Consider the following 72,089-nt stretch of genomic DNA (forward strand, 5'->3'; position numbering starts at 1 on the left):
AGTGATATTTCAAATGGCCAACTCGATCACAGTGTTGGCATTTCACAATCTGTTGTTGTTGTTGTTGTTGTGGAAGAGGGGCAGAGTCCGGGACAACTGAAGATGAACTGTCATAAGGAGCAGGTGAACTGTCATGAATGAATCCAGCACTCTGAAACTGAATGGGCTTGGCATAGTCTGGAATATGAAAGGACAAGTCCTTGTTATATCCAAGACCAGTTTTGTGCTTGTTGTGGACAAGCTGTTCCCAAGGTCTGATGATGGGCTTGGGAAGTGCAGACTGAGTTTCTGCATCTGCATCTACAATTGTTGCTTTATTGGGCACTGGATCTGAATGAACTTCAGCAATATTGTTTTGTTGTTTATGGGAGTCTGTTTCATTGTTCTGAACAGAAATAGGTTCAGAATGATGACTCCACTGCTGTAATTCTTCTTGCTATAGCTTTGTCTCCAACTGCAAAAACTCAATATTTTCCTGTGCATTTTGTAGACATGTCAGAATTTCTGAGAGAAAATCCTTATTGATTCCGACTGTCCCATCAACAGTGGAAAATATTAGACTATTTAGTAACTGTAATGCATCATCAATTTGCTCCATTTAATGACAATGTTGCACAAATATCTCATACAATGCCAAATAACCGCAACTTTAAAGAATATAAATAGCCCCCAATGCTTATGAACTTTGAACTCTGTCGTTCCAATTAATCCTCCAATTGATGAGGATGCCCTTTTAACAGCTCAGACCACATTAATAGAAATGTCTCAGTTCTTTGATGGAATGGATGAGGATGGAAATCTTCGAAATACCAATGGACATGACACAGATGGAGATGCTGGTTATTTTGAAAAATAATGCAAAGTGGCACCTTCTAGTAATGGCAAACAGCAATGCTATAAGGGAGGGTGCAATCAGTGGTAAACAATGAACCCCATATTAGATTGTGCATCTTTTGAGCATTATATACGTTATAGAATTCATCGAGCCCTGAGTGGATGTATACGGCACTGATCTCAAAAATCCTGGCACAGTGAAGTCAGGTTATATATATATATATACGCGGTTCTCTCAATGTTTATGGGACTATACTATTTTTGAAGTTCATCAACCATATGACCAATCTCGATCACTGAATTATGCTAACAACCTGCTATAGGAACTTTCCATTTGATGCAATTAGAAATGCATATCATGGCAAACTTTTCATATAGAATAGCTGGAAATTAATCAAATAATGCAAGAAATATTCTTGGTGTTGTCCTGTTCGGATTTGTGAGAAGTCCGTGGCATTTTCGGGTAAATATGCAACACACAAGGCTTTCTGCTGCCAGATTATTTACAGTTATTGGTTGAGATCTGACTTGACATACATAGTATATTGATGATCCATGGCCGCGCTTTTGATTTGTTCATTTGTTCATGTTTATATATACATAAACAATTACGTATTCCGCGTCATCCAACAGCTTTGATTCCCTGCTTTTCGTCCATATTAGGATTTTCGTTTTGACTTTGATATCAATAATGAAAGGTTCATGAATGTATTAATTAGGTTTGTAAACTCCCTGGAGATCGAGAATCGCACGGGAGAAAACGCTTCAGACAGATGCTACGTAAATTCTTTATTCCAGGAACTCGCCAGACAGACAATTCTACAAGCTTGCATTGCGGATTGCCTGTACTTGATCCAGGGTTAACATAAAAATTGAATAGTTTCCTTGTATTAGAAGATGATTACAGGATTGTGATTGGAGATGCGATGTCTACTTCTTCTAAACAAGATTTCATTTATTCGAAATTGTTTGTAACCAGAGGCGTGGCCTGCTTAGAATCTTTGATCCTCTTAAATGAATTTTCAGCGTACCATTATTCAATGTACACATGTAAAACGGTCTTCAAAATAGTTCAAGAACCAAAGCAAACATCATCGTTCAATATAGTGCAACATACATACCATAGAATACCAAACGGTCTTCACAGAGCATACACCTCCCAGTACCACAATCCGGCGGAATTGTTTATGTGTTTGATAGCGTGCCACCTGAGAAGGTACAGTCAGTGCTTTTACTTTTGGGTGGTCGTGAAATACCTCCAGGCCTCTCAGGCATGCCTATTCGTGGCCATCATCATCAAAAGGTTTTGGCAGACATACCACAACGTTTGAATCAACCACAAAGAATTGCTTCACTTACGAGATTCCGGGAAAAGCGTAAAGAGCGTTGTTTTGACAAGAAGATCCGCTACAGTGTGCGGAAAGAAGTTGCTCTTAGGATGCAACGTAACAAAGGTCAATTTACATCTACACAGTCCAATTCTGAGGATTTGGGTTCATCTGCAGCAAAGTGGGATCCCTCTCAAGGTTGGCACCCTGACAGTAATGGTAACCAACAAGAAGTTGTAACTCCAGAATGAGCGGAATTGTTTATGTGCATTCAATGGCAGACAACATCGTATTCACCATAATATCGCATATATGCCACATTTTCACTGCAAATTCAACAAATATATACCGCATCTTTCAAAACTGGCAAGATTCATCAAACACGCTTCATCAAACAACGAACACGAGAAGCAGATTCATCAAATACGCTTCAGTATTGCAAATAGCACCTTCCTTCCTTTAAAATGTAGCTGCTCAGCTTCAGTGCCTTCCCTGAAAACCTCCTAGACCTAATTCGAAATATCCATTGCAAATGTGTATCTGCTAATAAAATTGGTGACCATTAACACCAATCAGAGGACATCATAAGCTCTGGAGCAGTGGCATTGCGGAGGAAAACAGGGTATCCAAAAGGGCATTGCATTTGAAACCCAGATTGTGTATACTGTAAAATTGTAATCTTCAGTGATAATTTTTAAAGAAGATTGATTTAACAGTAAGCTGTAGTTGCAGATTGAAGAATAACAGAGACCAGAAAGGGATAACAAACTTAAAGAAGAGAGGATAACAGAGTTGAGGCTTTCCTTGCCACATTCAAGATTGTTGAAAAACTCAAGATTCAATTTTTCGCAGTGACATTCTTGAAGGTTTCATGGTCACAGAGACTGCTTGCGTTCTTCAGCTATTTTAAACCATGGAAAAAACGAATAGAATACACCAACCTGCAGTGATATGAATATGTGGATGACGATGAAAAACCTGTCTTCAGCTCGGATGCCTTTCAGTCTCCATCTGAATACGCGCTTGAATCCTATACAAAAAGAGTTCTGGTACCAAAATTCTCCACCGCTTGGGACCTCTTCCGCCCTTGAACCAATATATAGCCTTTAATCACACAGCGTTGAAGGGTATACAGCGTTCATAGCCAGCATACACAGTAATGTCAGAACAGCGTACAGTAATGTCACCAGCGTTTAATAATGAGGTGTAGTAAAAATGGAATGCGCAGAGGTGGACAGGCGTTTCTGAGGCAGAGACTGAATTTAATTATTCAAACTGACAGATAGGCGAGGGTGTAACGCATATTAGGTTTATGTTGCAACAGGACAGCGTTAATTATCATGAAACGCTTGGCAGTCAGGACAGCCAATAATGGTAAATCGCAGATGTAGCAGCGCTTTTAAATGGGGCGTTTATGGACAGGGAGCGCAGGTAGTGGCAGAGAATGAGAGCGCAGGTACAGAGAGCGCTGGTATGGCAGACAGAGGTCAGAGATGTCAGTCAGCGGATTTCAGGCAGAAAATAAACTGCATAGAGAGGCCATAAAACAAATGGCTCAAATTAATTTGTAGGGCAGGAATACGCCTGCTCTGATACCATGTTAAACACACATGGACAGCCAAGACAGTATGAAAGATAAACATGCAATTCATTTTTTATTAACAGAAGATATACATTTATAGTACATTATGTGACTCTTGGGTTTCAGATCCCAAGGTCTCTTGGATTGCTTTTGTCCATTCAACTTCCACACTAACCATTTAGGATTAGGTGTCCAACATGTTTACATAGGGAAGACAAATCATTAACAAGAGGTTTCTACAAGTTTTTCTACAAACTCTTCTTGCAGTTCAGGTATCAAAACCACGATTTCCTCATGCAATTTTTTGTCAAAAAATTTGCATAGTGAATGTTATTTGAAAAACTCAGTACACAGTTTCTAAAATAGAGGAGGCTTTTCCATAAATTTTTATGAGGAAATATGATTTGAAAAAAAAATGAGAGGTTTTCTTACATTCGAGGTTCTTCTTTGGGTTGTTTTACACAACCAGAATCTTTCTTCAATTAGATTTATAAACATAGAACCTTGTGTTGATACTATTGCAATAGCAACAAAAGAAATTTGAAAATTTATAAGAAAAGGAAGTAACCTCATTTGTTTTCAGAAGATAAGGAGATCTGGTAAGTGAATTTACCAAGATTTGTATTGCATGAATATAAAAAACACTTTTTGTTTATTATCTTCATAATGAGATTATTTACTAGGAAAAGTTATATAAATTGGCATACAAAGCATGTGAAAATGAAAAAAAAAATGGAACCCAAAGAATTCAAAGTAGAAAATTGGAGAAAGGAAGCAGTGGAAAAATTGATTCAAGCAGGACTACTAGAGTTACTTAAGAAGTTTAATGGCCACAATGACATAATTACACAACAATTCATAGAAAATTTTAAAAATTGTCAAACTAAAGTGGGTGAACTTCCTATACAAGTGAATCCAACTTTCATATCTCAAGCATTATAACTTCCTCTAATAGGAGAAGAATATGATAAAGGTTTACATTTTAAGGAGAAAGGATGGACTTTTTTCCTAAAAAATAAAAGAAGGGGACCTTTGATAGAACAAAAGGAATTTTAAGGGATTGGTTCAGAGAGCCTTGGTCAAAATTAATTGTGATCATCCAAAAATATTTTACTTATGACAATAGGCACAGTATAATCTACCTTTACCATATAAAATTGCTTCCACATATCAAAGGAGACTGTAAAATCAATATTCCTTACTTCTTTTCAAAGAGATTGACTAAAATGATAGAAATTGTTAAAAACAAAAATGAAGCTAAAGAGGCTAATGTATATCATTGTGGGTTGATTAAGATCCTTGTTGAGTATCAAGCAAGAAACAAAGGGATACTTTGGAATGAGTTTTTGGCCAAAACTCACTTTGAAGACCAATTAACAGGAAATGAGGAAAGGCTTGAACAATTATGTGTCACAGAAAAGTATTGTGAATTCTCCTTTATATCCAAGGAAAAGGTTGAAAAAGAACCAGGACGGTATTATGATAGAGAATGAAAAATCACTTTTTTCCATTCCTAGGAGATCAAGAGGAAAGTCACAAGAAGAGCGAAACAACCAACGGAAAGACCCAGAAATTAAGATTGTTGAAACCAAACCTCCACAAACATCCAAACAAATTGATGAGATCATACAAAGATTGGAGGAGGAAGCTTGGGAAGAGCCCATAGAAAAAGTCTCTTATTTTGAGGATGCTTGGATTGGAGCTACATCATCTCATTCATATGCTAAAGAGACAAGGGAAGAATCTAGATAATTGCACGCTGAGTAATATTTGATGAAAATAACAGAGTTGACTAGTGAGCTAGAGGACAATAAAATCATGGAAATACACTTGAAGAGAGAGAACAAAATGTACAAGGAAACAACAACAACATATTCCAAGAAAATAAGAAATTGAACAATCAAATCAAAAATCTTGAAACACAAAACATGCTCATTTCTAAACAAGCATATAGATGGCTAAAAGAGAAGAAGTTATGGCAATATAAGGATGAAACACGAAAAGTAAAAGATGCCATCTATAAAGCAAAGGAACATGATGGAATTGATATTTTTCTTTGAGCTGCATAGGAATAGGCTACAGGTTTAGATACAACAGGGGTAACATCACTCAGAAGGTCCAAACAAAGGAAGCAAGCATGATGGCATGCTTGAGTATCAACAAGGGGGAGATGTTGGCCTTCAATTTTGGTCATTTTTTCCTATCCTAAACTCATCCATTTACAACCATATTCCATCATATTTCACTTAAACATGCATCGTTTCACTCTTATTTTTCATATTCAAGTAACTAAATTAAGTTTTTCAGCTTTTAGATATTTTTATAAAAATTGGGTTTTAAGAGTAAATTTGAACTGCACTAAAAATTCTCGTAATAGCTCCATTAAAGTCATCTACGCAGGACACATGGGCGAGAGATGAGTGCATATTTAGAAAGATTGGGAACCACAGATGGATGAACACCTATTGGTTCATTCAAACTGAGAAAACACAAGCTCGGTTAACGCTAGTCAAACTTGACCTGTCATTTAGAAATCCCTATTAAAAAGGGGCAGAATAGATTGTTTTTGGGGATTTTTCCTAATTTTGTGAACCAAACTTAATGATTTTGACCTGGATGGATGGTTTAGGATATATAAAGACTGTTAGATCTATTGTAGCTAATTTTTTTTATAATTTTACTATTTAAACTAAGTTTATGAACCATTCATGTATGTAATTTGTATTAACACTATTGGAGACCTTTCGATAATTTGAAGAATAATTTCCATTGTTCTAAGTTTTTGTTCATGCTATGGATATTTTCATAAGTTAGTTGTAGATAATAGTTCCTTAGGTGTACAAGGCAAGGTTAGAGGACCCCTATACCAAGCTAAGTACACTTTGATTACATTAGTATAATTTTAATTTTAGTATTTCTTGTTTCAAATTTATTCTTCAATTATTTAGATGTGTGATGTTTCTTGTGTGATTTTGGGATGATGATAGTTTAAATTCAAATTTACATATGAAAGGAAAAACAAGAATTATAGTTAAATTATCTTTCTAACAAGCTATGAAGCATAGCTAAAATAATTCTTTTTTCATTTCTTGTATTATTTATTGAATTTCAATTTTATTTGATGCAATGGTAATGATATTGGAGTAGATCTGTGAGGAAGGAAAACTAGGATCTCGTAAGTTAGGAGCCTCTTCCCTTGCTATCTAACATTATAAACCACCGATCTTTAGTTTCTCTTCTTGGGGACAGTACTGTGAGGAAGGACAACGAGGATCTCCCAAGTTAGGAGCCCCATCTCTTGCTTGCTACATCTTGAACAAGAAAATTATTAGTCTTTTAAAACTTACATTATATTTGTAATATGCACTTCCTTTAAATTTATAGTCTTTCCTTTCTAATTTGATTTCACCTGAAATCCATATATTTTGGACATGCTTCCAAGTCTATAAACTGAGATTGACAAGTAAAACACATGTATTAGTTCACTTAGTAAATTGACCTTAAACCACTTTGTTACAAAACCATTCCCATGCATAAGAAACACTCCTACAAACCTCTTGATCATTCAATCAATTCTCAACACACACATTTAAAGAAAGTGCAATCCAAGTTGTAAAAGGAAACTAAATAACTCACTGCTACACTAACAAGAGGGACTGGTCTAGGACTATGCTTTCACACCATTTAAACTATCTCTATAGTCAATAACTCTTAAAATTGATAGTCTTAGGTCCCTATAATACCAGTGATTCCCCCATTATTATTGTCATTGTAACCCCTTATTGTTATTGTGGTGCCCTTGTTGTCTCCATATTGTTATTATTATGCCCCATAGAAGCCCACTATTGTTATTGTCTTTCCCTTACATTATTATTGTTATGTTGGCTCTAATTACATTGTGACCCCTTAGACTCCTATATATAGAAATGATGTTTTGTCATTTGAATCATCCAAGAATTGTTCATTTTTGTAATGTAAAGAAGGTTTCCCCCTCAAAGAGGCTTATTTTTTAGTCGTCAATCTATCTGTTCTTCTATTTTGTGAGTTGGTTGCATAACATTTGGTATAAGAGCTTTGGATTCTAGGGTTTCACTGCTTCAAACAGGTCATTGTTGTATTGCCTATTGGGTTGTGTTATATTCTTTCCACGATTAGCTCCCTTAGTTAACCGGAGGGTTAGAGGGGGGTATAGCCCCCCCTTCATTGCATCGATTATGAGGGGGGGGTGACACCCCCCTATCTACGGGTTTTGAGGGGAGCGATAGCCCCCTTCTACGGGGTCTATGGTAACACCCCGGGGAAATTTTTTTGGGACCCTATATTAGGTGGGGCGAACCTACCTATGGTTTTTTGCATGGCTTTAGCACATGTTTTTGGACGCGATGGTTTTCAGTCCATGGTATTGGATGCTTTGGCATGTATATATATGTATTGTAACATTGAAAGGAACATAATGAAAAATCAAGCTAGTAGTCCCGATTTTGGGATCTAGGGGAAATCTCTGAATATTTGTTTTATGTGTTGTTCTCTCGCTATTGTTTATTTTTTGTGTTTAGAATTTGTAAGCAGTTACTTTCTATGTGGGGTTAAAACCTACATTTGGTATCAGAGTGGTTTTGGCTTCAAGGGGACACCTTTATTGTTGAGGGGTTTCACTTGGGCCTGTGGTAGACCCTCTTCAGTGGGAGATCTGTGGGATCGATTTTGGTGGTGAAAGAAGATGGCAAGCATTCGAAACATAAAGATCAAGAAATTTAATGGTCAGAGTTTTGAGTTGTGGAAACTCAAGATGGAGGATTTGTTAGTAGACAAAGATCAGTGGATCGCAATAGATCTAGGTACTAAACCAATGGGAGTGTCCGATGAAGAATGGAATAATTTGGATCAAAAGAAAAAGAGCACAATATGATTGTGTGTCTCAGATTTCTTATTGCTGAATGTATCAGGGGAAGCTATGGCGAAAGCTTTGTGGGACAAGTTAGGGACTTTGTACCAATCTAAGTCTCTGGTGAATAAATTGTTCCTATGGAAAAAGCTGTATAAACTGAGGATGAAAGATGGAGACTCGGTGGCAGAGCATCTGATTACATTTAATACTATGGTAATTCAGTTATTATCTGTTGTTATTAAAATTTGAGATGAAGATAAGTGCATTAGTTTGTTGTGTTCTCTACCATATTTGTGGTATAGTCTGGTTATTGCAAGAGGTAGCAATGTAATTGCCATGCAGTTTGATGAAATAGTCTCATCCTTGCTGACGGAGGAGATGAGATGGAAAGATATGGAGAGCCAGAATGGTGTTGCCCTGTGTATACGAGGACAGTCCCAGAACAGAAGCAAAAATAATTCATCGAGTGGGAGATCTAAATCTAAAGGGAGATCTAAATCTCTAGGAAAACCTGTAAAGGTGGTGTGTTGAAAATGCGGAAAGGAAGGGAACTACAAAAGGGATTGTCAATCTAAAGCTCCTGACAAAGGAAAGGGATCTGATGATGCTCCTTCTGCAGAGGTGAAAACCACCTCAAATGAAGGTGGGGATTTGTACATGGCTTCTTCAAGTACACATGTAGATCATGAGGCATGGTTGATTGAATCGGGTGCATCCTTTCACTTCACTCCCCATAGAGAGTGGTTCTATGAGTATGAGAAATATGATGGTCGTGATGTCTTCTTGGGGGATGACAGGAAAGCTAGAATCATTGGTTGTGGAAAAGTTAAGTTGAAGTTGCAAGGTGGAAGGGTCAGAACACTTCCAGGTGTTTTACATATTCCCACATTAGCCAGAAATTTGATTTCTGTGAGCAAGCCAGATGATGCAAGTGTAAAAACAATGTTCGAGAAAGATACCTGCAAGATGGTTCGGGGAGCACTAGTATTGATGCAAGGAGTTCTGATTGGAACTCTGTACAAGCTACAAGGTAGCACTGTTGTTAATGGGTGCAACAATTCTATGGTTCCTGAAAGTGGAGCATAAAATCTAGTGGTCTCTGGAGAAAAGACCATGCTATGGCATAAAAGGCTTGGACATATTAGAGAGAAGGGCCTTTAATACTTCATGGTAAAGGTATGGTAGAAGCTATGACTAATAGCTCTCTGGATTTTTATTTTTGTGAAAATTGTGTATATGGGAAGCAGAATCAGGTGAGCTTCCCCTCTGGTGATAAGAGGGTGAACCAGATATTAGAGCTTGTGCACAATGACGTGTTTAGACATGTGAAAGTTCCATCACTGGGTAAGTCTGTGTACTATGTATCATTTATAGATTACTTCTAAATGAATACCTGGATATACTTCTTCAAGAAGAAATTCGAAGCCTTTGATAGGTTTAAATAATTTAAGGCTTTGGTGTAAAACTAGACAGAGAAGAAGATAAAGGTGTTGAGGATAGATAATGGTGGAGAGTTTTGCAATAAGGAATTTGAAGAATTCTGTAAGAAGTGTGGTATAGCAAGGCAGAAAACTACTATGTATACACCTGAGAAAAATGGAGTTGCAGAAAGAATGAAAAAGACATTGATAGAAAGGGTAAGAAGCATGCTCAGTGGTGTCTAGTTAGGACAGTAATTCTGGACAAAGGCAGTGGAGACTGCATGTTACCTGGTCAACAGGTCACCTTCATCAACATTGTAGGATAAGACTACACAAGAGGTATGGACTGGTAAGAAACCCTCTCTTTCACATCTAAGGGTATTTAGATGTGATGCATATGTACATGTTGCAAAGGAGAAAAGGAAAAAGTTGGATTGTAAATCTGAAAAGTGCATCTTTATTGGGTATAAAGATGGTTTAAAGGGTTATAAGCTTTGGAACCCAGAAAGAAGGAAGGTTGCATACAATGAAGATGTGGTGTTTAGAGAGGTTAAATATGTTATTAAACATGAAGTCCAACCAAAGGAACCTAAGAATATAGAGTTTGAGCTAAAGGAGGAAGAATCAGACTCTACATCAGAAGAGGAATCAGAAGATGAAGAGCCTCGAACTCTAGGTGTGAGAAGATCACTTCAAGAAAGAAGGTAGCCAAAGATATATAGTCCATCTACTTTCTGTTCAAATTTTGCTTTATCTATTACTGATGATGATCCCAGAACTATGAAGGAAGCAGCAGATTCAGAGGATGGGAAACTCTAGAAAGAGTCTATGGTTGATGAAATGGAATCTTTGCACAAAAATGAGGCATGGGACCTGGTGGAGTTGCCAGCAGCAAGGAAACCCATTGACAACAAATGGGTGTTCAAGAAGAAGACAAATGCAGAAGGAAAGGTGGAGAAATATAAAGCTCGGTTGGTAGCAAAAGGTTATTCCCAGGTGCCGGGAATTGATTTTGGTGATATTTGTTCTCCTGTTGCCAATGTAGCTTCTATTAGATTATTTTTATCTGTTGTTGCTTCTTTTGACTTTGAGGTAGAGTAGATGGATGTGAAGACACGGGGATCTAGAAGAGGGGATCTACATGAAGCAACCTGAAGGCTTTGTGGTGAAGGGTAAGAAAGAACTAGTATGCAAGTTAAAAGAGTCTCTGTATGGGTTAAAACAATCACCAAGGATGTGGTATCAGAAATTTGATACATTTATACGAGGACTTGGCTTCACCAGAAGCAAAGAAAATCAGTATGTGTATTTTAAATTAATTGGTGACCTTGTTATTTATATGGTCTTATATGTGGATGATATCTTTCTGGTTGGAAATGACAAAGAAATTATCCAGGATTTGAAGACCCAATTGTCCTCCAAATTCGACATGAAAGTTCTTGGTGCTGCAAACTATATTTTGGGCTTGGAAATTAAAATAAATCGGGCAAAGAGGAAGCTCTAGTTAAATCAGAGGAAGTATTTTGACACAATACTGCAAAGGTTTAATATGCAGGATAGTAAACCGGTGAAGGTTCCTATTCCTGTAGGTGTAAATCTATCTGTTGAATAGTGTCCCAAGACACAAGAAGAGGAAGAGGACATGTCCTATTTTCCATATGTAAGTGCAGTCGGTAGCTTGATGTATGCAATGGTTTGTACTAGACCAGACATTGGACGTGCAGTGGGAGTATTAAGCAGCTTTATGTCAAAACCAAGAATGGAGGATTGGACGATAGTGAAGTGAGTTTTCAGGTATTTGCGTGACACTAGTGATTATGGTTTGTGCTACCAAGGAAGCCCGTGATTGGACAGAGTTTTGGATATTCATGGATTTGTTGATGAGGATTGGGCTAGAGATCTGGATCAGAGAAGATCTACAAGTGGGTATGTGTTTAACCTATTTGGAGGAGCAGTCAGATGGACGAGTAAGAAACAATCTGTAGTGGCACTATCAACTATAGAGGCAGAATACATGGCGACCACTCATGCAAGCAAGGAAACAGTTTGGTTACAGAGATTGTGTTCAAGTATGGGGTTAGTACAGGGAGCTATAAGTATAGATTGTGACAGCCAAAGTGCAACTTTCTTTGCAAAGGACCCTGATTACCATTCAAACACAAAGCACATTGATGTTCAGTATCACTTTGTGAGGGATATGATAGAAGAAAAAATGGTGTTGCTAGTAGAGGTGGACACCTTGAAGAATACTACAGATGCATTGAAAAAATATGTGAGCTCTGAGAAGTTCTCTTGGTTTAGAGAAAAAATGGGAGTTGCAGGGTTGGATAAATGACTAAGCTCTCCTGTGCCCCCCTATGGAAATAAAACAACAAGTGTGAGAATGTTGGGTTGTCTTATATTCTTTCCACGACTAGCTCCCCTGTTAACCGGGGGTTAGAGGGAGGCAGAGCGCCCCCCCCCCCCCCCCCCCCCCCCCCCCCCCCTTCGTTGAGCTGATTGCATAGTGGGGAGGGGGGTCAGAGGGGGGCCGACAACCCCCACCCCCTATCCAGGGGGTTTGAGGGGGGCGGGTAGTCCCCGTCTATGAGGTCTGGGGCAGCACCCCGGGGAAATTTTTTTTGGGACCCTATATTAGGTGAGGCGAACCTACCTATGGTTTTAGCACATGGTTTTGGGTGCGATATTTTTTGGTCCATGGTATTGGATGCTTCATCATGTATATATATGTATTGTGGCATTAAAAGGAACATAATGAAAAATCAGGCTGGTAGTTCCGATTTTGGGATCCAGGGGAAAATCTCCACATTTTTTTTTATGTGTTATTCTCTCTCTATTGTTTATTTTCTGTTTTTGGAATTTGTATGTTGTTAATTTCTGTACATGGTTAAAACCTACATTGTCGCTATAACTATTTTTCTACAAAGCTTCAGAAGCTAAAAAAACTCATTTGAGATGAAATCATGTTGAACATTGTGGTTGAATCTCAGACCATTTTGCGATACATTTTCAGAGATATGAACCAAGGAAGTTAGGGTTCTTCCAGCATTCTGAATTCCATCTCAAATAGGTGGCCTTCGGAAACTCGTCATAACTTTCTCTTTGAGCATTAGATTCAAATTTTGTAAAAGGTTACAAAAAGAGGTCGAATTGTAGCTTTTCGGATATCATTTTTGGGGCCTAAGGTCGAAACATTGACATGTGGCACTTCGTACAAGTTTTCTCTATTGAACCAATCTACAATCAGGTCATTGTGGGGGATTTGGCATAGCTCTTTCTTGGAAAATAAAATCCTGATCAGACTTGTGGCATTGGAAAGAGGACTCAGAGGTCTACCATTGGACAAACCTTTTGACCTTGGAAATTCTAATTTACATAGATACAATAGATTAAATATTGAGCTCATACAAAGCGAAAAATTGTGTGTAGACTTTTTAAAAATTTGCAAAAATTTTGTTTGAAAGAGTAGTTTGAAGTGATTAAAAGGGCATAGTGGAGAAAATTATCATTAATTGATGCCCTGAAGAGAGAAAATGGCAACAACTAGTAAGAAACCTGAAAGATCTACTATGACACATGAAGAAGAGGAATAAATGCAACATGATATATACAAATTGCTAGACCAAGTGCAACAAATTTCGCTCTCACAAAAAGTAACAGAAGCTAAGATGGATGGTTGAGATAATGGCATCAATGGTATGAAAGGAAACATTGAATATTCGAAGAAAGACATGAAAGATTAGAAGGAAGGTTTGATAAAGTTTCTACAATAAAGGCTTCCTAATGGAGAAACGATAGTAAAGGAAACTCATGATGAAAACAAAAGAAATGTTAATCATGATTTGAAGAACGACAAAATTCAATATTTGAAGAAATACATAGAATGTTTGAATGAAGGTTTGACAAAGTTGCTACAAGAAAGACTTCCTAATGGTGAAAAGATTGTAGAGGAAACACATGATGAGAGAAAAATAAATGTTAATCATGATTTCATAGACTCTAATGTTGGAACGAAGACTTGCCATGTTCCAAAGATTGATATGAGGAAGTTATATGGCAAAGATATTGTAACATGGATATTACAAATGGAATAATATTTCAATCTCCATAATGTGCAAAGCACACAAAATGTACGCATTGAAACTTTATATTTGGAACCCAATCAGTTTGTATGGTATCGATGGCTTTGCTCTCATAAAAAAATTGTCACTTGGTCAATTTTTATAGAGGAAATGATAACACATTATGAGGATACAAAGAGAAACACCTTCTTTAGCCAACTAATAAATTTCAAACAAAATATTTCAATGGTGGAGTACATAGAGGACTTCCAAAAATTGAATATAAGGGTAAATGATATTGCAGAGGAGCAGAGGATTGATTTTTTCATAGGGACTTTAAAGGATAACATCCAACACGAGGTTCACTTTTTGGAACTCGATTCATTGGAGAAGGTATTTAGATTGGCAAGAAAAATTGGAAGAAAAACTATGGAAACAAGGAGGCCTACCAATCACAACTATAAAGATAGAAGTGTTGTTTCCCCTAGACTTCCACAACCTACAAGGTTGACACCACAACAATTGGAAGAAAAAAGAGAAAAATGGCTTTGTTATAATTGTGATAGAAAATACACTAAAGGTCATAAGTTTGCTGAGAGGAAATTATTTTACACAGATTGTGAAGAGGGGGAAGAAAAGGAACAAGAAACATCAAAATAAGAGGATATACATCAGAAATCAACTCTAGAGAAAGAAGAATTGAATTTTTCCATATCTTGTAATGCATTGGCAGGAATTACCACTCCTCAAACTCTCAAGATAAAATGACATATCAAGAAGAAAAATGTAATAATGTTGATTGATTCGGGTAGTACCCATAATTTTATTCATTGTAAGATAGCCAAGGAATTGAATTGCTTCACATATACAGTACCAAAGTTTCAAGTGATGGTTGCAAATGGGGGAACCATAAAATGCTTTGGAAAGATCCATAATATAAAGTTATCCATGGGAGAATATTTATTGAATAGTCCAATACTTTCTATTCCAATGGGTGGTGATGATGTTGTACTAGGATTCTAATGGCTATAATCTTTGAGTACGTCGACTTTTAATTTTCAAGAACTTTTCTTGAAATCTCTTTGGGAAGGAAAGGAAATTGAATTAATGGATTTCACAAGGAAACTGGGAAATGTAATCATCTCTATCATCATGAAAAAGCTTCTAAAGAAAGATCAAAGATGCGTAATTGCACAATTATGTTCACTAGAGGTTCCCTCATTAAAATAATCTATTTCTCCATATCCCCAAAAAGTATTGGACAATCATTCCAAGGTGTTTGAGACTCCCAAAGGCCTCCCACCTATTTTTGATCATGATCATGTTATTCATTTGATTCCAGGAACTATTCTTCAAAACATCAGATCTTATAGATATCCCTATGCCCAAAAGGGTGAAATTGAATGTATGGTTGTAGAAATGCTAGAGGCTAGTATAATTCAACCTAGTCAAAGTTATTTTTCTACTCCAGTAGTATTGGTAGACAAGAAGGATGGATCATAGCGCATCCATCTAAATTATAGGGAGATCAACAAGCTCACTATTAAGGATAAATTTCCCATTCCCATTGTTGATGAATTATTTGATGAATTACATGGAGCAATTTACTTCATGAAGTTGGATCTTCGTTCAAGATATCATCAAATCAGAATGAATACTGAAGGAATTCTGAAAACAACATTTAGAACTCATGAGGGTCATTATGAAATTTTGGTCATGCCTTTTGGCCTTACCAATGCACCTTCTACATTTCAAGGTTTGATGAATTCCATTCCAAACCCTTCCTTAGAAAATTTGTGTTAGTATTTTTTGATGATATACTAATGTACAGTAAGTCTTAGAGGGATCATGTTCAAGATGTTGACAGGGTGCTGAAACGATTGGAGGAGAAATAATTATCAGCAAAAACCTCCAAATGTTTCTTTGGAGTATAGGAGGTGGAATATCTAGGTCATATTATATCTCATGAAGTTCTTAAGGTAGGCCCTAGAAAAATTAAATCCATTAAGGAATGGAAAATCCCCACATCTATAAAGCATCTGTGAGGATTTCTTGGTTTGACAGGTTATTATCGCAAGTTTTAGTCAGAATTATGGAGAAATAACAGCACCTTTAACAACATTAATGAAGAAAGATGCATTTTCTTGGACTCCAAAAGCAACAAAACCATTTGAACATCTTAAAGAGGCAATGTGCCAAGCACTGATCTTAGCTACGACAGATTTCACAAAAATATTTATTGTGGAATATGATGCCTCAAGAAATGGAATTAGCATTGTTTTAATGCAAGAAAGAAGAACCATTTCTTTTGAAAGTCGTCCAATCAAAGGAAAGTATTTACACAAAGCAATTTACGAGAACGAAATGTTGGCAATACTACATGCACTTAAGAAATGGTGGCCTGACCTAATGGGAAGACACTTAAGGTAAAAACATATCATGAGAGTCTTAAATACGTTTTAGAACAAAGATTATATTTAGAAGAGCAACAAAAATGGGTCACAAAGATGTTGGGTAAGGACTTTGAAATTATCTACAAAAAACAGAAGAAAAATTTTGTTGCAAATGCACTCCCAAGAAAGGATGAGGATGTGAAACCATTTCTTTGTGCCATTTATATCATCCAACCAGATTGGATAAACGAAGCAAGGGATAAATGGAAGAATGACAAATAAGTGTGAGCATTCATTCAAAAGTTGCAGCAAGATCCTAGTACATCTAATACATTTAGCTAGAAAAATGATTTGTTATGGTACAAAGATCTCTTATACCTCTGTAAGAATTCCCAACTCAAACAAAAGATTCTTCTGAAATTGCACACCTCTCCCTTAGGAGGGCACTCGAGATTTTTAAAAACTTGCCATAAGGTTAACAAGGAATTTTTTTGGGATGGCCCTAAATCTGATATTCAAAAGTTTGTGGAGGAATGTTTGGTTTTCCAACAAAATAAAGTTGAGAAAATTAAGACCTCGGGTCTGTTACAACCTTTATCCATTCCAAGTCAACATATGGAGGAGGTTTCAATGGATTTTATCACAATTTTACCCAAGTTTGAAGGAAAGAGTGTCATCATGGTGGTAGAATTTCCAAGTATGCACACTTTTGTGCATTATCTCATCCATTTAAAGCCAGTACAGTTTCTACTGCATTTATGGAAACAATTCAAAAGCTACGTGGAAACCCAAAGATTATTGTAAGTGACAATGTTCTCATTTTCACTGGAAATTTTTGGCTGAATTATTTTCTTGTCAAGGTACTCAGTTAGCTCATAGCGAACCTTATCATCCTCAATTTGATGGGAAAACTGAGATAGTAAACAATTTTTTGGAAGGAAATATTCGTTGCTTTGTATCTGATAAAAAACACAATGGTTCAAGTGGTTTCCTCTGGCTGAATGGTGGTATAACACTTCCTTCCATACTGCAGTAAAAATGACCCCATTTATGGCACTTTATGGATATCATCCATTGTCCATCACACCACCTTTAAAATAAAATTCTAAGGTTCAAGTAATGGGATATCACATCGAGCATCAACAACAGATTCTCCAACTCTTAAAGGATAACCTCACTTTGGCACAAAATATAATGAAACAATAGGCAGATCAACATCATAGAAAAATAAGTTTTGATGTAGGTGACTGGGTATTGCTATGACTACAACCATACAAACAAATGTCCGTTAAGCAAGCTAAGAAGGATAATAAATTATCACCAAAGTCTTATGGTCTGTGCAAGGTGTTGCAAAAGATTGGTAGTATGGCATACAAATTGCAGCTTCCTACATCTTCTTGAGTGCGCCCAGTTTTCCATGTTTCATGCTTAAAGAAGGTTATAGGTGACAAGCTCCCAGTTCAAACAATATTTCTAGAACTTGAAAAGGAAGGAAAATTCATATTAGAACCTGAAGCATTCACAAAAATAAGAACTCAACAACTACGAAATTGATCAATTTTAGAGTATCTCATCAAGTGGAATAGCTTACCCACTGAATATTCCACATGGGAGGATGAGAATTTTATACAGAAGCATCTAGAACTACTGAAGCGTTAAGGAAAAAGCTTTTTTGAAGGAGAGGGGCATGTTAAGTCCCTATAATACTAGTGATTCCCCCATTACTATTGTCCTAAGTGTATCCACATATTGTTATTGTTGTGCCCCTGTTGTCCCCATATTATTATTATTGTGCCCCACAGAAGCCCACTATTGTTATTTTTGTGCCCTTATATTATTATTGTTATGTAGGCTCTGATTATATTATGACCCCTTAGAATCCTATATATAGAAAGGAGGTTTTGTCATTTGAATCATCCAATAATTGTTCATTTGTGTAATGTAAAGGAGGTTTCCCCCTCAAAGAGGCTTATTTTGAAGTCGTTGATCTATCTTTTCTTCTATTTTGTGAGTTGGTTGCATAACAGATAGTAACATCAGTCACATAACCGAGAAGAGTTAAAATAGTTACTATATTCTACTTAACTAATTATCGATGCTTAAAAGGAGGACCCTTCCTCCTAAGCAGGGGTTGGTGCACTAAATAACACACATACTACTCATTAGAAATATATAATTCCACAATATTGAGATTTGAATTAATAAAATATCAGGATTATAGAGCTTGATGATTTTCCCAATCTTATCTATGTAATTCCCTTCACTGCCCCAACAAGCAGAGAACTCTCTTATTTATAGTTTTCAAATACAAATAGAAGATCATCATGAGAAAATTTCAACTTTAATGTGATCTTAAAATAAGAATGCATGTTGGTAATTCATAACAATTTCTATGGTAAGGGTAAAGTTGTAACAACTTTAACTAAAATGATCTTTGTATAAAATCTCAACTACTCGAGTTCTATACTCCATGAATATCTCTTGGTGGTTGAGTTGACTTTGACTTGATGCACTCCTAGATTCAGTCCATATGAAAAATTAAAGAAGAAAAACATGCCCAAAGCAAACTGTTCATGTATCAAAAACACTTCTCAAAGCCTTTGTCCAAATTGATAAAGGAAACTGCAAGTGAAATCCTATAACAACAACATCAACATACCACTTAAACCCAAAAAAGGCCATATGTCGGTTTTATAATAAAAATCACTTAGGATAGTAGTTCTTATTCCAAATCATAAGCAGAATTAGACTAAGAAAGGGATATATAGAAAAGTACACACTTAGATGATAATTTTTGTTATAGTAAGAAATTGTGGTACCATTGGTAAAAAAGGGAGAAACGGGAATAGGAAGGTGAGTACAAAAAGTTAATAATTCCATTGCCCAGCAGATGGTTCATGAAAAAAAGTAGCGCTAAGTATATTTCAGATTGGAAATCTATATAATATGTTGGGAAGCATTGTTAGTTATGGGTGCCATTTTTCTATTGTTTCTAATAGTAGAGAAAAATAAGTAATAACTCCTACAACCTCTAGAGAAAAGACTAACTTGTGGCATCAAATACTTGTACATCTCAAAGAGAAGAACCTTTGAGTACTACATCGTAATGGTATGATAGAAAGTATGTCTAATTTCTCTCTATATTTTGATTTTTGTAAACATTGTGTAAATGGGAAGAAAAATTGGGTAAGATTATCTTCCAGATCTACAGGGTCAAAGGAAATATTAGAGTTAGTGCATAATGTTGTGTTTGGACCTATGTTAGCTACATAATTGGTCAATATATGTACTATTTATCATTTGTAGATGAGTTCTTGAAGAATACACAGATTTATTTCCTCGGAAGAAATTTAAAGTATTTGAAAAATTCCAAGAGTTTAAGGCTCTTATGGAAAATTAGAAAGAGAAGAAAATTAAGTTTTTGAGGAAAAATAATGGTGAAGACTTTTGCAATAATGAATTCAAATGGAGTTCAGAAAGGATGAACATGATGTTGATGGAGAAATTAAGGAGCATGCTCAGTGGTGATATGTTAGGATAAACATTATAAGTAGAGGTAGTGGATATTGCATTTTACATGGTAAATAGATCACCCTCGTTAGTGATCCCAAATTTACTTAGTTTTACAATCTCTCCAAGGTAAACATGATTTGATATTTACTCTGATATGAACCAACCTCCAAGTTTCAATTATGGAAGTGGGGCATACTAACTAAGAACATATTGTCATCCCTTAGGGACTCTAGATTTCCCAAGTGTCTCACAACCATCCCTAATGATCAATACCTGAGTTGGAAGTTCCTTTTATCAGGATTTACACCCCAACTGTAGGAATGACAGACTTTTCATGTGGTTGGAAGGCTCCAACTGCATGCATGAGCATCCCTCCATGTAGTTACAACTGGAGTTCGTGAGTTGAGAGGGTGCAGTTATGAAATCGATGCTTGTTTTTAGGGCTAGCCTATATTCCTTTGCCCAGAACAACCCATAACTTCCTATAATTTTGTCAAAGATGATGATGAGTTTATAAAAATACTACTAAGGCTAGATATTTCCCAAAACATGCCAATCACATACTAGAAATTTTGTCAAACATAGTAGCTACAAGTTATGAATTCATATCTGATCATGATCTTCGTAACTTCATCAAAGAATCATCAAGAAGATTCAATGCCCTCTTAAGCTAGCTACAACAACAGCTGTTAGCCCATGCATATATTAACCATTCAATAATTCATCAATTCATGAACAAGATTCATAGCAAGAACACATCATTCAATCATGCATGTAACCAACATATAACCAGAATAGAATCCATAATAGTTTGCCATGAGATCAACACAATAACTAGTACATATGCTCATAGATCATAATAAGAAAATAGTTCATATTAACATATGAAAGTGCAACCAATTTAGGGACTTCTATGTACTATTCAACCATAGATTTCATTGAACCAATTCCTTCTTTTAGCCAATTACACCCATGCCATATTCCAAGCATGAATGTGGGATCATATGGGTTAAACCAAAATATAACCAACCAGGGCTTCCATAGGCCAAAGCACCTCAACCCTCAACCATGGTGATTTCACCTAAACCTATCCAAAAATCGCTAATATCAAAAAAGCTCGGATTCCTATGACTTCCTTCACCAACTCTAGAGGAATTTTCCTATCTCCACCCATTCATCAAGAGTTCAAACAAAAATCCCATCTCCACCTTCGACCCTTGGGAATTTTCTCGAGACCACCTCAACGAGGATCCAAGTCTACCAACCATTCAAAGCTTAATCAAAATAGAGAAACCACTACATCATAACTATCCATGAAATGGCAAGGCAAGGATGAAATCACTGCCGATCGAAGCAAATCCCATACCAATGACAAAAAAAATAAGCAAACAACAACATGCATGTACCATGCATTCAAATTTTAGCAATGAAATCGCATGTGCAACCTGTTACCTACAATGGCTTTCTAGTGTATCTACTCTTCCAACTTTTCCCGATACTCCCTTGCTTTCCTCTGCTTGTATTTGGTTTGCTTCCTTGCTTTTGTCTAAGTGCTCCTCCCTCTTTGTGTAAGTGCTCCTCTCCCTTTCCTTAGAGCCCTGTTTCGTGAAATGATCAAAAGTTGTCAACTATTTCTCTCATGCATTTTTTTCATTGATGTCCCATGTCTCTTCCTCCCCTTTCCATTTTTTCTTTCATTTTCTCTCCATTTTCCCTTGCATGCATATTTGTGTCCCTTTACCTTCCTTTTCTCTCATTTTCCTTTATTTCCTTAATTCAATGCCATTTATTATCTCTTTGCCTTTGCCAATGTCTTTTCCAATTTCCATAATCATTAATTAACCAAAGTGATTCCCAATATATTGTTTACCCACCATTTAAATTGGAATACATGTTCTATGACCTTGGTTTAATTTATTTACATGGAAAATCAACCCTAGGTTGTTACATGATTGAAGAAAAGAAATATCCACTGATGAAAGCGGGTAATTCGAATAATGTTGCATATTTATTTACAAAATATATGAGCTCTTAGAAATTCTCTTGGAATAGAGAAAAATGGAAATTATTGTCTTTAATTGTGAATCATGGATAGTATATTTTTGTAACTCGATGTGTGCAAAGAAAACATCAAGTCAGAAAATGTTATTTACCTGTTATAATCTTTGCACAAATGTGTCCATGCATTATAGGTTGCATCAAGCGTAACATTCACAGGGATACAAATCCCCTTGTTTGGGTGTTCGCAAGGGGGAAGAAGCTCCGTATGTAGGTATTCAAGAACACCACCCCATCTCCTCACAGCCTCTCCCCTATCCAAGAAAAAAAGCATTTTTTCCAATTTCCATTCTTTTGGACAAAAGTTTTCTTTTTCATTAGTTTTGTGGAGCATAATGATTTACTCCATAATTTTATAATTTCAATTAAAAAATACGATTATATACTAATATAAGTTGACGAGATTAATGGTTTATGAATGCACATTAAAACACTTTCAATAAATATATATATAGATACTCTTGCGTGAGCTGACCCATGTTTCACCAAATCAAATGAGAATATCCCAACTCTGTGTACGGTGACTTGTTTCACCAATTATATGGGAATGAGATGATATCAACGTTGACTTTGTTTCACCAAAAATATATATTGTTAATGAGGTGTTCTGAATGATCTATTATATCCCCTATTTTTTGCCCCTATTTTTTTCCAAGTTCCCAACAGATATGTAAACTTGAATTTGTTTTATGAACCCACTGGTCTCCCCTTACTGTTGCTTAGTACCGCTTCGAAAAATCATATTCCTAGTAGTATCAAAACTTTTTTACTTCGCAGATTTGCTGCTAATTTAAGAATAACCTATGACTAGATTTCCCTTTCGTGCGAGGCTCTGATAGCGACCTCACAGAGATCTTGGAAATATTTGGTATGATTCCTTTGGGGCCGGGCCTTCTTTGCTGAAAATATCTGTGGGAAATCTTTTAGTTTTGTAGTTTCGGGGGAAAAGAGAATTTCTGTAATGATGAGCCAGTGATATCTTGAATGGAGTGGCCTCTTGCGGATATGTTTGGTCACTATTGTGGTGGATTGGGTTCTTTTGGCCTTTCAGAAAAGAAACCTGCCCTTCCCCTTCCCCTTGCCCTTGCGCTTTATATGATGGTATCTTGCACAGATTTTAGCTTTCCGAACTCCAATAGATTGCCGAGCTTTGCGCTAAGAGCAGTCTATGTCATCTTCGTACGGTTCAACATTGCCATTGGTAGGTCGTCTGTTCGATTCCAGTCCGTAGGCCCAAGATATTGTGCTTTCTGGTAAAGCGGCTTAATTTCTTCCTAAAGGGCAGGCAGATAACAGATCCTGTGCTATATAAATTGTAGCTGGATTGACATGGAAGTAGCAGCAGAAAGGAAAAAGTCCTTCGAGGAAAACGGTGTGGAGGGGATTTTTACGTTTGACCAGTCGACGCGGTGATGTCAGTTTCGTCTGGTGTGGCGAGAATGGGAGGCAATGCTTGTGAAGGTGTGTTTGAGGAAGCAGGGGCGTTCGCTGGTTGCGAAACTCACGTGTTGGCCGTTGATGATTGTGTTATCGACAGGAAGCTAATTGAGCGGCTGCTGGAGACAGATACTGTGAAAGGTTTCAACCCTATTTTCTTGTGATTTACATGCATGTCTGTTAAAAGTTAAAACCAGTGAGTGGATAATGCTAGTGGATAATGCTACTGTGATTAGTATCGGTATTAAACCCTACTTATCTTTCTCTACCGTACACTGATTACTATTATTCTTATATTCTGTTTACTGCATATTGAATGTCACAGTTACTACGGTAGACAGCCCCACCAGAGCGCTGGAGATGCTAGGATTAAGCCAAGAGCCGACGATGACACCACCTTGCAAAAATGTAAGCCTTAACTATGGCGGTATTTATAGAAACGTTACAGAAGAAAAGGCAGTCTCTAAAATGACCAGAACCAGAGAAAGCAGGTGGCAGAGATTTATATATTGATGTTTAACGTGGGAGAGCTTTATTCATGTATAATGTGAAAACGAAATTTAATTGGTTTAAAATCATTGTCAACCACGTAGACGAACTTATTAATCACCGACTATATTTTTTATAGTAAACATAATGAGTTACCTTAATTTATAAAGATTAAGGAAGATATTTTTGTAATTTTTGAACTTATTTGAAATCATTTTTAATCTAAAACAACTATTTTGAAGTTTTTCTATTCAAAATCTATTTATAGTTTCGTTGTGAGATGTTTTTCATTTCCAAATCGCGTAATTACAAAAAAAAATCAACCATCTTTTGTAGTTGGCACATCCAAAACCGAATGATTTTCAAGATCAAAATAAATTTAAAATACTATATTAAGATATTTAAATTTGTTTTTTTAACCTTCACCAATATATATACACATCACACTTATAAAATGCATTTCTCTGGATAATATGGCTATGGTGAAGAATGAAAGACATAACTCTGACATAGAAAAATCTTCTTCATTATGCAGGTGTTCAAGTTCAGCATGATCATCACCGATTACTGTATGCCCGAAATGACAGGCTACGATCTTCTTAAGAAACTCAAGGTATGGCCTTAAATACTTCCACATTTGATTGTTCAAAATATGTTTAAGAATAATATGGCACCGATAAACTCTTCCATAACCCGTAACAATGTTCTCGCCAAAGTTTATGCAATAACTTAGCTCTGCTGTCAACTTTTGGCAGGAAACGAAGGGCTTGAAGGAAATACCGGTGGTGATAATATCATCTGAAAATGTGCCACAGATCATTCAAAGGTATGGATTTCTGATACAGAAGCGCTATAGCAATAATAACTCAGGGAATAATCCCCTTAGAGAGTGATTAATTTAGCCTCATCACCTCCTAAAAATTATATCCATCCTGCACTTTCTGGTATATAAAGACTACACTTGTGCATAGAAGCCTATGCAGTGATATACATCGTAAATCTTGATCCATACATCTTAAAGTTTTATAATGCACGGCATTTTCAGATCGACTGTAGATTCAATGCATCCACTTCAGGTTCATATCTACCTAGTGATATCCATCTTTGAAATCTTAAATTTTGAGTAATATATTTTAAAGTTTTATAAAGTGGGACATTTTTACAAGATTCAGTGCATATAAAGTAAAATTAAAATCGAAAAATATTTATGTTTGTTTTAAATCTAATAAATTAACAAAAACATAAAACTATAAATTTATTTTTAAATACTAAAATCTAAAATAAACTCAATGTATGATACACTTCTACTCTAAATGATATTGACCACATCATCCAAACTAATAATTTGGATTAACAAAAACTTAAAACTATTAACTTTACTTTTAAATACCAAAATCTACATAAATTAACTCAATGCATTATACACTTTCATGTAAATGATATTGATCAGCCCATCCATGTGATAAATATAGCTTCTATCGATACATTAGAGCATGTCAGTAAGATGGTTATCGATATAGCTTCCTTCCCTCAAATAAGTGTAGTATAAGTGTGGCCAAGCAGCCTAAATGCCTTGTGATCTTGGAGGAAAAGCGATATAAGATAAGTGAAATTATTTGTTCATGGTTTATAAGTATATATATTTTTCTCTTTTCTTATGTTTTTCGGTTTGGATTATTAATCAATGTGTTACAATTTAGGAAAACAATTTTTTCGCTAAATAAAACTAAGCCACTAAGCCACTTAGACTAATTCATCATGAATAGCAAATTTGGAAGTATTTAACATTTTTTATATGTTAGTCGAATGTTTTTTTTTTTAATTCTTTATTACATATTAAATTAAATATAAAAATAATATAAATTTTTAATAAATTCTTATTCACTTTAGCATTTTAATATTATTAAAAAATAAATAAAAACACCTTTTATTTAATATGAGATTTCTAAGACAGAGATGGCTTCTATTTAATATGACATTCTAAGACAGAGATGGCTTCTATGGAAAAAAATAATAGTTATGAATATAAAATTTAAGAATATTTCACATATTGAGTTTGAAATACTAAAATGATAGATTTTTTTTATTTTTCATTTATGTACTGCTAAAAAGATTTTATATTTTTCATTTGAAATTTCACAAAGATATACTGAATCTGTTGCCTAATCTTTAAAGTTCAGAAAAGTTGATCTAAATAAAATAATGAATTGGGAGATTGTGTATTAACACTTTTACAGATTTAAAAAATTAAAGAGAGAATCTATCACTTCATGGTTGGTAACAAAGTTTACGACCATGCTTCACGCTAGGCGAATAAAAATATAGACCAACATAAATGCATCTGATTTATTAATTGTGCCGTGTGGTTTGATAAATTAATTTATACATTGATTATTTATATAACCTGTGTATTGTAGTTGTTAAGCGTATATTCATGGTTTTAGAGTTTATGCAGATGTTTGGACGAAGGAGCCATGGACTTCATCACCAAACCTGTGCAGTTGGAGGACGTTAATAAAATAAGGAGGCACATTATGCAATTGCAATCCATGCATGCACCACTTACTACTGTTTCCAGGAAAAGAAAGGATTCACCTACAAATTTAGCGGGAGAAGCCTCAGAGAGACGACCTCGTATCAAAAGGGTTAGAGTTCGGGCCTCTTCCCCACTTTAAAATGGCATCCGACTCCCATGGGCAATGACCGGTTCAAAACAAAACAAGAAGTATTATTTTATACATATGACTCTATGAGTGGTTCAAATTGTAAATTTCAGGTTAAAGATTTTCAAAATTGCAATTTTAGTTGTGTAAAATTATAGTGCCAGTTTTACCAACAATTTTATAATTAAATTAGATTAATAATAATAAGGAATTAATTAAATACTAAACAATATTGATTAATTAAATTAATTAATAATATTTTAAATCATTATAAACCATGAATCCAAAACCTTATAAAACATTTTTCTCTTTATAAATTAATTTTATAATAATTTAATATGTATTACTTCATATATTATTATTAATATATAAATCATATATATATATATATATATATATATATTCTTTACTTTTGATTCCTTAAGCATCACATTTTAGATTTTTTTGGTTCAAGATGATATTTATTTTTAATAATATTAATAATTAAAATAAATTTAATAATAAATATTTTATTGAATATAAACAAAATAATTTTTCACTTTATAACTCAATAGATATTATTTTGTAAATTTTTTAGAAGTATAAATATTTTTCAAATATTAACATAAGTTTATCCTTATCAACTAATTATATTTTTATTTAAATTTAAATAAACATTAAAAATACAATTTAACTTTTAAATATTTTATTTTTATTATTTCATTATTATTTATTTTATTTAAATTAAAATGTTAAATAAATTATTATTTAACTAAGTGAACGTTGTAAATAAATTAATGCTAAAATTATTTATCATTTAGTTTTTTCCCATGGAAGACTAATATATCAGTTCTTTTAGGAAAAACACTTAATAACAAATAGTATCTCAACTCAAATTTTGTTGTTCAATCATCGTACTCCTAGGAAAAATTGAAGGATTAAACAAATAGGTCTTTTATATTGGAATCTTCCTCCTCATAAAATGATAAGGCGGTGAACATATACATAGTTAATATCATCATTATTATGTGTATTTAATTTCAATTTGCATTGTTGTTTTGGAATCTTGTGAAGTGGAGTGCCTTTCAGTGAAGGATCGAAAAGACGTTCATAATCGGGAACGCTTTTACTTTTATGTGACTGGAATGAACACATTACAATCCTTTCCCTCTCATGCCGTAACTCGATTCCTTGCCCACTGGTTGGCATCTTACAACAACAGCCGAAGGTATACATCAACAATTCCTATTACCAACACAGTTTCTGCGCACTTTCTATTTTACACCGCCTATATTTCTTCAAAAGTAGACAAGTTGCTCGATCGGCATCCATATTGTAGTTAATATTATTTAAAAATTACACTAAAGAATCGTGTACAGTTATAGTTTTTAATTATATGCGTATTTCTACTTTTATTGCAAATGTCGCTCCATTTCCATTGAATATTCGGATTTACGAGAGATCGTGATCTCATTCAAATCAAATCTGTGCGGATGAATAAAACCGATTTAGTTTTTCAATCGGAAGTGGACAAGTTTTATTCATAAAAACATGCATTCGGAGCTTGCTACATGAACGCATATTGAACATAACATGATCCGAAATCAACGTGGATCAAGAAGAGCTCGCTTAATGAAACAAAAATAAGAAAATACAATTCTCTCGTCTGATTTAGCGATGATAATTATAGATTCCGAAATGAACCTCCAAAATTGTGTGTATCATAAAATACATACATGCTTGCTAATAAGTGGAATCAATATCATAGAGAATGAGTTGAGTTACATGCCTATCCCTTTCCCCTTATGCTTCATCATTCAAATTCTAGAGAGGATAGCGCCAAGGAACATATCAGTAGGAGGTCGAATACACATAGGAAACAAGAGAGTGACACTAGGGAGGGATAGGAAGATAGGGTTTATCTAACTTAATATGTATCTAGCTTATTTCATCCACTAATTATTGGAATTGTTGTCAATGTTGGATTAATATGTGAACAAAAGAGGCCACTTGTGTTGTCAATTGTCTTTTCTAACTTGTAGATAGTGCAATGCATCCTCAAATCATCTGGCTGAAATTGGCATATGAGAGGGATTTCTAAGAATAATGTTGTCAAGAAAATAAAATATTGAACAACAAAACCAGTTAAGAAGGTGATATTGAAATGCACCACAAAAATTCATATTATCAACCTTGAGAGGGGCACCATCTACTTATCCATAAATTAAGTCATCCTGACAAATTTGGAGTGAATGTGCTTATACTGTGTACTTCATTTCCTACTACACAAGACTTGAACACATATAGAACCTATGATGTGGAAAACATATGATAGAACCTATGATGTGGAAGCTACCCTTTGAGAGTATAAACATTATTGTACTAGATTACATCATGTAGTATTATGTTGCGATCCATGCATGACAAGTGTTGACTATAATGAGCTCATAGCATTACCTGTGTGAGATTTCCTGATTTGACTTAAATGAAACACTTCCTAATTTTTCAATTCATCATCTCTCAAGTTTAGGGCTTTGCGTACATGGTAAAACATAAATATGGAAAGTTATGCAAGCTCCACAATGATTTTTTGGGAAATTGAAGCCAAGTTGGTTTCCTAGGGAAAGGGTCTTGAGCAAATGTAATTCATTATTAACAATGGCTCACTCAAGATAATATGTGAGAAAGGATTCAATAAGGAACTCAATTTCACTCCTTGCCAGAGCATGTAAAATTAAGCTTAGTTGTTGGAAGCATGCCCCAAGCCCGTAGGAAAAAGAATAAACACAATTTCTTCAGGGGAAAAAATTCCATTATCACCTAATACTCCTAGGATAAAACATATCATTATAATATGTTTAACCTATTAAGTGATGATGAAAATGAAAGTATATGGAAATTTTGAATATAATATACTATTTCATATGTCTAATCCAATATTTATCCTATAATTATGAAGTTCAATTATATATATATATATATATATATATATATATATGTTCACTAAAATTTCTATTGTCTCAAAACAACTCCCATACAAAATCAGGCTTCATTGTGACGCAAGAACACGGTTGTGATTTACCGCAAGGCAAAGTATATCTACGGATAATGAGATCTATAGTTTATCATCCAAAACCATCCAAAAATATTACTAGCTTCCATCTAATTTTCTGACATACACTAGGACAGAAATACAAAATAACAATTTCCAATTATAGCTCACTAAACATCCTCTAGAAGAAACTAATTTACTAAAAGTAAAAAACATAAGCCAAAAGGTCAAGCAAATATCAATCATCATAGCATGTTACTTGGGTTGAATCCTAGGTGGTAATTGTGCCTATTGGAGATGGAGGTTTGAGGTCGCATTGTAGATGACCTTTTATGTGCAGCATGTGAGTAGTGAAGCTCGCTAAGCAAGAGCGGAGGTGCCATTAGACTTGTCACATTTCATTAAGGCATGTTATGATTTCATTTTCTTCCTCACACTTTGCTTTAAGTACCCTATCTAGGAGATTCTTCATTTGCCAATAGAATTTGATGGAATTGATGTATTAACTTTGCCTTACCCTGGTATGGCCAAGGTTAAGGATAGAACTATCTAATTCAATTTGGATTTCAAAGTCAGAGTAGGCTTGGTAATCATTAGTGGTTAAGGCTTATAACTTGTGAATTTCCTCTTAGATTTCAAGCATAGTGGAGGAATGGAAGATAGCCATAGATATTTAAACTCGTGTTTGTGGCCAAGGTCTTCCTTAAGGGCCTCTATCACAAAACCACTGGCGAGGGTGCATACGTTGAAGGGGCATAACACTCAAAGGAAAGGTAAGCCTAGTGAAAGAAACCCCTTGTAGAGGGGAAGACTAGTGAGGAAAATGGAAAGAAACTAGGACAAATTCATAAGAAAGTTCATTGTTTGCTTCAAGGCTAGCCTAGGGATGCTATTAGCTAACAATGGAAAAGGAGGGGGTTACAAAGGATAGCTCCAAGAAGGGTCAATCAACCATAAAACCTTAGGCACGACAATTAGTTTCCTCACCACCGAGATGCTTTGAAAACTGAAAACCAAATTCCACCATGCAAATATAAACAGGGTAAAATTTCTTCAAAGATTGGAAATACAAAGATTTATTGCATAAATTTCTTCCCACCAGGCATTGAGCTATTGTAGGAAAGACATGCTTCTTCTCTAGATATAGCCCATTCTCAATTAGACCCCCTCTTCGATCACTTCCAAAATCCAAGGGCTCGCTACGACTACAATTACCTACCAACTCCAAGATGGAATTGTTGTCATAGAGTGTACCATGAAGGCCAACCTCTAGGGTACTAGTACCTCCATGCACTAGAATGTCCACAAAGCTATCGACGTGGTGGAAATATCCCACCCATGGTTGGTAAACACCTCTGAAGTGGCAGAAAAGCATGGAGCCATGACAAAAAGGTCAAGATATCACAATAAGAATGAGAGATGTCATCTTAATGCAAAGGGATTTGAAGATGATTTACATGTGCGAGTGCATGGCGTGAGATAGCCATGCCATTTCTTTCCTAAATGCGACAGGAAGTAACAAGGTGGTGGACTTTTATATCCATTGACATTGTTTACAACAACCCGATTAAAATAAATAAAATAAATATATTATTATTAGCCAAAACCTTCCTATTTCAAGGTGGAAGGAGGTTAGTTTACTTTATTTTTATAAAAAATTGGATGAGCAAGATTAAATCTGGGGTGAATATGCCCCAAATATATTTCTTTTGAGAAGCATATCTACGTCTCTATTACATCCCAAGCATGAGGAGATGCTAGAAAATTTCATATATTATTTTCTTAATTGAATTTTAGTAGGGTCGATCCCTCTCACCATCGTTAATGTGGCAGAAGGGGGAATCAGAAGGACACAAACACTCTTGGTTGATGGCAGAAATGTAATCTGAAATACCAAAGTTGCATTCTATAGGTCTCCTTTGGTATTTGATGTCAGAGCGAAAGAAATGATAAGGAATCCCATAAACGAGGCCAACATTGAAAGCTTAGCAGGTCTTGCAACACATATTAGCTTTGTGCTTCTATTGTTACTATTTAACTACTCATATTTATTGGTTTATTGTTTAAACCTGCAATTGACTTGCTTTTGTATGTATGATTGTTGGGGTTGATATGCTATCTTGTAATTTTGTGTTTTGAGGCTTTTTTGGTTGCGAATGTTTTTTTTCGAGTTTATATTTCTATTATTGCGGTGCAACTAAAGATGAAGAAAACATGTTAGTCCATGACTGAATATGATTATTTCAATTAATCACCATATTTCGACTGAAGATGCATAGATATTCTTTTGTACTGTAATTGGAATGTGATGATGGATTAATAGTCACCCAAGTATAAGTAGCACTTATTTTGTGGTGCGTGATGATTAACAATTTTACATTTTGATTGTAGATCTTTCTACAAATCATGTCTGATACAATGTAGATTTTCATGTACATTCACAACTCATGTTATTTCCTAAAACACAAGGCTAGAATCTACTATACTCTCAAATAGCAGAAACCAATGATCGATGAAAATAATAATCAACAAGAGGAACAACATCAATGGCACATAACACAATTCTTTCTCTGAGGAAAGCCAGTGCTCAAAACCATGACTATCTATTACATTAATCATAAATCTGAGTGATAATACAAATCTTGTTCTCACAAGAACAATTCTTCACATGTATGAACAACTCTCTACCTCACAGGCCCGCGATGATCAACACTTAGCCAATTTCTCCTGCCTGCTGAGCCCCCATTTACTTTTGCGATTCCAAAGAGGAACAACTCATATTTAATTGCGAAATCATGCTTCCAAAACTATGCAATCCAAACTTAGGTCCATAACTAATTGCATGCATGATATGTACAAATTAGAAAATCATACAATTGACAGTACAATGTCCCTGCACTTTAGTCTCAACTAGGTCTTTCTCTGAATTGACATGCATGAGTTTCTCATGAGGGAATATTCAATTATCTGGAGTAGCACCTAAGGATGCATCAATGCACCAACTCACTAATAATCCTCTACTAGTTCCACAAATAGTTAGAACTAGTTTAACTGACCATAACTCAGTCAAACTGAGTTATCTAATTACAACTCAAATAAACTCATCTTGGACCCCTAAAATTTAGGGAGAACATATACATCACTACATAAATACTTCCAACTCAAAATTCCTAAGCTAATTAAGTTAATTAAACTTAATTAACTATTTACAAGTTTCTATGAGAATAGAATTCGAATTTAATTCTCAGTTTAATTCAAGGATAAATTAAACTAGAATTTCTTGTTGTCATTTCTCAACACTCCCTTTGAATAAGAAATGGATTATCAACTACCCCTATCATGTCTTTGTGAAACTTAAATTTACATATTAATAATGCCTTTGTCAAAATGTCAAAATCTTTCTCCTCCGTGGAAATGTACTCCAACAACATAATCTGCCTCAATACACAATCTCGAAGGTGATGAATCAGATATCAATATGCTTGGACGGATCATGAAAAAATGGATTTTCAGAGAGTTTGATACAACTTTGATTATCGCAGTAAATCAAAGTTGGATCCATCTGCTGACCAAACAAACCAACCAAAATCTTCCTCATCTAGATGGTCTCACATGCTACCAGACTTGCATCCATGTACTCTGCCTCTGCAAAGCTAAGTGCAACCAATCTCTATTTTATGATGTACCAAGAAACTACTGTTGAACCAATACTCAAGATCCCTCCTAATGTTATCTTCTTGTCGGATGGACTCCCGGCCGAATCTGCATCACTGAAGTCTTGAAGCTTCACTCCCTCTGTCTATCTATACCACAATCCATACTGAGTAGTGTCCCTGAGGTGTCTGAACACATGATTTTCCGCCTTCCAATACGACTTGGTAGGCTTAACCATTACTTGACTAAGTTGGTTAACTACATAGAACATATCCAATCGTGTGCTCACCAAATACATGAGTGAACCCACAAGCTGCCTGTAAACAATAGCTTCCATTACTTGCCCTTAAGTAACATCCTCCTTCCTCCAGTTACATACTAGAGAATTATCCATGGGTTTTCTTCTCTCCATGCAGAACCTCCTAAGTATCTTGTTGGCATACATTCCTTGAGACACAAATAGTTCCCCATCACCCTTCAATACTTCCATGCCCAGAAAATTAATGCATGAGCCCCATGTCCTTCATCTCAAACTCTCTTGCAAGGTCCTCCTTGCAACACTTGATCAGTTGATCATCACTTGTCAAAATCAAATCGTCGACATATAACACAATGATCAACAATTTACCTTCCACCACTATGTGGTACGGGTTCACATCTGCTTCACTCTTGGTGAAGCCCAACCCGGTGAAGTAGATATCAATCCTATTGTACCAAGAATGGGGTGCTTGCTTCAGCCCATACAATGCCCTCTTGAGTTGGCACATATTCGACTCACGGTCGAAGGTCTCAAAACATTTAGGTTTCTCTATGTACACCTCTTCCTCAATCGTACCATTAAGGTAGGTCGTCTTTACATCCACTAATGTATCTTCCAACCCATCTATGTTGATAGTGCCAATATAGATCAGATCAATAAGTACCTTGCAACAGGAGCAAATGACTCATCATAGTTAATCCCCTCTTCCTGTGAAAAGTCACGGGCCACAAACCTGGCATTATGCTTCTACACACCACCATATGAAGCTTGCTTTACCTTGTAAAGCCATCGGGAGCTCACCACTGACTTGTCCTCCAGTATCGAGACCACATCCCAAACACTGTTACAAACTATGGAGACATACTCCTCCACCATTGCACCAACCCAAACTGATTGCTGCATTTCCTCATCAAAGGAAGATGACTCTCTCTCAACACATCCACTCATTAGAGCCATGTAGCCAGTGAACCTCTCTAGTGACCTCTTCTACCTGCGTTGAGATGTGGGTGCTTCCACATTCTCCATGCATCATGTAATAGCCTGTCAGCCTCTCTGGTGTGCTTTCTCCCATCTATGGAAGACTCTACCTTAGTCAATGGCTCCACTCTCATATCCTCTTGATGTGGTTTCTCCACATCAATCTACATCTCCTCAACCTTACGAGCTAAGAGCTCCTCAACCGCATGTAGCTCAAGCTCCCTCTCAAGGGAAACTCGCATGGCCTTCTCCTCATCGAGTCTGACATCCCTACAAACCATTTTCATCCTGTTGATTAACAAGTACACACGATAATTGTGATGTGTATCAGTGTACCCCACAAATATCCCCAACTTTTTTGTTAGCTCAAGCTTCTTGCATGCATCTTTGGTCACATGGAAATATACCGATGACCCAAAAATCCTGAATTGACCAACATCTAGCCTCTTACCAGAATAAGCCTCCTCTGGTGTCTTCATACCAAGTATCCTATGCAGGCTACGGTTCTGCAAATAAACCATTGTGTTGCATGCCTCAACCCACAAGTGTAATGGTTTGCCCTGATCATGCAACATCACCTGTGTTGCCCCTACAATGCTTATGTTCTTCCTCTCAACCACCCCATTTTGTTGTGGGTTATGGGGTGATGTCAGCTCCCATTTAATCTCTTCTATTCCACAGAAGTTCTTAAACTCATTTGAGACATACTCACCACCATTATCACTCCTCAAAGATTTAACCTTCTTGCGAGACTCTTTCTCGGCCAATGCTTTAAATTCAAAAAACTTTGTGAAAGTTTGATCCTTCTTCTGCATGAAAAATATCCAGCATTTACAAGAAAGTCATTAACAAATATAACATAATACCTTTGTTTATCCATCAGTGCTATAGAGAATGGTCCACACACATCTGAATAGACTCTCTAGTGCCTCTCTTCAACTGTCTCTATCGTGAAAGGAAGCCTTGGTGTATTTTCCCAAATTACACCCCTTGCATGTATCAAAATTCTCTAGTATTCCTTTGGGAAGACCTGTAGAAATTTGTTACATGATTTCAAAGCCCCATGTTGCAAGTGGCCCAATCACCTATGCCACAACTCGCCAATGTCTCAACTCTACACCTTGTTTGCTTTTGTGCTCAAAGAAGCACAATCCTCTACCTCCATCTTATATAGATTCTTAACTCGAATCCCTATCTTCTTTACTTGACCTGGCTATGTTTCAAAGGAAAAACTTTCCTTTCATGAAAATCACATCATAACCTCTATCCTCAAGAATGGAGACCGATACTAAGTTCTTCTTCAACCTGAGAATATACATAAACTCCCTCAAGGTGAGAGGAGCACCCAGCTCCCTCTAAAAAGTAACTCTGCCAAATCTAGTAGCACTATACCTCCCATCATCACCCATCGATATGCATTTAGAGATGTTTCTCCTCCAGGTCACTGAACAACTCCTTGTCACCATTCCTGTGGAATGAAGCTCCACTATCAAGATGCAATACACTACTCGCCGCTCCTCCTTAGGACTTCTTCTCAGTTATATGTAACTGACTTGATGATGATCTTATTGAAGTCAATAGAAGGAGACTTGATGGAGGAGTCTTTGAACAATAAACAAATTGAATTTGACCCATATAAATAATCCTAAATCCTACAATGGAGGATTGACCTATGAGAAGAAGTCCTAAGGAGGAGCGGTGAGTGATTTGGAATGGGACGCCTCCCCTTTCCCTTTCCTTGCCTTACTCAGGAAGGAACAATTTTCCTCATCATTAATGTTTGATGAGGAACCATCTCTGGTGTTCCATCTAATCTCCTCCTACCTCAAATCTGACCATAGTCATTCCCAATATCGCAGCTTCTCCCTCCCATTGAAAGATTCCTTATAGCTATTCCAATTCTTGGGAAGGCCTAGGAGATCTAGGCTCACCATATCATCCTCGACAATGGTTATTCCAACACTTTCAAGCTCATCACAATAGTGACTAAACTTGCTCCAGTATTTTGGAATGGTCTCACCTTTCTCCATCTTGATTTTTTGAAGTTTGTCTTTCAGTGCCAACTTCCTATGGTGATTTCTATTCTGGAATAGGCTTGTCAATTCTTTCCACATAGCATACAAATTTTCCTTCCCATGGAGACTCGAGGCAATGTGGTCTCCAACTCCCTCAAGGATTATTCACGTCACCTTCGCCACACACTTCTTCTATTCAACTAGATTCTATGCATCCAATGTTGTTGTCTTAGGAATGCCTTAATCAACAAATTCCTTCAAGCCGTTATCCTCCAGCATGACCTCCATTTTGTCCTTCCATTCTATATAATTCAATCTTGCTTCCAAGGCATACTCAGGGCACAAACCGTAGAACGCCATATGTCAATCGTCAAGTATGTATTGCAAATTTGAATTTCACCTTTAACCCAAATCTCAAAACTTCGAAATATCATCTAGTATATTCTATTCAACTCCGATACCATGTAGAGTTTTATACAAATCATTCTCTAATACCATGTAGATTTTCCTGTATATTCACAGCTCATGTAATTTACTAAAACACAAGACAACAATCTAATGTAATTTACTAAAACACAAGACAAGAATCTACTCTGCTCTCAAACAACGAAAATCAATGATCGATGAAAACAATAATAAACAAGAGGAAGAACATCAACGACAAATAGCATAATTGTTTCTCTGGGGAAAGCCATTGCTCAGAACCCCAACTTTCTATTGCATTAATCAAAAATCTGAGTGATAATACAAATCTTGTTGTCACAAGAACAATTCCGCACAAGTATGATCAACTCCCTGCTTGTATGATCCGCATTCACCAAAACTTAGCCAATTTCTGTTGCCAGTTAAGCCCCTATTTCCTTGCAAAATTCCCAAGAGGATCAACCCATATTTAATTGGGAAATCATGCTTCCAAAATTGTGCAATCCAAACTTAGGTCCATAACTGATTGCATGCATGATCTATACAACTTGGAAAATCATACAATTGATAGTACACTGTCCCTTCACTCTAGTCTCAACTGGGTCTTTCTCTAAACTAAAATCCATGAGTTTCTCATGAGGAAATCTTTAGTTTACTGGAGTAGCACCTAAGGATGCACTAGTGCACCAACTCACTACTAATCCTCTATTAGTTCCACAAACAGTTAGAACTAGTTTATCTATCCATAACTGATTCAAACTAAGTTATCTAATTACAACTCAAATAAACTCATCTTGGACCACTAAAATTTAAGGAGAACGTATACATGACTACAAAAAGACATCCAACTCAAAATTCCTAAGCTAATTAAGTCAATTAAACTTAATTAACTATTTACAAGTTGAAACGAGAGTAGAATTCAATTTTAATTCTCAGTTTAATTCAAGGAAAAATTAAATTGGAATTTCTTATTGCCATTTCTCAACATTGATCCCTTGTATATATCAACCATCTTAGAGAACTTTGAATTTATGTTAGTTTTTGTGGTCCTTTATCTGATTAAATGCTTATGTTTTTTAGGTGAGTGATGATAACAATGTCATGCACCAATATGATGGTTTCTAGGTTGAAAATATCCACCACAAATATCTATTTGAGGTTGTGTCGCAACTCACGAACTCTACCCTTCTGTTGTAAAATCGATCCTTCTAGTTTAGATGTGATTGTTACAGCTCAAACATTTTCAGAAAGAAGTTTTAGTGACTAATCATGCGTTGATTCTAGGTCATTGCACTTATAAAGAGGGAGTGGTTTTCACTTGTTTCTTCATATTATTTTTGCATTAATCAACATTTTTGCAGGAGTAGATTATGTTGGAAAATGTAACTAGGTTCGGTCTTCATTAATTGTATTTGAGTAATCTTGTAATGTACTTGTCAAAAGAAAGAAAAAATAATTTTTATTATTGATTTAATTGACTTATTAAAGTGTGGGTTTCATGCTTAGGTCAATTGTCATAGGTCAATCCTCCATTGTAGGATTTAGGATTATTTATATGGGTCAAATTCAATTTGTTTATTGTTCAAAGACTCCTCCATCAAGTCTCCTTCTATTGACTTCAATAAGATCATCATCAAGTCAGTTACATATAACTGAACTCAAGTCCGCCTCATCATAAATGTAGACATAGATGTTCATGAAATAATATCGGCTCTTTTAGTATGGAAAAAATACTATATATACTAGCATATACCTTGCTCCACAGAGCAGAAAATAAGCTCGCATATATCTCGAAAAAAGGTTTAGATTATCTCTGAAATTGTAGTTCAGATATCACAATATGGTAGTGCACATTTTGGTGCAAATACAATGAGAAGGATTCGATGTGACAATAGTGAGAAAGCTTGTTCTTTTGATAGTTTCAGTGACATCACAATGAGCAGTTAAAATTACAAACAGGATGTTTCAGTGTCACAAAATAGCTCAGATTAGGCACAAGGATGATCTCGGTAACCACAGTTCGGTGCTATTACTAGATAGTTTTGGTGTCGCTATAATTATAAGGTCTAGATGCAGCAAAGAAGGTTTCGGTGTGACCAAAGTGAGATGATTTCATTGCTATCACAATGATAAGGAATCAATGCTCTCACAGTTACAAGGATGACTTAATGGAGGATGTCTTGGGTCTAGATTCTAAGGGACTTGGTCGTCTCATCTTGAATCTACTGAAGGAAGAACTTTGACCAGGTTTTCCCAAAAGAGTGGGGTTTTTCCTTGGAATATTGTCTACATCTTGTGTACTCTTTTATTCCTTTCTTGGAATTAGTCTTAATCATAAGAAATGATAAATTGAAAGAACTAATAATAATAATGAAAACATCACAAGATAATTTCATTAATAAGGGAAATCATTTAACTCCCAACTACTTGTATTTTCCAACATGGTATCTGAGCCATGGTCAAATTCAAAAGAATTTTGAAGACCACTTATACAATATTTAAGGTTCTGTATTGAATCTCAAGCCAACTTTAGAAGGAGGGTATACCTCACTCCACAGTAAATCTAGGATAATTTTGGTAAATTCTCATTAAGGTGCAATCATTGTTTCAATACCACCACAAAGAGAATATTTCGGTGATCTAAGGAATAGAACCTTGGTGATTTAACAAGTTCATATATTTTCTAGAATGGGTTAGTAGCATTTTCGGTGATGTCATAGTATGGACAATTCGGTAAAGCTAGAACAAAGATATAAATTTGCTATATATTTTAGAGATGAATTTCAGTGGAATTAAGTGACCTCAGTTTGATGTAATAGTAGATTCATTTCAATGATGTTTCACTGCAATATAATCAGTGGAAGATGAATTTTTTTAGGGCTGCCTCCATAGAACCAAAACCTTGGTCTAATACCTTCATAACTAAGACATAGCTATGATACCATCATAGAAATAAATGAAGCCACTACATAAATGCAATAAAAGGTAACTTTTAATTAAAGTCTGACACAAGTAAGGATGCCACAACAAATGAAACAAGGAACCAACTTAAGGAAATCAAGTAAGTGCTCCTTACTCAAGAAAATACACTTGGAACAAGTATAATGAAATCCTATGTGTTGTCTAGGTAAATTCTCTCTGTGGACAGAGACAGTTCCTCTAGCCCAATGAGTGGGTCTAGAAACCGAAGTGACAATCTACAAGACACTTTCCTAATTAACAATTGAAAAGAGAAACGGAGAAGATGTCCTACCTCATTCTGATGCTATTTCGATATCATTTGTTGAAGACCTTGAATAACTTGCATAACAGGCTTGTTCCTGTTGGTCTCATCGTTTATGCAATTGCACAAAAGATCAAGACACAACAAGGAATGCAAATAAAAATAGCATATTCAAAAGAAACCTACTTAATTGATCAAGGAATGTTAAGATGAATGATACATGAGGATAGACATTTTTGGAAAATGAACTAGAAGTTGTATATTAATATAAAATAAGGGGAAGCATACAACCAAGCCTTGATGTTGATAGACTCTCCTTGAATGAATATCCAAGTCCAAGCTAAGCACTCCTTCTCCAAGCCAAATGAGTAGCATATAGGGACAATCTTAGTAAAAGGGTGAAAATAGGCATAGACCAACAATTTGGGAATGGGAGAGGATGAATATATAGGCTGGGAAAGCGAGTTAGGATCTCTCCAAAGATAGGAGTAGGCCCTTATATCAAGGAGGTAGCTGATAGGGATAAGACCAAGAAGCGAAGTTGGGAGATTTCGAGCTCATCTATGCCAAACAACCTCCATCTCATCACTCTAGAAGCTTCTAGATCATGAAGCTTCTCATCCTCTTTGGGAAAATTTCCTTTCTGGGACCATCGCATGTATACAAGTGAATAGAGCGATGCCATCGCAAGTCAAGTGCAGTGATGATTCTCAAATTAAATTTTTAGATTTATTTCTTTTAGGGAAAGCTCAAGCCATTTTCCAACCAATGTCTTAGAAAGGATCTGAGCTGCATATATGAATGAGTACACTACATAATGGTCATGTTTTGGGCACTTCGGGGTATGTCACAGGGAAGTGCAGGAGGTGTGAAAAAATATTGTGTAACAAATGCCCCCTAAAGAATGAAGGTAGAATAAGGAGTGACAGTTGATATGCTTTAAGATCTTTTGCAAGGAAGAAGACGAACACTGTGAGGAGACCTGCAAATCAAGGATGCATATACATATAAATATCTGATATCATGAATCCATGGTATGGATGCAACCATCCAGATGATAAGGACTATATGAAAAGATCCATGGTATGGGTGCAACCATCCAAATGAGAGGGATCATCTGAGAATCTAAGATCCAGGGTATGGACACAACCATTTGATATAAAAGGATCATCATAAATGTAAAGTCACAAGGTATGGTCACAACCATCTATATAGCATAAACATGTGTACAATCATGAATAACATATAGCTCCACACATCCTGAGTCATCAGGTAAGAGTGTCATGTTCAAGAGCAACATGCTGCCTATACAAAGGATGTTTCATTTTCACTTTCCCCCACTATTTCTAGCGAGTACCCCAATTATTTTTATCACAAATTTGAAGGGGATAACATATGATTTTCATGTAAGTTCATTCTTCAAATGAGTCCATCCTAGTAAGTTTTATGATTCCTAGGAGGGAGAAACTCGATCTCATCATGGTGACGAGTTTTTCTTCGTAAAATTTTAACAAGTCTGACATAAGAATAACTTGGTATTTTTTCATATTTAGAGAGTTTGAAAAATAAACGAAAAAGAAAACTCTATCATGTCCCTTTTCATGATTTGTCCCTCGAATCCTAAAAGGCAGAAGACAATATTCGAAAGAACCTCTTAACCATGTTGATCAAGGTGTAACTTTTTCGTAAATAGTCAATCTTAGCCTGAAAAATGGGTAAATGTATACTGATACGACATCAATTTGTTTAATTTAACGAGTTTGAAATGACAAGTACTCAACGATATTTTCAATTTTTGATGGTCAGAAAAGGGCTTAAAGATGACTCCAGGGAGGTTCCTTTTTTGTTTATTTTTAACAAGTCCGAAAAAGAGAAAAACCAAAAACTCGTGAGAATCAGTAAAAAATGACAGTGCACTGAAAGCACCTATAACTGCACAAAGAAATGCAGCCATCACTGATATTGAGAAATAATAATAAATTTTTATTAAAATATTGACGAAAAATGACTTCAAAACTTATAAATAACCAAAAGTAAATTTTTTTTACCATTTCACCATAGTAAGTTATGAAAGTGCATTTGTGCCCTAATTTGATTGATTTTAAAACGACCATTACAGGAGATTCATGGCACCATTTCATGAACCGTCTGAAATAGGTAAGATTTCTTTGCTTGTCCTTGTATTTCATCACATTTTCATGTATTTTTAATGGAATTTTGTGTGCTAAAATGAAGGATTTTCGAATTTTAAATCATTGGCGATCATTGCGGGTTTGGTCATCGGACCAATGATCATCACTCTCGAGCCTAAAGGCCTCTGTGATGACGTCACTTTGCTAATGAAAATAGGCATGATGGCTCCGAGGAAGATTTTCTTAAGGAAAAACCCTTTTTAAAGAAAAAATTTTGATTTTGATCTATGAAAAAGTCTCTAATTTATGTTTAATGATGTTTTGCAGGAGATCATGGTTCTGGAATGGAAAGAAAGAGGCCATGAGGCCACAGACGATCAAGTAGCCTAGAATCTGGAATGCATCAATGCCTTGAGAGATTGTGGGTTGCTGAATTTCTTCAGGACCACATGACTGAGGACTCAGATGGAATTGCTACCCTATTTGATCAGTCTTTATGATGTGGATCAAGAGATCTTCATAACCAAAGGCCAGGAACTCGAAATAAAAGAATCAAACATCTATTTCATCACGAGATTGTTCGAAAGAGGAGGGAGAGTCTAACTCTTTGGATCTTGCCCAGGTGGTGAGAGTACTAGTGCTCTTATTACGAGGCATTTCCCAGGGGTAGAGATGACAAAGGGTGGGAAGGTGAAGATTTCCGCAATCATCAACAACCTTCCTTTACAAATCATCCTATACACTATAGCTCACGTATCTTGGATGCAAGCCCTGCATGAGAGTTCAAAATCCCAATTCCGCTATGCAGTTGAGTGTCTGGCCCCCACCATATTCAACTAATGTGGAGGCCTTCTGTCAAATATGAAAAGACAGCGGACCAAAGGGAAGTAGGGAAACTTGAGACAATTTTGGTTCGGCTTGATATTGGTGAATTTCTTACTAGATTGGGTGCCCTTATTCTGGTATCAGTGGGAAGAGGTACCAGATCCTGCCCCCCAAGACCCGAGGCTAGTGAGGTGGAGTCAACTCATGCCCCGAGGAGGGACGAGTCAGCAAATGAACTATCCTCCATAGTTTCTTACTAACTTTAGTGTAGATTAATCATGGTGGACGATTATGCATATAAAAGCACAGATTTCAGATCAGATCCAAATCTACGTCTTCCACTAGGAGAACGATGGGCTGATACAGGTAAAGACTTGTTTTTGGATTTTTTCAAGTCTTATGATTTTTTTATGAAAGTGTAAACTGAAACTCGACTTATGATAAATGTGCAGACGTGGGACTGGAAAGATTGCCTAGCATGTCTCCAATGGCATGGCGGGTTTCTCATCAGATAATGAGTGTTGACTATGAGGAAGGGATGAACCACTTAACCGAGATGGAGTGCAACCTAGATGCGATTACTTGGGGAGTTCCAGAGTATGCTACTATACACGAGGTGTCATTGCTCGGGCAGATAAACACAATGGGAGTATCTGCAAGACTGTGTCAGATGTTAGGCTGAGTGATCAGTGTAGTATCGTTCTACCATGAGCACTGTGCAGGCTGATAGCCTTTCTAGCTATTTTACACATTTTGTAGGCTTTGAAAGCCAAGTGCGAGAACACTTTATTTTTGAGATTTTGATGTAAACATTCTAATAGACACGATATATATTTATATACATATACATGTTTTTTTCTACTCATGTGTCCATGAATCATGATGATGTGATTGGTTTTATAAATTATTCAAATTTCTATCAAGAACATAGTTTGCTAATGCATTTTTTAATGTATTTAAATTGCGTGGAATATGTTGATATGTGATAAAATCAAAATTTCTTTCCAGTAATCGAACACATAGATACATACTTAATATTTGTGGATTTCTCATTGAATAATGATTATTTAACTGTAACACAATGGGTTGTGAATCTAACTTGACAAATAAATCCCTAATTCCAAGAGAAACTACTTCTGAGAATAATTCAATGACTACACTGTATTCAGAAATAGTGTTAGTTGTCCATCCGAGGCAAATACCTTATAAATAAATCAACTCGCCATCAAGGGCATAGAGTACCCACACTGTGGAAGACAAGTTTCGTGTACTATGATAAGCACCATCAGCAAAACCGACATAATGACTTGACAACATTTTCAAACTGAGTGGAACACAAGGTAAGAAAAAAAAGCATGTCTGCAAAGAAAAAAAGCACACCAAAAATCTAAAAGAGCACACTAACGAATTCACAAACTAATGTACACAAAGTGATTACACAAATGTCATGCATAATACTTTTTCAAATACAACCCATTTCGGGGTTGTGACAATGCATTTCCTTCATAATCAACTAGCTCATAGGCGCTTTTCTACAAAACACATATGACAATATATGTCCCATGCCACATAGGTTCGAACTTTCCAACACCTAATTTATCATTAGCCTAATCATAAAGGAGGACCAAGTTGCCTTTAGAAAATGTCCGAGGCGAAATAGTTTGATCAAAATGAGCTTTGACATGTTTCTATTGTGCTTTGATTACCATCACAGCAATGCAACGGGTCTCATTAAGCCTCTCAAGGTAGAGTACCCTCTCCTCTTCAGGTGAGGTATTAGGAAGAAGTTCGACAACTAAATTGAGTGAAGGGATTTCGCATTCAATTGGGGGAGTTTCCTCTAAACCATACATTAGCTGGAATGGAGTAAATCCAATTGTTGTCTTTGCAGAAGTCTTGTAAGCCCAGACAACTGAGAATAACGTCAGATGCTAGTCCTTTTGTGCTTCCCAATGGTGCGTTGAAGCATAGTAATGAAAAATTTATTAATTGGTTTGACTTGGCCATTGGCTTGTGGATAGTAAGGACTTGAGATATCACGACGAAGGCCCAACTGAGCAGTCAACTCTGTCATCATCTACTGACAAAAATGTGATCCGTGGTCAGTTAAAATGGCTTGCGGAACACTAAAACATGTTATGACATGGTTGAAGAGGAACTGAGCAACAGTAATACCGTCAGCATTGTATGTGGGCATCGCCTTGACCCATTTAGTAAAGTAGTCGACGTTGACGATAATATAGCCATGCCCCCCAGCTGAGTGAGGGTTACATTTCATGAAGTCTATTCCCCATTTAGTGAATGGGCCAATGGTAACTACTGGGTGTAAGGGTGATGGCGGGGCACACTGCCTGCGGTTACGAATCTGACATTCATGGCATTTCTAAGCAACCAGAATATAATCTTTAATGATAGAAGGCCAGAAATAACCAGTGCAGAGGATTTTCTGAGTAGTGGTGTAGCCTAAAATATGACCACCATAGGCACCAGAGTGGCATTAATTCAAGACCCATTCAGCCTCTTCAAGTGTTAGACATCTGCGAAGAATAGAGTCCACACCGACTCGATACAATGTATCACCAAGAATCTGATAGGGTTGGGACTGATGTCGAAAGTGCCATCGGTCAGATTGAGACAACTCAGATTAGAAGCTTTGGGTTTGAAGATAAATGATAATATCTCCATATGACGGGTCAAGAGTGCTAATGCGAAACCGAGTTTCATCAGGAATCTTCTCAGTAAAATCAGTAGAAGTGCTTGTAGACAAAAGGGCACATATCAACTCAGCGAAAATAAATGATTTCTTTGATTTGGCAGTAGTAAACACCAAATCAAACTCCTGAAGGATAACAATCCATTTGGAGTATTCCCCCCTAGTAATTGACAAGTCAATATATAGGCCATGGGGTTGAAATCAGAAATCACCATGGTTTTTTGTAAAAGGATGTAATGATGAAATATTTGGACAGCATGGACTTCTACCAAGGAAAGCTTCTCAACATGGGCATATCGAGATTCAGTGTCAAGAATATTTCAGCTTAAATAATAAACCACATGTTCGTTTCCATCGTTGTCATATTGAACTAACACCATAACAATGGTAGTATCAGTTGCAGCCAAGTATAGGAGATAATCACGATGATAATCAGGGGGATGCAATAAAGGAGAACTGATAAGTGTGTCTTTCAAAGCATCGAAGGATTTATGGGCAACTTCATCCTAAATGAAAGGGATCCCAGTCTTAAGCAATCGAGTAAGACCCTTGGCAAGTTCAACATAGTTAGGAACGAATCGACGAAGAAAGTTAGCCTTTTGCAAGCTTTGCAATTGCAGTAATGAGGTTGGGGGGGGTTGGGGGGTAAGTTGACAATAGCCTCAACTTTTAAAGGATCGATTAAGATACCTTCGTGGGACACCACCAAACCTAAGAGTCAACCAAATTCAATGAAAAAAATGCACTTATTTGGATTCAGACAGATGTTATAATGTCGAAATTGCATAAAGATGGATCTTAAGTGTTCTGGATGGTCATGATTCTTAGCAGAATTGGTTGGTAAGTCATCAAGGTAAGGCTGAACAATGTGTTGAATATCGTGAAACGCATAAGACATTTATCTATGAAAGGTAGGGCCAACATTTTTTAAATCGAAAGGAAGCTTCTTATAGGAAAAAGTGCCCCATGGATAGATAAAAGTCATCTTATGTTGATTAGCAAGTGAAATGTTGATCCAGTTGTAGCCATAAAAACCATCCATAAATGATAAAATCTCACTCCCAGCATACTCGTCAATGATTTCATCAATAAAAGGAGTAGGATAATTGTATTTTGGACAAGTGCGATTAATGTCATGGTAATCAATGCCCCTTTGTATTCAATCCTTTGAGTACTCGATGTTCATTCCTACGTAAACCAATTCTTGTGCCCTGCTTTTTGTCAACAGGGACAATGTTAAACACCCAATCTGTTAATGGAATGGGATAGATAAAACCATCTTTTAAATATTTTCCACTTCTGCCTTAATAACAATAGCCTTTCGAGGATTCATGTGGCGAAGCCGTTGGTGAACAGGCTTCACACCAGGATAGATAGGTATTTCATGCACCACTATTACTGGATCAATACCAGGCAATTCCTCGTATGACCATGTGAAGACATCTCAAAATTATTTGAAAAGTTGAGTGTAAACCCTGATCTCATCAAGAGAACAGGACACCCCAATACGAATGTTCTCGACAATTCCAGGTTTAATGGAAATGTCAAGAGGCATGGTTGCAGTAATGTTTCCCATATTACCCTCAGACAAGACTTTGTGCTTAAAAGCAGGTGTTTGAAGTGGATGCGTTGGGAAATGAGAAACAAATGCTTCAAGACATGAAGGCATCTCACCGAGGCTGGGAAGAAATGAAGAAAGATGGTGGATACCATTCCAAGGAGTTTGATTCAAAGACATAACCTCAATGATACTCTCATCGATGGGGAATGTATCATTCAAAGGATCTGGAGAATCCCAAGAACCAAGTCAAGGAAATGGCACATAAGTATCCACGTTCATACTGAAAACAACATGACTTTCTGAAGCGGCCATTAAGTGAAGACAATTTCTTGATAATCTTTCTCTAATGGACTTAATGGCATAGAATCACCAAATGAATCAATTTGATCTAGAGTACGAATAATCCAAGGATCTGTATAAAGCGAGATCATATTGATCAAAGTGACATTCAGAGGTGGGAGAGTAAAATTACCCATTAAACCAGAGTATTTGAAAAGACCTGCCCCACACTCTCATAAGGAATCTCGATATTTCCCACATATGGGACATTGTCATTCAACATACAAGAAGAGAAAAAAGGCAGTTGGTTGACAGTGAATTTTTTTCCTTTGTGAGGAAAAAGAAAGCACCCAAAACAAATACGAAACCACATAAAACATAGCATGGGTCCAACTTCACCCAAGAAGAAGGTTGTAATTAAGATTCACATCTACAAATTCCACTTCTAGCTCAATGGTCTTTCCTTCCAACGTGATTGGAAAGTTTGTGAGAATACCATACGGATGGGAACCTCTGCCATCAAAGGCCTCTAAAGTGTTCAGGGACTGATTGAGGGGAGGAGAGCTGATGGCCTTCCAACATGAAATAGACTTAATGCAGGTGGAAGCATCTTCATCAATAGCAGTCTGATGGATCGTCTTGCCTTTAATGAGAACCTAAATCAGAAAAGTAATCTAATGAGGAAGATGAGGAACATGGTTTTCAACATCAAAGGTAATTAAACTCGAATCGGCAGGATGAACGATGCCTATATCAGATAACAATAATTTCCGTTGTGTTCAACATGTTTGGAGAACTTCCAAAATAGACATCATTGAAGGTGCTTAAGCTAAATCCTTAACAATATTATAATGCTGTGTAGCTCTAGCATTCAAATTATAAGATGATTTTTGAAGTACACCCTTGGGAGATGATCATATTACAGACTCATTTTTAGGATGCTTAATATGGAGTGGACCAGTAAAAAGAGAAAACATAAAATCTTCAAGAGCAACACAAATTAAGAACCTTCAAGAAATTACCAGAAGTGAAAATAGTTACAAACAAAGAAACAAGTCTGGGAACGGACGGTTGGTCAAACTCATCACAAAAACAAGGTGAACAATTGAATGGAAAGGATCATAGGCTCCCCAATGGAGTCACCATTTTTTTGTCTAAGTAAATCCTCTTTGCAGAAAAAGACAACCCCTCTAGCCCAATGAGTGGGTCTAGCAACCGAAGTGACAATCTACCAGACACTTTCTAAAGTTACAATTGAAAAGAGAAACAAAGAAGATGGCCTACCTCATTATGATGCTATTTCAATCTCCTTTGTTGAAGACCTTGAATCAATTGCGTCACGGTCTCTTTCCTATTGCTCTCAGCATTTATGCACCAACACAAGGGATCAAGACATAGTATGGCATGCAAATACAAATAGCATATTCGAAAGAAACCTACTTAATTGATCAAGGAATGTTAAGTTGAATGATACAGGAGAATAGACATTTATGGAAAATGAACCAGTAGTTGTATATTAATAGAAAATAAGCGGAAGCATACAAACAAGCCTTAATGTTGATAGGCTCTCCTTGATTGAATATCCAAGTCCAAGTTAAGCTCTCCAATCACACCTTCTCCAAGCCAAACAAGTAGCATATAGGCACAATCTTAGCATAAGGGTGCAAATAGGCATAGACCAACCATTTGGGAATTGGAGAGGATGAATATATAGGTTGGGAAAGGGAGTTAGGATCTCTCCAATGATAGGAGTAGGCCCTTATCTCAAGGAGGTGGCTCATATGGATAAGACCAAGAGGCCAAGCTGGGAGAATTCGACCTTATCTATGCTGAACAACCTCCAACCACCACTGTTGAAGCTTTTAGATCACGAAGCTTCTCATCCTCTTTTGGGAAATTACCTTTTTGGGATCATCATGGGTTTACAAGTGAACAGAGTGATGCCATCATGGGTCAAGTGTAGTGAAACAGGTGATCATCATTGTTTTTCGACTCATAAGCGCGGTGATTCTCAAATTAGGGTTTTAGAGCTATTTCTTTTGGGGAAAGCTCAAGGCATTTTCCAATGAATGTCTTAGGAAGGATCTGAGCTGCATATAGGAATGAGTACACTACATAATGGTCATGTTTGGGGCACTTCAGGGTACGTCACAAGGAAGTGAAGGAGGTGTGGCAAAATACTGTGTAATGATAGGTATGCAATTCACAAGGTACATATGTTCATAAGCATTTAAGTTTATATTATCTTTAATGGTTAATAAGATCCTCGCTTATAACTAGACAATGATAAAGATAATACTCACTATATTAAAACCTTAATAATTTTTTTCTAGAGTTTACAAATAACTAGGATGTCAAATGAAACGACCTACTCTTGATTGAGAGAATGAACAACTTATCATAGGATTCCATCCTCCATGATTATCTAAAATATCTAACTTAAGAAATTAAATCATGTCCTTGGTATCAAATGTTGTTCCTGTAAGTATGTACTACATGTATAAAAGATGATAGTTTAATACAAAGAGAACACTTCAAGAAATCCTTATCAAGTTTGCCAAGGAACACCTCCCGGTATGTATCGAAATATACTCCTTACAAGATTATGTTAAAGGTATGATAATCTTATTTTTTAAGTTTTCATTACATTACTAACATCATTATGTCTATCTATCTTGAATAAAATAGACTCTAGTTCAGGGTGATTCATATTTGGATAAATCCACCCTCCCTACATCCTTGATTATTATTATAGAACCCTAGACTGGTTGTCTGGAAAGCCCTAACCTAAGGATATGTTGAAAATGAATGAAACCCTAATCTACGTAGGGTTATTTATGGAAGTCCAAATTTCTGTAATGTTTATTGATGATGTCATGTTTGGGGTTTTGTTGTGATCCTGAAAAACCCTAACTTGTTAGGGTTGAAATAATGGTGTCTAAAATCTTGAACCTATGAAATTTTGGTAAAGTATGGTTTGATATATTATGAATTGAAACCCTAGATCCTCAGGGTTTGGTTTGGTCTATAATAAAAACCCTTGTTATTTATTTAAAATCCTAGGAATGAAAGCCTAGGTATGTGTTCATTTGGTTAAAGCCTTAGCTTGGTCTAGGTAGGTATATGACTAATATGTTGATATTGCCGAACATGTGTTATGCTTATGATTGATAATGAATTCCTAGATATATTTGTTGACCTAATTATTGATGGTCATAAGTCCTAGGGTTTGGAAACAAGCCCTATTTAAGGTTTGATGTTCTAGGACGATGATGTTTGATAAATCTAGGGTTTTGCAACTAAACCCTAGTAGTAGTTATATTCTCTAGTATGTGTGATATGACAATCTAGAATCTATGGATTTATATAGTTATTGGTGATAATTTGTAAATGGAAATATAGGGTTTAGATCAAACCCTAGTAGATTCTAGTCATGATGTTGATTACGCTCTGATTGATTTTTTATTATTGAAACTCATGTATAACATCTAGGGTTTACATTAAATCCTAGTAGAAAGTCTAACATATGAATTCTGAAAGTTGTTAGATTCATTGATTTGATTTGTTTTTAGGGTTTTCTATATGAAGGAACTTGTCATTGAAAGAATATTGAAACCCTAGATATAATGAGTTTGATATCTTGATTTAGGGTTTGTTACTAAATATGGGGCAAGTGGTTGAAGCATTGAAGTGTAGTATCTTGTTTATTATATTTGTAAAGTCTAAATGCTTCCATTGTTATAAGATTTTGATATGGCTAACTTCATTCTTCAATAATTATGGCTGAACTTGCTATCTAATTTCCGCAAGTACATCATCTTCAAGTTGGTGAAGATGATCGTAAGTAAAATTGATGTGATAAGCAATATGAATGACTCTAATAAGAAGGATGGAAGGCATGAATGATTCTCCGATGTCATAGAACTTCCTAAGTTAAGAAGGAGTCTAGATGAAATCTCTCTAGGTTAAGTGGGAACTTGAATGAAAAGAATCTCCCAAGGATAAGAGGATGGTTGATAATATTCATTGTATAGGAATAATTAGATCCTCTCTACTTAAGAGGGAGTGAAATATTTGATTCTCTCCTTCATGTGTCATGCACTAGACCAGGACTAACAGTCGTAAGTTTTAGTAAAGGCCTTGAGTGAGAGATGGAAATTGGAGAATGAATTTTGGGGTGTTGTTGAAAGAAGAAAAGCACGATCCGATTGAAGAATGTGTTGGTACATATGAAGTAGGAAAGGAAAAGTATATGATTGAAGAATATTCTGGCAAAGTTTTGGTTGATAGTTCCACTATAAAAATTTGAGAAGCAACAACAAGTTGTCTCAAAGACCCCAGAGGTTTGTATTTGATTATGCACATTTGAAAGTATATTATTGATTTGGGTTGCGTTTGTACAGGTAAAACTCTCGAAGGTTTTGTTAGAATGTTTGTTACCAATCCGTTTGATTGAGAGAGATTTGTTGTTCTTGATCTACGGGATCAAGGGGTGACAAGGCTTTGTGAGTGAAGCATTTCCTAGGAGGACATCTCGTCGACACTTTGTGTTGATTTCTAGGTCCCAAAGTTGGAAAGGTGGCATTGGCCATTGAGCTCTAAGACACACCTAGATCTCTGGGTTGGTTAGAAAGTAAGAATGATGGTAACTAGAGAGGCTAAAAGCTTGAGTCCATCTTAGTCCCACCTGAATAGATTTCCTTGGTCAAGAATCTTGTTTGTGGCATTGTGGTGCCTAAATTGTGTTGGCATTATGACATAGGTTTGGCGCTATGGCACAGGTGTTGTCCTTGATGGAAACTCTCTCTGGTGACAGATCTCAGTTCAGGCTCTCAAAATGAAGGAAAAATATATATACGAAGGTTCAGCATGAGCAAGAAGCGTATACACGTGGGTTACATGTTCCAAAGACGCGTATGTGTATACACGCATTTCACGCAAGGAAAATTGCGTACATGTGGAAGAACTTATGTTTGGTCCATGGTATTTAGTCCTTGGTATTTGAACCTATGGTTTTGGACCATGGTATCTCGTCCGATGTGTTGATCCCAAGTTTTGGGTCCATGGTATTGATGTGTTATGGTTTTGGACCATGGTACTGTGAAAGGCCTAAGACTATAAAAGAGGAAGGAGATCATTAGGCAAGGTCACAATCTAAATTATTGAATATCTAATAAAGTGCTAGATCTGGAATACTGGTAATTGGGCTTATGATGCAGAGCTAGATCTGAACGAAGGAGGAGCCTAAGCGCAAAGAAAAGGATAAGTTCTATTGATGGGTCAAACCTTAAGGCTTGAGTAATAATATCTTTGTATGATTTTGATCTGTTATATGTGGCGCTCGCTTGATCTATAAAACTGATAATCTGGGTTAACTAATGTCTGAATATTTGAAGGAGTGAATTATCTTTATAGATCTATATGCAGGTTCAGTGAAGCGAAGGCACGTATACACGCTGTTTCTGTAAGTCAAAAGCGCGTATATGCAGGTTGGTCTTAACACAGAAGTGTATGCACGCATGTTTCTGAATATTGAAGTAGCGTACATATCTTAAATTATGTTCTAGCTGCTTCTGTTGATTACTACAGTGATATGGGTTTAGAATTGGTGTATGGTTACTGTTACTGTGTTTTGGGTACAACTGTCAAAGAAGTGTCTATTTGATTCAGTTTTAATTGGTGAAAAGGAGATTGTTTGATGCAGAAATTCTTGATGTTTGATTGATGTTCATGGATCCAGTCTTAAAATTTATGAAACATGGTCCCTGGAAGAAAGAGAAGGTTGTAGCCTTCTGTAGGTCAGCACCTACGTACTAGTATCTCAGCTAGTACAAGAGCTAAGGGGGTTGTAGCTCCCTTCCACGAGAAGCTGGAGAACGAGAGAGGGTTGTAGCTCTCTACATTTTGCAGCCTCTATACTGGTAAAGGACTGCACCCGTACAAAATCATTGTAAAAAGAAGTTTCTAATTGAAAAAGATAGAGACATATTTGCAGTAGTTGGTTTTCACCCACATTGGGTTTCCACCTTATATCTTGTGTTCTTGTGTGTGACTATCTGCATTTTCTTGTTCCTGGATAATGTTTCTATGGTTCTAACACAGATTTAAAATCAACATCTGAAGAATAATTAAATTACAAGTCTGTAAGTTATACGCAGTTTTCCTTTACTGAAGTTGCATATATACACTGGTATATATAACTAAAGTAGCGTATACAAATCTATGAAAGAATTGAAAAGAATTGTCTTGATAATACTAATTCACCGCCCATCTCAGTATTATTTCCAACAATTGGTATCAGAGTAGGTCCTTTAGAAGAAGCTTGATCACTTGAAGGAAGATCTATCATCATGAGCAACTATGAGAGAGAAGCATCAATTGGGCCACCAATTTTTGATTGAACCAACTTCATCTATTGGAAGGTAAGAATCACAACCTACCTTCAATCTCTTGGTACAGAAGTCTGGGATATCATAGATACAAGGTACACATTTCCATCAACAACTGCCACAGATCCGGCTGGGAAGAAGCAGTATGAAACAAATGCAAAGGCTGTCAATACTCTATTAGGGATTCTATCTCAAACAGAATTCGTCAAGGTGATGCAGCTCAAAACCGCAAAAGAAATATGAGGCAAGATCGTTCTTAGCTATGAAGGAGATGAACAGGTAAAACGAAAAAATTTCAAACCCTCAGAATTCAGTATGAAAATCTCATAATGCACAATGATGAAAGTGTGGCTAACTATTTCCTACGTATAGATGAGATTGTTAATTGTATGAAAAACTTGGGTGAAGAAATAAAAGAGGTTGTTTTGGTTGAAAAGGTACTAAGATCTTTGTCTTCTAAGTTTGAATCAAAAGTTTTTGCAATAGAAGAACAACAGAATCTACAGAGAATTACCATGTCGAAGCTACATGGAATTCTAACCGCTTATGAAATGATGAAAGGGGGATCATCAGACAGAAGAGAAGCCGCATTCAAGGCCTCAGGAAGAGGAGATTCCTATGACTCAGGACATATGTCAAAAGAAGAGGAAGAATCAAATTTTGTCAAAAACCTTCAATGAGGTGCTGGAAGATTCAGAGGTAAGTTACCTTTCAAATGTTTTTCTTGTGGAAGAGTCGGTCACTATGCTGCCAAGTGTCCTCATGAAGATAAGCTTGACAAAAGGTAAGGAACCAGTCAGATGGAATAGAAAACAGAATTTAAATAAGAAAAGCTATTACACTCATGAAGACAGTGATGGACTTTCAAATAGCGATGAAGATGAACAAGGTAATAATTATAGACTTTTAATGGATTTTGAAGATGATGATTTCTTGGATGCTATAGATAAAGAAGGTCTTTATGAAGAGATTTCTAAACTCAAAATTTGTTTAGAAGAGAAAAATATGATTATTTATACTCTGCAATTCCAACTGGCTGAAAGGGAAAAACATCATGAAAAGTTAGAATGTGAGATTGTGGGACTTAGAAAAGATATTGAGAAAACAAAAGCTCTTAATCTTAGATTTGTTAAAGGATCTGAAACTTTAGATGAGATTATCAAAGTGCAGTGTTCTCCACTAATCAATACAGGTCTGGGATATAATGAAGAAGCATCTCAAGTGCAGAAACCATCCACCTCCAAAAGATATCTTGATGCAGCAAGGAGAAGTGATCAAAGGCCCAATGGAGATAAACAAGTAAATCAAGGACAATTTACCTCAAGAATGAACAAAGACTACCAGGTAAATCTGGGGCAATCTACTCTAAGGATGAACAGAAGCTACAACCAGCCACAGGTAAAACCTTCTCAATTTGCCTCAAGAATGGATGTCAATAGAAACTACAAGCATTTGGTTCGTAGATTTGATAATCGTAGGAGTTTCTTCAATGGCCAATGTTTCTCTTGTCATAACTTTGGTCACAAAGCAGCTCAATGTGTTGCATATAAGACAATCATGACTGAGAAGGTCAAAAACAAAGAAGTATGACTGGGATCATGAAAATGACCTACAATAACTTTTCTGCTCTTGAAAATGAAATAGAATGTTCTATTTGTAACAACTTCGGTCATGAAGATTCTGAATGCAGGAGCAGGTTTCGGTAGACAACTCAGAAGGAACAAGCCTCAAGTGCCAAAACATGGAGAATGAAAGAACCACAACCAGAAAGATGTGGTATAGCCTTATATGCGGAAGGGCAGGAAAATCAATGGTACATCGACAGTGGATGTTCGAAACATATGACAGGTGATAAAGAAAAACTTCAGTCATATAGTGCCTTAGAAAAGGAGAAGAAGGCCTCATTTGGAAATGACACCCCTGCACTCATAAAAGGTAAAGGTTCTGTTCTATTAAAAGAAAAGGTCAAAGTGTGAAACTTTATGTATGTTGATGGCTTAAAGCATAATCTATTGAGTGTTAGTCAAATGTGTGATCAAGGAAATGAGGTGATATTTCGATCAAATGGATGTGTTGTTTGTGAGCTTGATACAGGAGAAACAATGATCAAAGGCATAAGGACTCCAAATAATCTATACATTCTCAAGGGAGGACAACAATAATGCTATCTGAGAAATAATTATGAACACTGGCTATGGCACCGAAGATTGGGGCATCTAAGCTTCTCACAGTTAAGGAAAGCATGCAAATACCAGGAAATTCATGGTCTTCCCGACATAAGAATTCCAGACAATACAATATGAAAATCATGTCAGTTTGGTAAGAAAACCAGAACTAACTTCCCTGAGAAGGAAGGATCAGCTAGCAGGCCACTTGAACTTGTCCATACTGATGTATGTGGTCCATCTAGGAAAAGGTCACCTCGAGGAGAAGAATACTTTATATTATTCATTGACGACTTTTCCAGGATGTGTTGGATAGGACTTATGAAGCACAAAGATGAAGCCTTCGAAAAATTCAAATCTTTCAAAGCCTTGGTTGAAAACGAATCAGATCAAAAAATCAAATGCCTCAGATCTGATCAAGGAGGAGAATTTACCTTGAATGAATTTTTTTATTTTTGTGAAGAACATGGAATAAGAAGGGAATCCTCTACAGCTAGGACTCCTTAACAAAATGGCGTAGTGGAAAGGATGAACAGAACGGTTCAACAAATGGCTCGTGCTATGCTTGATGAGTTTGGAACTCCCGCAACCTTCTGGGGTGAAGCCGCATTTGCAGCAGTTACTATTCTCAACAAGACAAACGTTCGAGTAAACAACACTCAGAATCCTCATGAACTATGGTATGGTGAGCCTCCTATGGTCAAATACTTTAAAATTTTTGGGAGAAAATGCTACATCAATAATATTGATGAAAATCTTAGCAAGTTTGAACCTAGAGAAAATGAAGGCATTCTCCTTGGTTACTCTCCCCACAGCAAAGCATACAAGTGTTACAATAAAAGGCTTGGAAAAATTGTTGAAACTATTGATGTAGTGGTTAATGAAGAAGAAAGCACTCCTAGGAAGGTAAGATCTAAAGACTTCGAAGATGATGAGGACTATCCATCAACATCATATCATATTCATGATGAAGAAGAAACCCATGAGGCACCAGAAGGACAGATAAGGATAGAAGAAAAGACTCCATCCAGGTACGTTTAGAAGAATCAACTAGAATCTCAAATTTTGGGGCAAAAAGAGGCAGGTATACAAACAAGAAGAACAATTGTAGAAGCTTCAAGCTATTTGGCATTGCTCTCCTCCACTGAACCACAAAATGTAAGAGAGGCATGCAAAGATGAATGCTGGGTCAAGACAATGGATGAAGAACTTGAGCAGATTGAAAAGAATAACACTTGGGAGTTGGTTCCTAGACCTAAAGATAAGAATGTCATAGGGACAAAATGGATATTCAAAAACAAGTTGAATGAAAATGGGGAAGTTATTAGAAACAAAGCCAGACTTGTTTTTAAAGGGTATGCTCAACAAGAAGGAATCGACTTTGAAGAAACTTTTGCTCCCATTGCTAGACTTGAGGCCATTAGAATGTTCCTTTCTCTCTCTAGTTTTCAGAAGTTCAAAGTATTTCAAATGGACGTGAAATCTACTTTTCTAAATGGAGACTTGGATGAAGAAGTATATATTGAGCAACCAGATGGGCTTATCCTTGGAAATGATCCAAAACTTGTATGCAGACTCAAAAAGGCTCTCTATGGCCTTAAACAGGCTCCAAGGGCTTGGTATTATCGTTTGGATAAATACCTCCATCAACAAGGTTTTATAAAAGGATCAACTGATACCAATCTTTATATAAAAATTGACAATGATAAGTTGCTAATACTTGTTGTGTATATTGATAATATCATCTTTGGTAGCAATGAAGAAGACATGAGTCAAAATTTTACCTTAGTAATGCAGAAAGAGTTTGAAATGTCTATGCTTGGTGAGCTCACATATTTTCTTGGTTTACAAGTCCAACAAAACAAGGATGGCATCTTTCTATCACAAACCAAGTATCTCAAGCAGATCTTGAAGAAATATGGGATGGAGGATTCGAAACCAGTATGTAGCCCTATGCTGATAGGATGCAGCCTCAGCACAAATGATGAATCGGCAGCAGTACATCAACCAACCTATAGGTCCATGATTGGTAATCCACTCTATCTAACAGGTACCCGACCAGACATTATGCATGCAGTGGGAATAGTTGGAAGGTTTCAGGAAAATCCAAAGGAAACTCATCTTCAGGAAGTTAAAAGAATTTTCAAGTATCTTCAAGGAACTCAAAACTATGGCTTATGGTATCCTAGAGATACAGATCTCACACTTCATGCATATAGAGATGAAGATTGGGCAGGAAACGTGGATGACAGAAAAAGCACTAGTGGTGGTGCATTCTTCATGGGTCCTAGATTAGTATCTTGGTTCAACAAGAAACAAAGTTCTATTGCTTTATCTACAGTTGAAGCAGAATATGTAGCTATTGCATCTTACTGCACATAGCTCCTTTGGATGATGCAAACATTGCAAGATCTTCAAATCACTTGCACTCCACCTATCTCCATTTTTTGTGATAATACAAGTGCTATCAGTATCTCAAAGAATCCTGTCATGCATTCAAAGACTAAGCACATACCGATCAAGTACCATTTTCTCCGGGAACAAGTGCTGGAACAAAAGGTCAAATTGGAGTATGTTCCCTCTAAGGAACAAGTTGCTGATATTCTCACCAAACCACTACCCAGAGAGACATTTGAATACCTCAGATAGAAGCTGGGGGTAGTTGATGCATCATCTTGCTGTTGAAACCTGTCTGTTTCAGAGAAATGTGGTTGTACGCGAGTTTCATGAGGAGGATCCGCGTACATACGCCGATTTATGCAGATATAGTCACGTATATGGTGGTTTGAAGGAAATCAGTGGGGACAGACTCTGGTTGAAAAGAGTCTGATATGAGTCTGTTAGAGACCATCTAGCACAGGTTTAGGGGGAGCAGATAAACATCTAATAATGCATTGTTGTTATTACATTAGAAGCTCTTAGTTCGAGTACACAAGCTGTTTGGGTTCAGGTGGATCAGCTGCAGAAGGAGAACAGAAGGAGAACATGGTTACTGATCTGAATAGTGCTGTTGATATTAGTTATTGGTGACTTTCATAGTCTTGCCCTAGATATTTCATCTCTATATTTTATTATTATCAAGGTCATGTAATGGCCTATTTTGGTTTTTCCACTATGCCTGGGATGAATGATGTAATGTACTTGGTTATCATATGAAAATCTCTGATGTATCCCCACTTGGTTGGGTGGATGATCCCCACTTGGTTGGGTGATAGATGTATGTATAGAGTCTTTGATGATAGGAAGGTTAGTTATGATGTATGAGTCATGGTTCTTCTTGAAGAACATCTTTTTGCAGATCTTGCCTACAGTCAGGGGGAGCATGGCCAGCACAACAGAGCAGAAATTTCAGCATGTACTCAGGGGGAGCATAACACTTTGCCCTTGATGACAAAGGGGGAGAATGACTTTGAGGATCTTGGGGTTGCCATCAAGTCCAAAGGGGGATATTTTTGGCATTATGACACAGGTTTGGCGCTATGGCATAGGTGTTGTCCTTGATGGGAACTCTCTCTGGTGACAGATCTCAGTTCAGGCTCTCAGAATGAAGGAAAAATATATATACGCAGGTTCAGTGTGACCAAGCCGCGTATACATGCGCGTTAGACGTTCCAAAGACACGTATGCGTATACACGCACTTTCACGCAAGGAAAAGTGCATACATGTGGGAGAACTTATGTTTGGTCCATGGTATTTAGTCCTTGGTATTTGAACCTATGGTTTTGGACCATGGTATCTCGTCCGAAGTGTTGCTCCCAAGTTTTGGGTCCAGGGTATTGATTTGTTATGGTTTTGGACCGTGGTATTGTGAAAGGCCTAAGACTATAAAAGAGGAAGGAGATCATTAGGCAAGGTCACAATCTGAATTATTGAATATTTGATAAAGTGCTAGATCTGAAATACTGGTAATTGGGGTTATGATGCAGAGCTAGATCTGAACGAAGGAGGAGCCTAAGTACAAAGAAAAGGATAAGTTTCATTGATGGGTCAAAATCTTAAGGCTTGAGTAATAGTATCTTTGTATGATTTTGATCTGTTATATGTGGCGCTCGCTTGATCTATAAATCTGGTAATCTAGGTTAACTAATGTCTGAATATTTGAAGGAGTGAATTATCTTTATAGATCTGTACGTAGGTTCAGTGAAGTGAAGGCACGTATACACGTTGCTTCTGTAAGTCAAAAGCGCGTATACGCAGGTTGGTCTTAACACAGAAGCGTATGCACGCATGTTTCTGAATATTGAAGTAGCGTACGTCTCTTAAATTATGTTCTAGTTGCTTCTATTGATTACTGTAGTGATCTGGGTTCAGGATTGGTGTATGGTTACTGTTACTGTGTTCTGGGTACACCTGTCAAAGAAGTGTCTATTTGATTCAGTTTTAATTGGTGAAAAGGAGATTGTCTGATTCATAAATTCTTGGTGTTTGATTGACGTTCATGGATCCAATCTGAAAATTTATGAAACGTGGTCCCTGGAAGAAAGAGAAGGTTGTAGCCTTCTGTAGGTCAGCACCTACGTACTGGTATCTCAGCTAGTACAAGAGCTAAGGGGGTTGTAGCTCCCTTCCAGGAGAAGCTGGAGAACAAGAGAGGGTTGTAGCTCTCTACAGGTTGCAGCCTGCGTACTAGTAAAGGACTTCCCCAGTACAGAATCATTGTAAAAAGAAGTTTCTAATTGAAAAAGATAGAGACATATCGCAGTAGGTGGTTTTCACCCACATTGAGATTCCACCTTATATCTTATGTTCTTGTGTGTGACTGCATTTTCTTGTTCCTGGTTAATGTTTCTATGGTTTTGACACACAGATTTAAAATCAACATCTGAAGAATAATTAAATTACAAGTCTGTAAGTTATACGCTGTTTTCCTTTACTGAAGTTGCGTATATACGCTGGTTTATATAACTAAAGTAGCATATACAAATCTGTGAAAGAATTGAAAAGAATTGTCTTGATAATACTGATTCACCCCCCCTCTCAGTATTATTTCCAACAAATTGTTGAGAGCCCTATGGATGGATTGCCATGGTTGGGAATCTAGTCCATCGCATTGTGATGCTTAAACTTCTTCATAGATGATTTATTTTGAGATCTTCCATGTACCTCTTCGATTATATGTAAATATGAATACCTCCGTAGTTAAGAGGGAGCGTTGGAAAATGTAACTAGGTTCAGTCTTCATTAATTGTATTTGAGTCATATTGTAAGGTACTTGTCAAAAGAAAGTAAAAATAATTTTTATTATTGATTCAATTGACTTATTAAAGCATGAGTTTCATGGTTGGGTCAATTGTTATAGGTCAAGCCTCCATTGTAGGCTTTAGGATTATTTATATGAGTCAAAGTCAAGTTGTTAATTGGTCAAAGATGCATCCTAAAGTCTCCTTCTATTGTATTCAATAAGATCATCATCAATTCGACTACATCTAACTAAACTCAAGTCGGCCTCATAATAAATGTAGACACTGATGTACTTCATGAAGTAATGTCAGTTCTTTTATTATTGACAAACTACTATATATACTAGCTTATACCTCGCTCCATAGCCTAGAAAAGAAGCTTGCATATATCTCAAAAAAAAGGTTTGAATTATCTCTGAAATTGTAGTTCGGATATCACAGTATGGTAGTGTAGATTTTGGTGCAAATACAATAAGGATTCGATGTGGCAACAGTGAGAAGGCTTGTTATTTTGACAGTTTCTCTGACATCATAGTGAGCAACTCAGATTACAGAGAGGATGTTTCAGTGTCACAATAGATCTTGGATTAGGCACGAGGATGATCTTGGTAACCACATTTCGATGTTATTACTAGATGGTTTTGGTGTTGCTACAATGACAAGGTCTAGATGCAATAAAGAAGGTTTCGGTGTTGCCAAAGTGACAAGGTTTCACAGTGAGATGATTTCGTTGCTATCATAGTGATAAGGACTCAATATTATCACAGTTACAAGGATGACTTGATGGAGGATGTCTTGGGTCTAGATTGTAAGGATCTTGGTCTTCTCATCTTGAATCTATTAAAGGAAGAATTTTGGCCAAGTTTCCCCAAAGAGTGGGGTTTTTCCCTGGAAGTGTACCTACATCTTGTGTACTCTTTTATTTGTTGCTTGGCATTAGTCTCGATGATAAGAAACGATAAATGGAAAGAACAAATAATAATAATGAAAACACCACAAGATAATAATATTAATAAGGGAAATCATTTAAGTGCCAACTCCTTGGATTTTCCAATAGATTATGCCCCTATTATTATCAGGTTGTCAAAATCTCATTTATTTCCTTATTTTCTGTTTTGATGGCTTGAGTTCACTTGTTCATTGGGGTCATGTTCAATTATTCCTAAATTTAGTCGAAACACTATTCAATCCTATAAGTTGAATTTCATCTGTTTATGGGGATTGAGAATATAATTTTTTGCTTTTAAATTGGGTTGTATTTCATTATTCCTCATTAGTTCAAACCCTTCTTAACACTGCTGGTTTCTTCGGTAAAGGGAACTTTTGGATTAAACTGTTGTCTGCAATATGCCCATCAATACCTGACAAATTAATGTTTCATGAACGGTCATGATGGCCATGATGAAAATGTTGACTTATATTTTTAATAATGGCCGTTTTGAGTATGCCAAGTTTTATTTTCAAAAAACTCATATGACCCCAGTTTTTCCAAAGTGAGATTTTAACATTTAGTAAATATAAAATCGTCAAAATCCCTTAATTCATATCTGGATTGAATATTAAATATTCAAATTTCATGTGCAGATTCAAAGTTCTTGATCTACTTTAAGTTAATTCGTAGTTTTCATTATATGAGTGTATTTCAAAACAGTTAATTTAGTTATACATACCTGTATAAAAAATAACATAACGATTTTACAAAAAGATTCTCAGTGAATTTTTAAATCTATTTATTTTTCTATTCTAAAGGAATTTAGTGAATTTAATTGAGAGAACCGCAATTCTATTGTATATTGTTGTGTACTTTTACCATAAGTATGTAGCGGTATTATTTCCTTCTCTATTTCCCAAAACCTCAAGATTATAACGTCAGAAAACAAAACTGTAATCTCTTAATCCATTTGTAAATCGAAATCTGTTATTATAACCCACAGTAAAATTGTAATACACTGCAAATTGAAAATTTTCATAATAATTTGAGTGATCCGTATCCTGTTCTTTTACGGGGATGATTTATAATTAAAGGTATCTACGACTGGATGTTTATTTCTCGTTCGACTACAAACAAATTTTTTTTAGAAAATGTCTATGAGCATTAGAAAAATGTCGATGATGCCATAGGCTTCTACGACAAAGAGCCCTTCGGTCATCATTTCTATGATGCATTGCATACGTTTCCAAATAATCCTTAATCCTACATGCTACACCACGAGAATCAAGTTGGTCATATTACTTCAAAAAGTTGGATTGTACATAATTTTGAATAAGTTACTTGAAACTATTATTGTGCTATTTTAATGAGTTTTTAAAGATTTAAAAAATAAATCTATATTAGAAACGAGTTAAATTAATTATGTAAAAATGGATTTTTTTAATGGATCATTGTTAATAAATGATATTTTTGAATAAGCTTTATGCATATGCTTTTAGAAAAAGAAAGAAAATATGGAATAGAATCAACGGTTACATTATTTAAAAAAAAAATTAATAATCCATAAATAATTAATAATTTATTTTTTAAATTCATAAATACTCATTAAAAGAATTTCTATAACAATTATCACTTTAAAAAGATGTAATTTCACAATAACAACTACTATTTTTTGTGTTTACTTTTATTCTCATCACAAATGAGACATGTAAAAAACAACACGAGCATGAAGAATTAAGAAGGGGAACGAAATAAGTGAAATGTAGAAACATATTTTTAATTGTTGATAATTTATTTATATAATCAATTACAAAAGTAATGATGTTATTAGGAAATTAAAAAAATAATTTTTAAAAATATATTTTTAAAATATTAATAATGTATCTATACAAAAAAATTTTATAAAACTAATAGTTTCAGCAAAAACATTAAATAAATAAAACTAATAGTTTCAGCAAAAACATTAAATAAATAAATAAATTTAGAAGGAAATTTTGGACAAATTTTTATTTTAATATAATAAATTATAATTATTTTGTTGTAATACATTATAATAGAAGATAGGAAAAAAAAGAAGTAAAAACTGATTAAATAGTAAATATTTATAAATTGATGTTTATATGTAAGAAAATAATATATATTTTTTAAGTAATTTTTATATTTTATGTTTGAGGTAGTTTAATTGGCGATCATTGTGTTATGAAGCATTATGTAACCATCATACTATATCACAATGAAGTGTTATGTCACCATCATAACATTGGTTTAATATTGTCTTGAAATGAAAATAAATCATGGTCAACCATAGTCAACCATTGTCTAACTTTGCATTGTGACAAGGATTGTCTTAATATGAAAATCAACCATGGTCAACCATGTTTATTAAAGGATTTATAGTATTTATCTTGGGGTTTATATACCTTGATTTTATGATATTTATCCCTTGGATTTAATATTATTCCCTTGGGTTTATAATCCTTTGGGGTTTTATGATTAATCCCTTGGATTTATTATTCCTGTGAGCTTATAATATCAATCCTTTGGGTTTATTAATCTAAGGATTCATATTGTTAGGGTAAATATTATTCATATGGTTTATAATATTAATCCCTTGAGTTTAATATGAATTCCTTGGGTTTATAATCATGGTAAACCATGGCCCAATGTCACATTGTGGAAAAGATTGTTTCAATACAAAAATCAACCACGGTCAACCATTTTCAACCATCATCAACCATGGTCAATGATGGTCAACCATGGTACAATGTCACATTGTGAAAAAGATTGTCTCAATATGAAAATCAACCATGCAAAAACATGGTCAACCATGGTCATCAAAGTATTAGTTTAATGTTGTCTCGATAAGAAAACCAATCATGGTCAGCCATGGTCAACTATGGTCCAACTTTGCATTGCGACAAGGATTATCTCAATATGAAAATCGGCCATGTTAAACCATGTTTATTTTGAGGTTTGTAATATTTATTTTGGGGTTTATATACCTTGGGTTTACAATATTAATCCCTTGGTTTTAATATTATCCCCTTCAATTTATAATCCTTATGGTTTTAATATTAATCTCTTAGGTTTATTATTCCCTTGGGTTTATTAATCTAAGGGTTCATACTCTTAGGGCAAATATTATTCATAAGGTTTATAATATTAATCCTACAATTTAATATTGGGTTTAAAATCATGGTTAACCATGATCAATTATGGTCCAATGTCACATTGTGACAAAGATTATATCAATATGAAAATCAGCCATTGTCAATCATTGTTAACCATAGTCAATCACGGTAAACCATGGTTCAATGTCACATTGTGACAAAGATTGTCTCAATATGAAAATCAACCATGGTCAAACATGGGCCAACATCGCATTATGACAAATATTGTCTTAATATGAAAATCGATTATGGTCAAGCATGGTCAAGCATGATCAAACATCATATTGTGACAAAGATTGTCTCAATATGAAAATCAACCATTGTCAACCATGTTTATCTTGCCGTTTATAATATCTAGCATAGGGTTTATATACCTTGGATTATAATATTGACCTTAGAGTTTATCATGGGATTTTATGAATATGAAAATCAATCATGGTCAACCATGGTCAAAATTATAACAATGTGATGGTCAATTTGACAATAGTTATCACAATGTTACATTATAATGCAATTTATGCTATGTCACATTGTGACATAACATAATTACTATTTTATTTATCTTAGGGTTTATAATCTTAGGGTTCATAGGGTTTACAATATCAACCATGGATTGTCAACCATGTTTAATTTAGGGTTTATATTATTTATCTTGAGGTGTATATAACTTGGACTTATAATATTGATCCCTTGGGTTTAATATTATTCCTTTTGGTTTATAATACCTTGGGTATATAATATCAATCCCTTTGGTTTATTAATTTCAAGGTTCATATTTGTAGGATATAACACTATTCATAGGGTTTATAATATCATCCTAGGATTTAATATAAATTATTTGGTTAATAATCACGGTCAACCATGGTCCAACATCACATTGTTGGAAAGATTGTCTCAATATAAAAATCAACCATGGTCAATGGTGGGCCCCAGTATTGCAGAAATAATGCTGCAACTCCTGGAACTCCCTTCTTTAATTTTATCAACCCGGTAGTTCGTAACAAACTTGGAAGCAGCGGTGCTATATGCACAAGTACTAGCTCTTGCTACAGTTGTCACTTGGTCAACTGGCACAAGTCCGCTAGGAGCTTAAGCCAACTTCTATGAGCTCTTAGAACAAGCTTTTTAACTGATGGATGGAAGCTAATCTACTTGCGGAAAGAAACTGAAAGCCAAAAAGAAACGCAAACCCTAGCAAATCCTAATTCTACCAGCTAGTCCTACTGATGCAAAGGGAAGCATGCAAACTACTGAGAGAGATGCCATTACTTCTATGAAGGTGAAATACATGTGTCTAGACTACCTTTGTCTAAAGAAAACATCTTTTTGTATTTTTGTTTAAGTTGTTAGAATTATCATGCATGTGCTTTTAACTATTTTTTACTGTGCAGAGGTGGATCAAGGAGGAGAAATGCTTGGAAGAGGTCGGGAAGGTTCAGAGACGGTCTAAGGAGTCCCTAACACCCTTCCGGAGAGTTTCACAAAGTTTGGCTATCAAAAAACCTCATTTGTGAGCTTCTACAGGAAGTCTGCAGGGGTTCTACAGGATGTTCAGAGATTTCTACAGGATGTTCTGAAAAGAGGATTTTGGAGAATGGATGGAGGGAAAAAGGTGGAGGAACGAGTATGGAGGTGAAATAGTGGTGTAGGGGAGTTCAAGACTTGGAGGATGGAGTCGAGGAGTGGCGCAGATGGTGAGATTTGTTCAAGGAGGGATGAAACGATGTTGCACAAGAAGATGAGAATCATGGCAAAGTAAGCGAATGAGGAAAATGTAAGGTAAGGGTTGTAAATGAAGGATGAAACAGGTAGGTTGGATGGAGTATGTGCAGGTAAGGACGGGTAATAGGTACTCTGCAAGTGGTTTTTCAAACTGAACAAACAAACACTTATAAAACCTATGACCTAGTTACTTTACTCTATTCTGACCTAAGTAACAACAAAAGGAAATGAACATCAATTTATTCGAAATGAAATGTGTGAACTAACTTATGCCACTAAGAAATCATCAACTGAAGCATTTAAAGACTACTAATATCAGCATCTACAAAAGAGGATTCCAACACTAAGAATTGCATGGCAAAGCAAAATAGCGTTTTTGTTGGCAGCAAAGTCACATTGGTCCCAGCTCATGATTCCACTGAGGGGGAGGTGAGATCCAAGGTGTTTGGTAGCGTTTTTCTGAAGATATTCCCTATGATTAACCTATCAAGCAAATCTGAACATGAAAAACATTTTTAATCATCAAAAGAAACCTAAAAAACAACACAATATTTAAATCTAAATAGTAGATTTTATTCTAAGAATGCAGCAAAGACACATGAATGTAAACAAAGGAGGTACTGGGCACTTGAGATGGGCCCAAACCCAAGAGCTACAACCTCCTAAGAGAGATTTAGAGCTAGTGCAAAGCTGGATTCATCTTTATTGATCAAAAGAAATGTTAAATTCCAAAAACTGTCCACAAGGAGAACTTGAAAATGTGCTGAAAGCAAAGCTAATCTACTGCCTAAAAATCGAACTACAAAATGACTAACTACTACCTGAGAAAAATGACTAACCACTAGCTAACAAAAATGAGGCCCTAAGCCTTCTTATTTATACAAATTGAGGACCCCAAAAGTTCTCCTAAACTTTAGGGACTCGGCTGCCCAAAACTTGTAGTTAACAGCAGTCCTACTTGACTTGCTTGGCTGCCCTTGTGTTAATTGATCTGGTGGCCCTTGAACTCCGAGCTAACGGTGGAGAATTCGAGGTAAGGGCCCATAAATGAAGGGGACACCTTCCTACAAATCCTCTCCCTTGTTCTCCCACGAATTTGGCTGCCAAGTGCTCATTAAAACCTTCAATTTTGTCTCCAAATTGACCAAAAAGGCTACACAAAGCACCCATTAGACGTGTTGGCATAATGACTAACCCAATTCACTCTATTAGCATAAATATAATCAAAAGCATGCAATAAACTAATGAGAATGGTGGATTAAGTCGAATTAGGAGGTTGAATGAGCCCAAATAATTATCCATTTTTGGGGCTCATCATCACCCCCCTACTGAAAGTGTTGCTCATCCTCTGAGCAACCAATTTATCTCCTCATCTTTGATGGCCCTTGTGGCCTCCGTGTCATGCCAAGCTTCTGAAGTGATGCCCTCTTCTCTGTCATGAAACCATGCTTTTCTCTTTGCTTCTTCCCACTACTTGTGCTTCTTTTCCTAGAGAATTATCAACTTCCTGTAGAACTGTCTCAGCATTCTGTAGAACTGTTTTTAAGTCCATTATCTAAATTCTCTCTCTTCCAGTGAAGGTTTTTGGCTTCCTCATTCATAGGTGATGGACATCCTTGAAGGAGGCTCCTCGTTTTGTTTAGCTTTTGTGTCCTCGATGACAATTTGCTTCTTTGACTGTGGTTTAGGGTTTACCAGTTCTTATCTGCATGCCTTTTCTCGCCTTAAAATATAGTGGAAGCTCCCTCTTTCACTTCTCCTTCAGCTTGGGAGAGGTACTTAGGGTGGCCATCACAGCTGCTGCCTCCCTAGCTAGGATTTCGGCCGATTTCTCCTTCTGCTTCCCTTTTTCAGGACCTCCTGTAGAAAGTCCTGTAGCTGATTTTTGTCTTCCTGTAGAAATTGTTTCAACTATTTTGGTCTACTTGGCTGGGGGTTCCTTCTCCTTGACCTATGTTGTGGTTGCCTTGGGTGTGTCCCTACTTGTTTGTACTTTTTCAATCCTCTCTGCCCTTATTTGAAACCGTTTCTCCCTTGGAATTTGTGACATTATTCCACCCACATCTTTGGCCTTGGTAGCTTGGCCTTTGTCTTGTTTCTCTTCTTGCTTTTCCTGTGGTGGCCTATCCTGGGTCTTCTTACCCTTAATTTCCTAACCCTTAGTTAGCTTCTCTGCCTCAATATGCTCATTTTCCTCACTACTGGATGAAGTGTAAGTTCACATGACAACCATAGATAACGCTGAATCATGAATCCCCCTGGCATGCTAAGAGTGCTCCCTTTTTCTTATTCTTTTTTTTTTCAGAAACAGAAATGTTGTTTATAGTTTCCCCCTGGACTCAAGGAAGAATTCCTTAGCTGTTTGATATCAATGAACAACAATCCCCTCATTTCAAGACTTTTGCTACCCAAATACTCGACTGTCAGAAGGGAATTAGGCTCCCACAGACAAAGTGTAGAGCTTAATTTTCATCCCCAGCATGCATACAACCACATAAATTTCACATTCTTCATGCACATGTTAGTCCTCACAGTGCTTTAACTTTTGTACAGGAGAAATTTGTTAATAGGAACCGTGGAGGGGAATGTGATGCAGAACCAACTGAAAAATTTCGTGTATCACACAGGAAAAATACCATTCTTGACCCACAGGCAGATTTGTTTCATACTTTCTTATTCAAAAACAATTTTAATTCGCCACCTTTCATATGTATCATGTATGGAAGAGTGTTTTTTTCAAGCCTACCACTTTCGGGACTCCCAATTTGTCGAAGAAAAATCCAAGCTTTTCTGCTCTGGAAGGCTCCGCTGTACTTCCCTGTAGAACGTCTTCCTGTAGAAACGCCTGTAGAGTGCCCCTGCACCTCTAAGCGAGCCTGATACGTGGGATAATTTTGAAAACAGGTAGAAACTGGTGGAGGATGACTAGTTCATCATTTTGTGGAAGCGGAGGATGCATACTTCAGTCAAGTGCAAATGGACAACAGGTGGTGTGAGTTTCAACCGAGCATTTTACATTGCGGCGTGATTCTTGGTGAGGGAGTGAAGTGGCCAGGTGTACGTGGCCACATGCAGACTGCAATTCTATTTATTAACTGTATGTTTTCTTCTTGATCAGTTGCACTAGAGTTCAAACGGCTAACACTCCCTGTTTTTTTTTTTTTAATTTCACGTGAGTTGTCTAACACATACGTTGCATGATTCCTGGCTGATTGATAGAGAATTGGACAAGGAACTATCAGCTTAATCTTGCTATATTCATGGCTCAATTCCACCATTCCATTCATTCATGTAGTTTTTAAATTAGATTTGTGCAATAGAAGAACGAGTTTCAGTCACGTACCTGAAGTCAAATGGCTGCTGTGAGGTGCTGTGGCTAGTCATTGCTGCATGCACTGGTTTCTTTGGTTGCATGAGGGCTTGGCTGATGATTTTTGGTTGTTTTCCTTGTGCAGGTGTCCTCTGACCAGATCTAAGCTACAGGCATTTGTTTCCACGTTCAAATCTGCACCTTCAAGCTGCTGTTGCTGAATTTTCACCGGACCAGAACTTGTTTTCGCCATTGCTCCCAAACGGTAAACCGGATCAATCTGAAACTTGCTGAGCATGTTCCTATCATCATGATGCACCTCCCATAGCAAAATCGTGATCAATGGATGCACAGATTTCGAGAAAAATGGAAAATGGCTGAAGATTTTAGAGATCAATTTCTCGGAAACCGTGCATCGGAATCAGCTGAAACTTCTTGGGTAGGCTACTATCACCCATATGCATCTCCCCATGAAACAGTTTTTGAAACAGATGCACGGATATGGAGAAAATGCAAAACTGGCTGAAGGTGATGGAGGCTGATTTCTTGGAAACCGTGCACCAGAATTGGCTGAAACGGCTCAGACATGTTGCCATAACCCTTGTACAATTCCCCATAAAACGGTTTTACAAATGGATGCACAGTTTTCATGTTATGGAAAAAAACAAATTTTGTTCTATGTATTTTTTCTTCAAAGCATTCTGCAAGTTTTTGCATTGTGAAAAAGAATGAGCTTGGGCTGTGATGCAGTCATGGAGATGATGGAGGAGGAGTTTGAAAATTGCAGGAGGACTTCTGAACCCTTGCGGAAGCTATTGTGTTCGCCAAACTACCTTTGTGCAATCCATTTTTAGCTTCTTGTAATTTCTACAGAAACTTCCTGTAGAAAACACAGTTTTCATAAAAGAAGCACAATGAGGTGGAAAAAATGATGGAGAAGGGTGAGGGATGGAAACATGGATGCTTGCAGGCATAACCAATAGATTCCAAGCTTTAGATCCCCTTCCAAAATCGAATCTGGCTCGTTTGAAGGTTCTACAGAATGTTTCCTGTAGAAATATAGAACTTCCTCTAGAAGGCACAAAAATTTCTTCATCTTTGTTTTGAGTGATCCTTCTGACCTGCAATGTCCTTCTTACACCCTGCAATTATTCAATGGAAATTAGCTTTATTTTTCTTTTCTTTTTCTCTTTTTTTGGAAAAACAACTAGGGCGCCTCATGGAGGTTTTCACCCTAATTGCCTGCCCTCGGCGCCTCCAAGGGAGGTTTTCACCTAGAGATCTTATTCTCTTTTCTCTTTTTTCCCAACCCATTGACCGCCTCATGGAGGTTTTCAATCAATGAGCCAATCTAAGGCGCCTCCGAGGAAGTTTTCACCTTAGATTTTTATTTTTCTTCTTATTTTCATTTTTTTCTTTTCTCCCTTTTTTCTACCCTACCCTACTTGAAAAACAAAATCA

The 72,089-nt window shown here is 36.3% G+C and overlaps 1 protein-coding gene and 1 non-coding gene across 2 annotated transcripts; both read left to right on the plus strand.

The window, feature by feature from the left end:
* Nucleotides 1–23,432: 23,432 nt before the first annotated feature.
* LOC149264271 (two-component response regulator ORR3-like) lies at nt 23,433–26,712 on the plus strand. Its single transcript, XM_089389457.1, has 5 exons — nt 23,433–23,656; nt 23,841–23,923; nt 24,540–24,617; nt 24,760–24,830; nt 26,460–26,712. The coding sequence occupies exons 1-5, from the start codon at nt 23,491–23,493 to the stop codon at nt 26,677–26,679; spliced, it is 618 nt and encodes a 205-aa protein (XP_089245583.1). The 5' UTR covers nt 23,433–23,490; the 3' UTR covers nt 26,680–26,712.
* A 5,178-nt stretch (nt 26,713–31,890) lies between these two features.
* Nucleotides 31,891–31,974, plus strand: LOC149264272 (small nucleolar RNA Z196/R39/R59 family). Its single transcript, XR_016261423.1, has one exon. It is a non-coding gene; the product is annotated as a small nucleolar RNA Z196/R39/R59 family (small nucleolar RNA).
* Nucleotides 31,975–72,089: the final 40,115 nt, after the last annotated feature.

This window comes from Pinus tabuliformis, chromosome 6, assembly GCF_031772625.1.
Source record: "Pinus tabuliformis cultivar Carrire ecotype Pingquan chromosome 6, CPIR1, whole genome shotgun sequence".
NCBI lineage: Eukaryota > Viridiplantae > Streptophyta > Pinopsida > Pinales > Pinaceae > Pinus > Pinus tabuliformis.

Excerpts from the sequence above, each read along its gene's own strand:
- LOC149264271 (XM_089389457.1), top strand. The coding sequence starts at position 23,491 with ATGTCAGTTTCGTCTGGTGTGGCGAGAATGGGAGGCAATGCTTGTGAA. Across the intron at positions 23,657-23,840 it reads GGAGACAGATACTGTGAAAG|TTACTACGGTAGACAGCCCC; the intron begins GTTTCAACCCTA and ends TGAATGTCACAG. Across the intron at positions 24,831-26,459 it reads GTGCCACAGATCATTCAAAG|ATGTTTGGACGAAGGAGCCA; the intron begins GTATGGATTTCT and ends GAGTTTATGCAG.